The sequence below is a fragment of the Phyllobates terribilis genome, unplaced genomic scaffold (assembly GCF_046119375.1).
Source record: "Phyllobates terribilis strain yellow unplaced genomic scaffold, ASM4611937v1 Scaffold_5__5_contigs__length_657084704, whole genome shotgun sequence".
Taxonomy (NCBI): domain Eukaryota; kingdom Metazoa; phylum Chordata; class Amphibia; order Anura; family Dendrobatidae; genus Phyllobates; species Phyllobates terribilis.
The window spans coordinates 460,853,453-460,925,541 of NW_027362765.1; the positions used below are offsets into that span (position 1 = coordinate 460,853,453).

The 72,089-nt window shown below is 47.8% G+C and overlaps 1 protein-coding gene across 1 annotated transcript; it reads left to right on the forward strand.

Annotated features, from left to right (window-relative positions):
* The first annotated feature begins 5,892 nt into the window (after positions 1–5,892).
* On the forward strand, positions 5,893–30,327 carry TMEM52B (transmembrane protein 52B). Its single transcript, XM_073681384.1, has 5 exons — positions 5,893–5,937; positions 9,535–9,578; positions 11,903–11,941; positions 12,156–12,325; positions 30,116–30,327. The coding sequence occupies exons 1-5, from the start codon at positions 5,893–5,895 to the stop codon at positions 30,325–30,327; spliced, it is 510 nt and encodes a 169-aa protein (XP_073537485.1).
* Positions 30,328–72,089: the final 41,762 nt, after the last annotated feature.

Below are 72,089 nucleotides of genomic sequence, written 5' to 3' on the forward strand. Positions count from 1 at the left end.
GGTGCTCTGCTTATATTTTACATAATGCATTCAGTAGCGCGGGGCTAGGTAAAATAGGAGGCAGGTCAGTGAAGGCACAGTGAGCTGTCATAAGAGCATATAGCTGAAAATGTAAGCAGAGCACCAGACAGAGCGCCCCCACAGACCGCCCTGAAGCACGAGCATATCATTATCTCCACACTGAAAGTAAAGATTACACAAGAACCACGGGACGGATTTCATCAACCATGGTGTCATTTTAATCAGTGTAATGTCGCCCACACAATCCTGCAGACAGGTGCGCTTTAAGGTAATTAGGCCAGAATGCATATAGAGATAGAACAAAACCGATAAAGAATAAGTGCAAGGCAAAGAAATGTATGAATAAAATTACATTTTATTGTTGACATAAATTAAAAGAATTTTAAAAGGCATGTAAGACACAAAACAATCATAGCTGGTGAGAGAAAAATTAGCAGCATGATACAGATTATCAGGGTATATCAATAAGCAAAGTTCAGTAAAGTGAATACAATGGAAGATATAATAATGTACTATGCAATATATAGTCCAAATATTACGGACAGATACGAATGTAAGGAGATTATCATGAAAAAATATATATATGTTCATGCATAAGGGCTATAGTTAAGATAAGGTATCATGAAATAGCTGAAATGCAAAACCCATAACTAGGTCTGGTGAGATCCCCTTCCTTTTGCCACTGTGCCTGTTTACATCCCCTAGTTATGGGTTTTGCATTTCTGCTATTTCATGATACCTTATCTTAACAATAGCCCTACATGGTTAGTACCTAGTAGCACCTCCTTTTGCAAGTAGCACAGCTTGTAAATGCTTTTTGTAGCCAGTCAAGAGTCTTTCAATTCTTGTTTGGGGGATATTCATCTATTCTTCCTTGGAAAATTCTTCCAGTTCTGTGAGATCCTGGGTCATCTTGCATGCATTGCTATTTTGAGGTCTAGCCACAGATTTTAAATGATGTTCAGATCAGGGGACTGTGAGGGCCATTGTAAAACCTTCAGCTTGCTCCTTTTGAGGTAGTCTATTGTGGATTTTGACTTGTGTTTAGGATCATTATCCATTCGTAGAAGCCATCCTCTTTTCAACTTCAGCTTTTTTACAGATAGTGTTATGTTTTCATCAAGAACTTGTTGAAATTTCATTGAAACCATTCTTCCTTCTACCTGTGAAATGTTCCCCGTGCCATTGGCTGCAACTCAACCCCAAAGCATGATTGATCCACTCCCATGCTTAATGCTTGGAGAGATGTTCTTTTCCTGAAATTCTGTGTCCTTTTTTCTCCACACATACAGGTGCTTCTCACAAAATTAGAATATCATCAAAAAGTTAATTTATTTCAGTTCTTCAAAACAAAAAGTGAAACTCATATATTATATAGAGTCATTACAAACAGGGTGATCTATTTCAAGTGTTTATTTCTGCTAAAGTTGATGATTATGGCTTACAGCCAATGAAAACACAAAAGTCATTATCTCAGTAAATTAGAATAATTAACAAAAAACACCTGCAAAGGCTTCCTAAGCATTTAAAAAGGTCCCTTTGTCTGTTTCAGTAGGCTCCACAATCATGCGGAAGACTGCTGACTTGACAGAGGTCCAGGTTCAGAAGGCAGTCATTGACACACTCCACAAGGAGGGTAAGCCACAAAAGGTCATTACTCAAGAAGGTGGCTGTTCACAAAGTGCTGTATCCAAGCAAATTAATGGAAAGTTGAGTGGAACGAAAAAGTGTGGCAGAAAAAGGTGCAAAAGCAACGGGGATAACAGCAGCCTTGGAAGGATTGTTAAGACAAGGCCATTCAAAAATTTGGGGGAGATTCACAAGTGGACTGCTGCTGGAGTCATTGCTTCAAGATCCACCACACACAGACGTATCCAGGGCATGGGCTACAAGTGTCGCATTCCTTCTGTTAAGCCACTCATAACCAATAGACAACGCCAGAAGCGTCTTACCTGGGCCAAGGAGAAAAAGACCTGGACTGTTGCTCAGTGGTCCAAGGTGTTGTTTTCAGATGAAAGTAAATTTTGCATTTCATTTGGCAATCAAGGTCCCAGAGTCTGGAGGAAGAGTGGAGAGGCCACAATCCAAGCTGCTTGAGGTCTAGTGGGAAGTTTCCATAAACATACACAACACATTGAGCGGGCACTGCTCAATGATTAGCTATAAAAAAAAAATTTGTTTTTAACAAAGGGGTGCCCTATGCCCTTTTCTCTTCGGTATACCAAGTTTCCACAATCAGTGATGGTTTGGGGAGCCATGTCATTTGCTGGTGTAGGTTCACTGTGCTTTATCAAGACCAAAGTCAGCGCAGCCGTCTACCAGGAAATTTGAGAGCACTTCATGCTTCCCTCTGCCGACAAGCTTTTTGGAGATGGAAATTTCATTCTCCAACAGGACTTGGCACCTGTCCACACTGGCAAAAGTACCAATACCTGGTTTACACACAACAGTATCACTGTGCTTGATTGGCCAGAAAACTCGCCTGACCTTAACCCCACAGAGAATCTATGGGGTATTGTCAAGAGGAAGATGAGAGACACCAGACCCAACAATGCAGACGAGCTGAAGGCTGTTATCAAAGCAACCTGGGCTTTCATAACACCTCAGCAGTGCCACAGGCTGATCGCCTCCATGCCACATTGCTGCATTGATGCAGTAATTGATGCAAAAGGAGCCCGGACCAAGTATTGAGTGCATTTACTGAACATACATTTCAGTAGGCCAACATTTCAGATTTTAAAAGCATTTTTCAAGCTGTTGTTATAAAGTATTCTAATTTACTGAGATAATGACTTTTGTGTCTTCATTGGCTGTAAGCCATAATCATCAACATTAACAGAAATAAACACTTGAAATAGATCACTCTGTTTGTAATGACTCTATATAATATATGAGTTTCACTTTTTGTATTGAAGAACTGAAATAAATTAACTTTTTGATGATATTCTAATTTAGTGAGATGCACCTGTATATATAGGTTACTGGAGAGGCAGTAAAGGTGGTGGCTTTAGTTTATATTGGGAAAACCAGGTGACAGATCGCCTTTAAGCAGATCTTTTGACCTTAGGCCATGATTTTGGTAAAATGTTACCTTTCAGTGGTTAGTCCTGTTTTTCAGATGTGTTACTTAACACTGCTGTTTGTATAGGGTAATTGTCTTGTATGGTGCAGAATGTTTGTTAGTAAAAACCCACCTCGGTAACTGAATATGCTACATTTACATGCTCAGTTTCTGTTTTAGGAAGGTAAACAACGAGAAACAATAATTTCCATGGCCATTGTCACACTAACACCTACAGAAATAGTGAATGTCATGTGGACTTGTTTTTGTATAAAATTAGATGTAGAAACCCTGATGAAAAATGAGATGAAAATAAATACACTTGACACATTGAACTTCATTGATACGTCCTTGGAGTGTGTAATTACATACAGACAAAGAGCATAATTCTGTTTTAAGCCATTTCTACTGCTAAAATGATTGATCACCAAGTCATTTGTATAGTTGACGCCAACATCTGAGGCTGAGCTAATAGAAATACAGCAGATACAGTACCTTATGCAGTAGACTCATTTGGCCATTTAATTTTTTAGTCTTAAAGTCCTGTCAGCAGGATTTAGCAATATAAAGTAAAGGCATGACCATAATAGCAATCAATAAATTATCTATTATCCAATGTTTTCAATTGCTTTCAAAGCAATACACTCTCAGAATAGACCAAAATAAAACTTTCCTTTATTTTGTAGTTGTTCATACAGTATCAGTAGTGAAAAAAAGATAAGATGGGAAGATCCATATAACACAAGGTGTAACCAGGGCCATATTTGCCACTTGGCACTGGAGGTCCAGTTATTAGGCTGACAGGTTTATTGCTCTTTTTCTTCCTCCTCCCCTCCACTAGACTGAAAAACAAAACAAGTGTCCTTGCGGAGGGGGTGAGTTACATTCTTTTGTACTTGTGTCTATATGGGCAAGTAGGTCATAGGAAGTCGAATAAAATGATACCTTGATATCTGCGATCCGATGTCTTATTCTAGACTAATCCATGTTTTTCTTAATATGTAATCTACTCTCCTGATCTACATATCTCACACTGGTAACCCTCCCTTTCATTTACAATAAGGAGGCAGATTCTCGGGGAGATCTATAGCCGACCCATAGATCTTAACAGCTCATTTGCATTTTAAGAAAAAAACATGGATTCCTCTGCAATAAGACATCGGATCGCAGATATCAAGGTGTCATTTTATTGCGCTTCCTATAACCTACATTCCCATATAGATGGTTTTAGAGGGTTGATCCTACTGATAGATTCCCTTAAAATATATTTGTACAATGTAATCGGACCTGCGTATGGTGCTGTTGTGTAAATCATTCACAGTTTGATTGTCATCTCATGTGTATGGGGCCCTTATGCTATGTAAATTGATCTTCCTGCACAGATTCGTCACAACTTAATAAAACAGCAGATCTGGCAATCAATTTGTGATCAGAATCACATTCAGCTACTCAACTTGTAAACTTTGGTGTTAACAGAGCAGGGGCAGAGTCTTTCTGCTACTTATTCTTCTTGATGATAACCTCTTTAATACTTTGCATACAGCTGCATACGGTTTTAGAAGGGCATCTTACTGTTTATCTCACAAGTACTAAACTACTCATACTTTACATAACTTATTTAAAAAGCAAAGTTTTTAATACTTTGTCTCCCTGTGACCCATGGATATTTCATTCTCTTTCCTCCTTTTTTCTAATCTCCAGCAGTTCCACATAGCTAAACTTAATGTGTCTCCGGTTAATATTAACATTTGTAATTATAACAGATTGGACTTTTTCATTCAACAACAACTAATTTAAGGCCCCCTGGGCTTTTGACTACATGAAGAGCCATGTAAAACATGCAATAAATTCTAAAGTAAAGGAAATCAATTACAATATTTAGATTAGTTTAAACTAAGTGCTATGTTTCCATTTACTGTACGTGATGATAACCCAACATAAAGACTTGTAGTGAAATAACAAAATAGTTCATTAATGGGTCAAGTCTTTATCTCAATTGTACAATCTAAGCCTTCCCACATGCCCATTATTACAGGGCAATGGCTTACATGGGACCTCACAGAGGGCAAGCGGAAGAGATGCACATCATACAAACAACTTCCACACTGAAGCCATGATTATTTCTGCTGTGAACAGTACCTGAAAGGATTAAAGAACGCTACCATTTAAAGGTAAGAGGAAATCCCTAATTATAATATTTCTATTCATACATCTTTAATGGGTTCTGCAGAATTCTCCATGGGTCCCATGGGTTCTTGTTTGAACACTTCTGCACCCAAATAATACTTAAAGATTCTACATCATTTTAGCTCAATAGACTTTAAAAAAAACAAACAGATTGGGACACTTTAGAAAATAGAGTTAAAAGTCGAAAAAAAACTTGAACAATATTCAAAATCTTATCCAAAACCTTCATCCATTAGAGAGCATGGAAAGTAGCTTTAAAGAGTTTCTCACGTATTTAGGACCGATTGTATAATGCATATTGATATAAATGGGAAATGAGTAATATTTAATTTTCGCTTTGGTGTAGGGATATTAAACATTTGCTGCCACAGATTACATCTGATTGTTAGTAGTCCCAGCAGTGAGTTACCCTAAGTCCAGTTTATTTTTTGGAAGACCCTTCAACCAAAAATGCCAAAAAGTGACTGGTCCAAGACGTGCATGTACAATAAATTATTCGTCAATAATACTGTTTTGGCATATTATTGGTGTCTGTTTTCATCTTGTCAATGTTAAAATGAATCAGCATACTGAAGCCCCATTTCTTTTACATGTATATTTTAGGTACTGGGTGAAGCAGTAGCATGAGAAGACACATTTTTCTTTCTGTAGGAATAGGACTCCATCTGGTAAGACATAGAGCAAAAACAAAAACGATCTAAAAATATGACAAATTCATCCTAATTTTATTACAGTGCTTGATAAGGTGGAAATGACTAGGTGTAATGGAGCTGATGAAATATTATAGATGCCAATTATATAACATACTGAAACAGAATGGATAAGTAATTTAAAATGTCTTCCAGAAGGCTAGTCTACAGGCAGCAACCTGGGGATTCCATATGAAAAAGTGTGTGGGCCAAGAAAAAGTAAAAACAAAAGTATGCTGGCTAATGCAGAAAAGTTTCCAAACAAAATACAAGAATTAGAACTTCTAAGTACAACAGTATATACAGTAGTAAGCAAAACAGGAACTAGATAGAAGATCCATGAACATAGGACGGAGATTGTCTTTAAAATATAGCAAAACGCCCAAACAACAATTTACCCAGAAGTATGTCCAGGCAATACACTATTGTAAGAGTGGTGGACTGTACTGTCATGTTCCTTCCCCCTGAAGACACCAATCGCGTCATGTAGATAATATCATGGGTTTTATACATATTTTGTGTTTTGTGAAATGTGAACTAGGTACTGCGGTTTTAGTGTATATTGTAAATAGGCTGTGATATCGTAGTGTACAGCATAGGGTAGAGATATAGATTAGAATATAGCATATAAGATGAGGGCAATAGGCTTAATACAGACTGTTAGGAGAAGAGTAACTTTAGTTAGCTGAGACTTAGGATATGATACAATTAATGTTTGAGACTAGCCCACAGTAGGAATGGATTAGTGCTAGTGAAAAGCAGGCACTTCCTGATAATAAGTCAGATAGGAAAGTACAGTAATGAAGGCATAATTCAAGTTCAATGGGCTGCTAGCGTCAGCAATATCTATCGTTCATGGCAGTAGGAGGCCTTACTAGAATCCCTTGTGGACATTCCTACAAAGTTTGGAGCTCAGGGCTCGGTATGAGTACTATGGAGAGTGCTGTATCCACTGGCATGCAGGGGACAATAGACGTGGAACAGGAGGAAGGGAAAGTAAAGGATTCGGAGTGGATTGAGGGACTGGATGGGAAATCCCAGAAGCTGAGAGAGATAGTGAACATGGGGATAGTCCAGTAGGAATGGATATCAATGCTGATAGTGTGCTGTGTTAAGGAATCAAGAAACGGGAAGTGTGGTGCCCAATACTGCGTGTTGCAATCTGATGAACTTGAACTGTCCAGTAAACTTTTGGTTGTTGAAACAAACCGGATGTCTCTTGATCTATGTGCGGCGGCTATTGAAGATGGAGGCCTGGAGACGGCGAAGTTTTGTGGCCTACAAGTGACTGGGATCAACCCCACACATGATAGCACATTGGGATTTGGACACAATTTTCCTGTAAAGTGCTGGGGCGTTATGGAGCAGCATCTTGGTCATGACTACACTATAGTTTGGGCAGAGATTGGTATTCTCGTGGGGGTCTTTTTATAGAGTGCAGTAGCAGCCCCCACAGCTTATAGTATTGATATGTGTTGAGGCATGCTCTTTAGTTCCTTGGTACACGTTTGAAGTCCAAGTAGGTGCTGGACTCCCAATAACCCCTTTAAGATGGACCAGAGAATAGAAACAAGTAACTATTGAGCAGTAAGTCTTCTACTTTCTGTAAAATATTTGAATGTATTTTAAGAAATCACTTGAAATGATATAAAGCAGCAAATATGAGTTAAACAATAACCATGTTGGGTTAAAATGGGTTGCTTTACGTTCTAAAAATGGTTAAAACTGCTAAATCCTTGTAAAAACAAGGAACTTTGCAATCTACTTCTTATTAAAAATCCTCTTCATTGTCAAGAATAGACGGATTTCTATTTTAATTATTTGCCCATTGTCTAGATTACTGACAACTCCAGTCCTCAAGAGCCACCAACAGATCATGTTTTCAGGATTTCATTAGTATTGCACAAGTGATTGACACCAATGCAATGTGAAATGCTAAGGAAATCCTGAAAACATACACTATTAATGGCTCTTGAGGACAAGAATTGGGGAACACAGCTTTAAAGCATAGAGGCTGCAAGCAGTGCTGTAAAGAAGGCTGGATTTGCTGGATCCAACCAGCCTCAGTGCCTTTGTGCTTCTCCTATGATGCAGATTAAAAGCTGCCTCTTCTAGCAGTATGGGAGAGAACAGTTCAGCCATGCCACTGGTCCGAACTGTCAGTCTTCAGGAGAACATACAGAAGAGTTTAATAAACACTCTTCTAAAGCAGGGATGTCAAACTCAAACACAAAGAGGACCAAAATGAAAAAAGTGGTCAAAGTCATGGGCAACCAGTATACAGTATTTTGGGCCCAAAATAGTCCTCCATACATAATAATGGGCACCACATTGTCCTCCATGCAGAATATTGGGCCCCACATAGTCCTCCATACAGTATTATGGACTCGACATAGTCCTCCATACAGAATAATGGACCCCACATAGTCCTCCATGCAGAATGGTCCCCATATAATTCTCCATACAGTATTATAGGCCCCACATAGTCCTCCATACAGTATTATGGGCCCCACATAGTCCTAGATGCAGAATAATGGTCCCCACGTAGTCCTCCATATAGAATAATGGTCCCCACATAGTCCTCCATATAGAATAATGGGCCCCACATAGTCCTCCATACAGAAGATTGGGCCCCACATAGTCCTCCATACAGAATAATGGGCCCCACATAGCCCTCCATACAGAATAATGGGCCCCACATAGTCCTCCATACAGAATATTGGGCCCCACATAGTCCTCCATACAGTATTATGGGCCCCACATAGTCCTCCATACAGTATTATGGGCCCCACATAGTCCTCCATACAGAATAATGGTCCCCACGTAGTCCTCCATACAGAATAATGGGCCCCTCAAAGTCCTCCTTACAGTATAATGGGCCCCACATTGTCCTCCATACAGAATAATGGGCCCACATAGGGACGGTGGTTCTGGTGTTGCAGGCCAAATAAAACCATCCTGCGGGCCAGATTTGGCCCATGGGCCATAATTTGACATGTATGTTTTAAAGGGAACCTGTAATTAAATTCAATCTGCCTGAACTGTACCCAGTATGAATCAGAGCCTGGCAGCACGATTGCAGACTGGTATGACTTTCATAGAAAACATAGTTTGAAAAGCTTGCTGGGGACTCTATGAGTGACATGACTAGTCCGGTTCAGCCCCCCTCCACACCTCTCCAGTCTCCAGTTAATTGACAGGTCTCTCCATACATACACACATGCAACTGGAGCAGTGTAGGGAGAAGTCGAACTGATCGACTTCTCAAAAAGTGTGTGTCTGTGGATATCCTATTACAGTACAACACTTCAGACGTTTCTTTACAATGAGCCTTTCACAAATGTTAGTAATCGCAGATTACATGGCAAGAGGCTGGATGTTTTACACAAGTGGCAATGGGACTGAATGAAAAATGTATGATTAAGAGGTGTGTCCCAGAACTTTTGTCCATACATTGTGTCTTAGCACAGCAATGACAAGTGATTTCCATTTCTTAATGTAAGCTCAGACACTTTATTATCTTTTCCCAGTAGGTTTTCTTTATATTTATACATATTGTTACTATTACTATTACAGGCATCTGAGGGAGACTGTGAAGTCGACTGTGAAAACTCTAAACAGTGAGTAATATTCCCAACTTTGGTTAAGGCTATGGGCACAAAGCATTTTTTTGCAAAAATGCCCCATAAAATGAACATAATGCACAGCAAGGTCAAAACGACATTGCTGTGCAAGTGTTCTATCTTATATCACATCTTTTAATCACTTCATAGTATTGACACCCTGAAGCGGTTAAAAGAATTGACATGCTCAGTCTTCGGGCAGCTTCCTAACAGAAGAATAGTGCAAAAGATAGTGGCAGTGGAGCCTCCGCCACAAGAACGATGCCGCATGGAATCTGCCTGAAAAAGCGGCACTAAAAATTAATTAAAAATTAATAATGCACAGCAATGTCAAAATGACACTGCTGTGCAAAAGTTCTGTCTCATGGCACTTCTTTCAACCACTTCAGGTTTGGAAACCACGCACTCGAAATACTTAAAAGTATAGAGCAAAGACGGTGGAGCAGCCGCAAAAATGACTGAAAAGACACTAGCGAAGTTGCTGCAAGAAAACAATTGCTAGCATTTTCCTGAACTATGAGTTTTGTAAGCAGAAACCTTGAAGCAGAAATTTCCTGAGTGTTTCTGCATCTCCTTGGCAGGAAAAATGCTGCGGAAAAACCACGCGGTATTGCTGCAATTTTGACGTGTTTTTGAACATCAATTAATGCTTTTTGGCGCTAAATAAAGTTATTTGGTGGGACATTACTTAAACCCTTGGATTACCATCAGAACTGGGGTGAGTATATTGGTTATTTTAAATGATTAAAGAATGTGTCTGTTGTATTTCAAATAAAGTCTTTACTCAGTGTCTGTGTGTTTATTTAACTCTTTACTTTAATTAGGTTTGGTGATGAAAGGGTCTGATTGTCACCTTGTCATCACCAAACAAAAGAGCTAGGTGTCAGCTAATCCAATTCACCCAATCTCATTAGCATTTCCATTCATATAATTTCTGGGGCAGCTGTGAGCTGCTATTTTTAGCCTAGGAAGGTGTCATTAGACAAGCATGGTCCCTCGCCATTATTAACAGCTCACAGCTGTTTTGTTAACTGCTACATCCCCCCAATCAGCACTCAGCAGCGCTTTGGACACAGCGTATTTTTGCTGCATCTAAAATGCGGTGTTCTAATGCCGCACTTTTGTTGTCGGTACATGTGAATCCACCGCATATAATGACAGTTCAATCAGTCAAAATCTGCAGCGAAGACTAGCGTGTCCACTACAGAATTTTAGGCACAGAGCCTAAAATTAAAAAAAAAAATGGCGTGGGCTCCCACGTCATTTTTATAACTTCCAAAGGGAAAGCCGACCGCTGGGGGCTGATATTAGTAGCCGGGGAAGGGGCCATTAGCCAACAATGTTACCTGGCTATTAATATCAGCCCACAGATGTTTGTTTAGCCTATGCTGCATAGATTACAGGGGGACCCCAGAAAAAAACTGACGTAGGGTCTCCTATAAAATCTAACCAGAAAAGGCTAAACAGACAGCTGTGGGCTTATATTAATAGCCAGGGAAGGGGCCATGAATACTAGCACCCTCCGTGACTATTAATATCACCCCTCAGCATTCCCAGAAATGGCGCATCCATAAGATGCGCCAAATCTGGCTCTTAGCCTCCGCTCTTCCCACTGCCCTGTAGCGGTGGCTGTGGGGTAATGGGGCTGGGCTTCACGGCAGCCTTGTATTGGTGTCTGACGTGAAGCCCAGGTTAGTAATGGAGGGCGTCTATAAGACGCCCCCATTACTAACTGCGTAGTAAATTTATCGCTCCCTTTTCAATAAATACACGGCCAGAATAAAGTATTTTAATGAAATAAAAAACACATGGTTTTTAAAAAAATTTATTGCGCTGTCAGTCCCCGAAGCCTTCGATTTTCTGAAAAAAAAAGTAAAAAAAACAAACAACCATATCCCTCACCTATCCACCAACCATCATGACCCAGTCCACAATTACCTCCAATGACTGTCCCTCGGCGTTCCACGTCACTTCTACAGCAGTAACATCAGCAATCAGCCACTGCTGTAGAAGACAGCAATGTATACTGACAGGAGGGTAAAATCACTCCTGTCAGTATACATTGCTGCTGGAGTGAGGTCACTGGGGTTCATCAGCTGAAGATCAGCTGATCAGCCCCAGTGAGCTCACTACAAGTACCGGTGGGAACATTCTTCAGATCAGCTGATCGCTCACGTGACCGCAGGTCTTGGCAGCGCAGTACCAACTGCAGGGTGACTGTCTGTCACTTCTGACACACCCGTGACAATGAGACCATGAAACAATACAGTACCTATGCCGAGTCCTAATTGAAATATTTTTTCTCTTGCTTGCACAAATAGCTGCCCCAAGACAGAATGGATGAGCCAATGGTACATTTGGTAAGAACTACAATCTGCTTTAAAATACATAAAAAGGCTGCATTTTTTGTTTTTTATTTCTTTGATAAAATTATACTTTTGGAGCAGTGCGATAAAATCTAGATGATTTGCAGATAATAAAGAGAGTCAAAAAGAGCAATATTATACTAAATACATAAAAAAAATAAAAACCTAATAGCTGTCAATTCTTTGTCATTTATCTATTCCGTCTTAGGCTTGTGGTTACTGCAGGAGTATTGCTGCTAATGTTTGGAGTCACCTGCACCTGTCTACGTTGCTGGTACCTGAGACAACAGCGTTGCCCAGAGCGGGCAGGGGAACAGCCCTGTGAAGTCACAGTCATAGCCTTCGACCACGACAGTACCATCCAAAGTACTTTGACCTGTGAGTCACTTAAAAGGCAAAGGCATTCCATGGTTATCTCTTATCAAGCCATTACAGTACAGTACAGACATTCCAATAACGCTAGTTATTTTGCACGCAGTGATTTTTACAATGGTGACATGACTTTTTTATGTTAATTGCAGTGTGTGCCTGTAAATTAGTTTTGGGCTTTGAATGAAAAAAGCTTGTTGCTGGAGGCTATACTGCCTTAGAGATAGGGCTGGCTACAGGTTTATGCAGTTTCTTGGTTGACAGAGTCCTTGAGGGACCTTCTACGAATTAAATTTTTCCTCCTCGCCTTTTAAGAGCTATAATGTTTTTCATTTTCAGATATCATTCATTACCATTTTGAGGTCCATACAGACTTTCTCATGGCTTTTTTATTCTATTTGTTTCTCTTGATAAGAGGCAAATTGAATAAAAAAACAGCGTTGGTGCCATTTAAATTTTTTTTTTTTCATTTGTTTTCACTATATGGAAAAAATACACTTCTCAATGTTGAAATTGCAACACCAAGAAGGAAACCTCATGGAATTATGAAAATTACAATATTGATAGACATGTTAATAACATGCAAATGATAAAAAAATGGAAACAACATTTTCCAAACATCTTGATTTATTCAGTATCAAGTATAAGCATCATACGCTGAAATACCCAATCTTACACACCTTGTCTGCTATCAATGAGGCTATTAATAATTTTGGAGGAATGTTTTGCCATGCTAAATGCATTTGGGCAAATCATCAAGATCCGCTGCTGGAGCTCTCTTTGCAGTTGCTGACCAATGACGTCTCAGATGTGCTTAATTGGAGACAAGTCAGGAGACAGTGCAGGCCATGCTAGCATGTTTAAACCATACAGGCTGCTCACAGTAGTAACATACGACCTGGCGTTGTCGTGCTGAAAAAGAGCTCCTGTCACACTTTCATGTTCCCTCATGAAGGCCTCTTCATGGCGTTTCCTATGTGGTCTCCAGATCAAACTCCAACTATCATTGTGTAGCGCCCCGAGGGTTCGGTCGCTACAGGGGTATTGCACCTCAACCAGAGGTGTGATATTCCACTCCCGGGTAAGGATGGAGTGTGGACCAGGGCTCGGTTAGCTGCATGCATCACACACACCCCATTTCCGGGGGACAGCTCAACGGTGCTCCCATTAGTACAGTAATGCAGGCACGACAGAATATGTCCCTGGCTGGAGTGGGGAGGGGGGAGGAAAACCCAGTGATGTAGGAGCAGGAGGGGACGGTTTCTGGGCATAGGTAGGAGCCCATTGGTTGCAAGTCACCTGGGCTCATACACAGAGAGGGAGGTATAAAAGGTGGGCACCATCTTAGTTCAGGGAAGAGAGTGCAGAGAGTTGGAGAAGAGAAGGAGTTCAGCCAGAGAGGGCTAACAGGGAGCTGTGGCTCATTCTGGGCCCAGCTCCACGAGGCAGGCCTGGAGTGGAGGCCAGAGCCAGAGTAGAGGAACGGAAACAGAAAGGAACAGAAAGGAAAGTAAGAAGGAACAGAACACCAAGAGAGGCCCAGAGACACGGAAGCAGAAGGAACCCTAAGGACCCAGGAGATTGCGGGTGATGGGTTGGCAGAACAGGGTACCGGATCCCAAGTTGGTGGAGGCGACTAATCCTCAGCCAAGGACCGGCGGTCGTGACCATTTACTGGTGCGACCCCTCACTACACCTACTAGGAAGGCACACCACATAGGGTCAGGGAAGTGGACACCCAGTCCTCCCAGGAGAAGACCCGAGGCAGCTGGACAGAAGTAGTGTCACTGGTGGGGCACGGCTGACGAAAGGATAGAAGGGAGTCCTGTGCCACACTCCGGAATTACCTGGGGGTTGATCGAGCCCCCTGCCTGGTGGACGCAGCACGGCTCGGGCGGTCCTACCTGCGTATGAGTGACCTGGATGAGAACTGTGAGTAAAGAACTTGAACTGCAATACCTTGTCTCTGTGCTTTCTCACCGCATACAGCACTACTAGTGCTGGGACGCCCGCACCATCACCCCCACCATCTACTACACTGCCCTAGGGCTGCACTCCTCCCGTGGGGAGTTACACGACCTCAGCTGCATACACCATCAGTCCCAGCGGTCTGCCTTGCAGCGGCGGTTCGCACTGACCGCAATCCACGGGTGGCGTAGTCGGACATTAAACCACAAAAACCCTATAAAGACTGCCACTGGTATGACCACCCTGAGCCACGGTCCTGCTCCAGGGATTATGGTGTGACATAAAGTACAGTAGCAGGACCCCTCTAGTTTTCTTTCCAGGAACACAAATAGCTCAGCTACATTGATTTGGTCATGGAACCGGTGGTCTGGCCATTTCTCCTAAATGTTCCAGGAGTCATTTTTCAACACAACAATGCCAAGCTGCATGTTGTTCATGCTACTGTGCTTGGCCTAAATCTGCACTTATGAACTTGTCTCCCATCAAACACATCTGCTACGTCATTGGTTGGCAATTCAATTGCAGAGGGAGCTTCCAGCAGCGGATTTTGATGATTTGCCCAAATGCATTCAGCGTGACAGAACATTCCTCAGACAACCATCCTGATACCTCATTCATAGCAGCCAAGTGTGGGAATTTCTGCACATGGAGTGTGACGCGCCCCTGGGCCTGTGTCGCGCTGCGTTGCGCACGCGGGAGCTTACCCGGAGCCGGATCTGTTGAGGGTTGTAGTCTCGTGGCGGTGACCCGGTCCGTGCCCAGGGAGTCAAACTGAGCGGCGATGTATCAGCGGTAGATGTTGGACGACTACGCCACCCGTTGAGTACAGCTAAGGAGCTGCTGCTGCAGGGCAGACCGCTGAGGCCGGTGGTAGGATTGTGCAGCGTGATAGTATAACCCCCAACGGGAGGGGTATGGCCTCAGGGCAGCCGACGTGGATGATGGGGGTAGCAGGAACCACTCGGAGACGGTACGGTGTAGTTCAGGGTCTTTACTGGTGACAAAGATAGACCCTCCCGGAGTACTGGCTAGCGATTGGGGCCTGGTCAGTCCTTGAGCAGATGGGATCTCCCCTGGCCAGGCGGAGTTGTAGGCCTCCCAAACTAACTGTACTCTTCTGGCTACCTTGCTAGAGGCGGGTATAAGTAGCCCACGTCCCTGAGTGTACCGTGTGGTGCTCACCCGTATGGCCGGTGACTCGGGGCCTTCTAGTAGCTTCCGCTCCACGACGGCGGTGCTGGTCCCATGCGTGTGACCGTGCCTTCGGGTTTCTTGGCCAGAGGACCTGGAATCCCCTGCCTGACGGATTCTGCTGCTGGGTAGGAGTTAGTCCCCACAGCCTCGGACTCCGGGTCCGGTAAGAAATCTTCTCAGTCAGGGCGAGCTCTGCAGCTGCCAGCCCCTGACTCCTTGTAACACTGCTCCCACAGAGCTCCTGATGTTCTGTTCCTATATTTGCTTCTTTTCTCTGTCTCTACTTCTTCTCTACTCACTAACCCTGCCTCAGCCCTAGGTTTATATAGGGGAAGTTCTTCCCCTCCCAGGACTGGGCAGGAGGTGTGGCATGCATAGGATCCCTGACCAAGAGACCTCCCACCTGCTCTCAGACGTAATATCTCTATCACTGTGGCAACCAGACACCCGGGGGTGTCACATTCCCCCCTAGTGAAATTTAGTACTCCGGGACTAAACATATTTTTGAAAAAACATAACAAGGTATAACAATAATGATACAATAAGAAAAACACATAAAGGTGGTCACGGCATGTCCGTAACCGGGTGCAGTCTTTGAAGAAAAGCAAGGTGTCCATTTCACCAAAACAGGGAGACGTAACCAGGTAGGGGTCTGTCCTGCCCCGAGTCCTTAACAGTCTTTAGTCCGTCCTGGGTTACGCTCCAACTATGTACACAGGATTCCCGGTAAATCCACCAAAGACTCCTATAAACAACTAGAAACACATAATTATACACAAGCAACAAGAAAAACAGGTAACCACAAATAAAACAATTTATACACTTCAAATCCTCCAACGTGCGGGTAACTGGCCTCTAGTGGCCCTAGTGGACCTACGGAGCTGACTGTCTGGCCCTGAACTACAGGGTGTAGGAGCTGTTAAGGGTAAACTGGGCAGCGGTCTACGGGCCCTTTGGCTCACTAGGGATATGGCAGGCTCACTGCAAGCAGAGGGTTGATCCTCCTGGTCTGCTGGTGTGGGGTCTTCTGCCTCCTGGACCGGCTGTTCTTCCAGCTCTACCTGTTGCTCCGTAGGTGCTTGGGATGCTGGTTGGAGGAAGGTGAGTACGGGTACCACAACTGCACCATTGACTTGAGTCCAAGACCGAGGGAAGTCTCCGAGCACAGTACTAACCATATCTTCCCTTTCCTCTACAGGTCGATGGTCTTCTTGTTCCTCTTCAGGGTTCCGTAGCTGTTCAGGACACTTCTTCAGGTGATCCTGGGATACAATGGCTGTGGTCTCCCCTCCGTCTTTACTGATGGTACAGACCTTCGGGTTCTCGTGGCTTGAGGGCAGTACGGTGTACGGGTCCTTCTCCCACTGGTCGTCCAACTTGTGGAGCCGTCTTTTCCTCTTCAAGACCTGCTCTCCGGGCACCAGGGGAACAGCGGGAGCATACTGGTTGTAAGTTTTCTCTTGTCTCTCCCTAGCCTGACAGAGACTTCGCTCCACGCTCTCCTGTACTTTCCGGTACTGCTGCTGCCTCTCTGTGTCCCAGTCTGCTTCTGGTGAAGTGTCCTCGGGTGTCAGGACTCCCATTTCCAGGTCAACAGGTAACTTACCAGGTCTCGCCCTCATTAGGTAAGCCGGGGTACAGTTGATGGAACCTACCGGGATGTGGTTGTATAGGTCCACCAGATCGGGCAGCTTCTCAGGCCACAGACTGCGTTCTTCCAGGGGCAACGTTTTCAGAAGATCCATTACCACCTGGTTCATTTTCTCACAAAGTCCATTAGTTTGCGGATGATAGGGTGTCGTCCTTATCTTCCGGCAGCCATACAGATTGCAGAATTCCTGGAAGACCTCCACTTCAAAGGCAGGTCCCTGGTCCGTCAGCACTTGGTCCGGGTACCCGTGTGGACGGCAGAAGTGCTGCTGGAAGGCTCTAGCTGCTGTTTGAGCCGTTAAATCCTTGACGGGGACGACAACCAAGAACCGGGAGTAATGATCCACGATGGTTAACGCGTAGACGTAGCCACTTCTGCTTGGGGTCAGTTTTACATGATCCAAGGCTACCAGTTCCAACGGCTGCCGGGTGACGATGGACTGCAGGGGAGTCTTCTGGCTGGCACGGTCCTTCCTCCTCAGGTTGCACGGGCCACAGTCTCTGCACCACCTCTCGATGGTTCCCCTCATGCCTACCCAATGGAACCGCCCGCGCAGCAGGAACTCCAGCTTCTTCCATCCGAAATGCCCAGCTCCATCGTGGTATGCCTCCATCACCATGGCTGCGTCTCGTCATGGCACCACTACTTGCCAGATTAGTTCATGCGTCCGGGAGTTAACCATCCTGCGGCACAACTTCCCCTTGTAAAGGAACAGTCTACTCTTTTCTGCCCACAGTTGCTTGGCTTCCTCCGGAGCGTCTGGGTCAAGGCGAGCCTCTGGCTGAGTCAGCATCTCCTTCACCAGCCGGACAGCAGGGTCACTGTCTTGCGTTTCCGCCCAGTTGTAGTGAGGTAAGGGGTTAAGCGTAGCGCCTTGCTTACTCCTTACCCGATGGGAATACTGGATAGTCCCATGACGGTGAAACGCGGGGAGTTCGACTTCTTCCAGTCCCTCTGGATCTTCTCCTACGTCCGGTAGGTTTGGCATCCTGGACAGGGCGTCCGCGTTGGTATTGGAGCGTCCTGCCCGGTATTTGATGGTGAACTCGTAGTTGGACAGGCGGGCCATCCATCTCTGCTCTAGGGCACCGAGTCTTGCCGTGTCCAGGTGTGTCAACGGGTTGTTATCCGTGTACACGACGAACCGGGAAGAAGCGAGGTAGTGCTTAAAGCGTTCGGTGACTGCCCACACCACTGCCAGGAACTCTAGCTTAAATGAGCTGTAATTCTCAGGGTTTCTTTCGGTGGGTCGCAGTTTTCGGCTGGCGTAAGCGATTACTCGCTCTTTCCCCTGCTGGATCTGGGACAGCACGGCTCCTAGCCTGATGTTACTTGCGTCGGTGTAGAGGATAAAGGGCTGGCTGTAATCCGGGTACGCCAGGATTTCATCCCCCGTGAGGGCCATCTTCAGCTGGCGGAAGGACTCTTCTTCCAACTTCTCCCATCTAAAGGGCGGCTTCTGGTTCTTGGCCTTCCGGGACTGGCCTATCAGGAGGTCCTGCATAGGAGCTGCCTTTTTGGTGAAACCGGGGATGAACCTGCGGTAGTAGCCTACCAACCCGAGGAACTGCCGCACTTCCTTTACACTGGAGGGACTTGGCCATTCCTTAATTGCGGTGATCTTATCAGGGTCGGGAGCCACTCCGTCAGCGCTCACCACGTGTCCCAGGTACTGCACCTTTGGTTTCAGGAGGTGACACTTGGAGGGTTTCACCTTTAGGCCGTAGCTTGCCAGAGCTTCGAACACTTCCGCCAGGTGTTTCAGGTGGTCCTCATAAGTCTTAGAATATACGATGACATCGTCCAGGTACAACAGGACCGTCTCGAAGTTTCTGTGGCCCAGACAGCACTCCATTAATCGTTGGAAGGTTCCTGGTGCGTTGCAGAGTCCGAACGGCATGCAGGTAAACTCGCTAAGTCCCATCGGGGTGGTGAATGCGGTCTTCTCCCGGTCCGCCTCTGCTACAGGAACCTGCCAGTACCCACTAGTGAGATCCAAGGTAGAGAAGAAGTTAGCAGATCTTAAAGCAGCCAAAGACTCCTCTATCCTTGGGAAGGGGTACGCATCCTTGTGTGTGATACGGTTGATTTTCCGGTAATCTACACACATCCTCATGGTGTTGTCTTTATTTTTGACTAAGACTAGTGGAGCTGCCCAGGGGCTACAGCTATCCCTGATCACCCCAGCCTCCTTCATGTCTCTAAGCATCCCCTTGGCGTGTTGGTAGTGTGCAGGGGGTACGGGTCGATACCTCTCTTTTATGGGAGGATGGTCTCCCGTGGGGATGTGGTGTTCTACCCCCTTGACTCGCCCGAAGTCTAACGGGTGTTTACTAAACACTCTCTCGTACTCTTGAACCACCCGATAGACTCCCTGTTTCTGGTGTGAGGGAGTGGAGTCAGTACCCAAATGTAGTTGCTGACACCAGTCCTCCATTGTTTTCTTAGAGCCGTTACCTTCCTCCGGGTGAGATGGAGGCAAGGGTTCCACAGATTGTATAGCATTTTGGTTAATGGTATATAATTTGGCTAGCGTGGCATACCGGGGCAGGTACACTTCCCTCTTCCCGATATTGATTATGCGAACGGGCACCCTCCCATGGCGTACATTAACCACGCCCCGTGCTGTCAAGATGGTGGGCCTACTGTCTGAGTAAACTGGTTCTACCATTGCCTGGTAATCTCTACCTCTCAGACCAATAGCTGCCCGGCACCAAATCATCATTTCACTTTTTGGGGGCATGGCAATAGGGAAAGGGTCACACATTCTCACGCTACCAATCTCACCGCCGGAGAGTTCCACCTGTTGCCGTCGCATCAGTGCCCGGATCTCTTTTTGGAGCACTCGCTGCTCGCCGGAGCTGGCATTCTTGGCAACCTGCTGTAAAAGGAAAATCACCTCTGCAAGACAATTTTCAAATACATTAGTTCCTAGAGTTATCTTTGGGTGACTCTCGTGTTTGTCAATGTCTACAATGATCAGTCCCTGTGCTGCCAGTTCAACTCTACCAATTTTAATGGTCACCTCTTTAAATCCGATCTGTGGCACGGGCTGACCATTGCTGGCGATGATACTCAAGTCGTCGTCAGGGTAGCGGGTAATATCCGAGTCATTCCAGTACTGCTTGAAGAGCACGTACGGGATGGTGGTGACCTGTGACCCGGTGTCCAGTAGGGCACTCATAGGAATGCCATCCAGTACCACAGGCAAGACTGGACGTCCTCCCACATATTTGTCGCGCCAGTTCGATGGGCCTGATGATCTTTTTCCTAGGGGTTGGCCCTCTACCCTAGGTTGTGCCAGTTTAAAGGACAGTACCTTGCCATATGTCCGGGTTGATTACAGCGGCGGCAGATGGGTCGTCCGTCCTCGTTGTATCGGTCGCTGGGTCGTCCTCTGGCCGGTGGGGTCCTCCTTGGTCGACGCCACGGGATGTCCTCCGGTCCGGATGCCAGCTGGATCTTCCCTGGAGTAGAAACCTGTAAAGACTGCACAGTTCGGGTTAGCGCAGCAACGCTTTTAGCTAGCTCTTGGACCTGATGGTGCAGGTCTGGAGCCGGGTCATTGCTCAAAGCCTGCGCATCAGCTCCCACAGGCCCTGCCGACAAGGGCGCCGCCTCCTGGTGGTAAGTAGTAGTGGGGCGTCTGTGGGTCACAACGCCACCTGGTGCCGGTTCTCGGAGCACCCGGATGGCTCTGTCCTTGAACTGTGCAAATCCCAGATGAGGGTCCTGTAAGGCCATTGCCCGCAACTGGGTTCGGTGGGCATTGCAATATAAACCCTCTATAAATTGTTCAGTCAACAGCCTGTCCTCGTCTCCCACGCCGTCAGGGTCGGTCTGCTTAATGGCTCTCAGGGCCTCTTGTAGGTTCAGGGCATAGTCCCTTATACTCTCATGTGCCCGCTGTTTGCACCCGTAGAATCTAAGCTTGATCTCGGCTGAGGTGCGGGTATCAAAGGTGTCCCTCAGCCGGGTTAGTATCCCTGCGACAGTCCTCCCCCCAGGTGGCCAGGACTTTACCTCCCTTCGGGCTGCCCCAGTTAATTGGGCCACCAGGATGCTCACTTTTTGCTCTTCTGTGAGGGGGTACACCTGGAAGAGGCTATCCAGCTTTTCTCTAAAGTCATGCAGGGTATGTGACTCCCCTGAGTACTGGGGTAGCCAGGCCGCTCCCGCGATATAGGGCATGGTGAAAGGCATGACTGCAGCAGCGATGGCGCTGGCGGGGGTTGAGGCAGTGAAGCTCTCCTCCGTATCCGACATCCTCCTCCCCCCTAGTGGACCGTGGCCTACCTTGCGATGATCCTCTTCCGTAGGCCGCGGCTCCGCAGTAGATCGTCAGGGTTGAGGACCTTCCGTCGCGCTCCTGTGACGTCGGCGTCTGCTGGGCTCCTTCCAGGACCTTACGCGACGTCCGGACGTGAGGCGGGGCTTCAGTTCTCGCGCGCTTTCGGAGTCCACGCCCCTCTTCTTCCCGCGCGACGTCTTCAAGATGGCGTCCAACGGCGGGAAAACTCCACGGAAGGCGGGAAGAAGGCTGAAAATGGCGCCGGATGGCGGGAATCTTCACCACAGGTAAGTTTGAACAGTCTCTTTCAGGCACGCAGTACCCGGTGGTTGCGGGCACGAAATCCTGCCGACTACGCCAAAAGTTGACGCGCCCCTGGGCCTGTGTCGCGCTGCGTTGCGCACGCGGGAGCTTACCCGGAGCCGGATCTGTTGAGGGTTGTAGTCTCGTGGCGGTGACCCGGTCCGTGCCCAGGGAGTCAAACTGAGCGGCGATGTATCAGCGGTAGATGTTGGACGACTACGCCACCCGTTGAGTACAGCTAAGGAGCTGCTGCTGCAGGGCAGACCGCTGAGGCCGGTGGTAGGATTGTGCAGCGTGATAGTATAACCCCCAACGGGAGGGGTATGGCCTCAGGGCAGCCGACGTGGATGATGGGGGTAGCAGGAACCACTCGGAGACGGTACGGTGTAGTTCAGGATCTTTACTGGTGACAAAGATAGACCCTCCCGGAGTACTGGCTAGCGATTGGGGCCTGGTCAGTCCTTGAGCAGATGGGATCTCCCCTGGCCAGGCGGAGTTGTAGGCCTCCCAAACTAACTGTACTCTTCTGGCTACCTTGCTAGAGGCGGGTATAAGTAGCCCACGTCCCTGAGTGTACCGTGTGGTGCTCACCCGTATGGCCGGTGACTCGGGGCCTTCTAGTAGCTTCCGCTCCACGACGGCGGTGCTGGTCCCATGCGTGTGACCGTGCCTTCGGGTTTCTTGGCCAGAGGACCTGGAATCCCCTGCCTGACGGATTCTGCTGCTGGGTAGGAGTTAGTCCCCACAGCCTCGGACTCCGGGTCCGGTAAGAAATCTTCTCAGTCAGGGCGAGCTCTGCAGCTGCCAGCCCCTGACTCCTTGTAACACTGCTCCCACAGAGCTCCTGATGTTCTGTTCCTATATTTGCTTCTTTTCTCTGTCTCTACTTCTTCTCTACTCACTAACCCTGCCTCAGCCCTAGGTTTATATAGGGGAAGTTCTTCCCCTCCCAGGACTGGGCAGGAGGTGTGGCATGCATAGGATCCCTGACCAAGAGACCTCCCACCTGCTCTCAGACGTAATATCTCTATCACTGTGGCAACCAGACCCCTGGGGTGTCACAAGTGCATACTTGATACTGAATAAATTGAGATGCTTTGAAAATTTTGTTCACATTTTTCATTATTTGCATATTATTAACATGTCTAATGATTAAATGATTTCCTTAAAGGTGTTGTCCACTACTAGGACAACCCTTTCTTAAACTAAATGTTCAGCCCCGATAAAATAATAAAGCCTGTACTCACCCCCGTGCCGACTTCGTTCCAGGGGTGTCGGCACTCGTGGTCCCAGGGCTGTGATGCGGTGGAATAACACGTGATGCCCGGCGCCCAATCAGCGCTGGCATCACTGTCCCTGCCTTGGTACGAACTTAACATGAAGAGGAAGCCAGGGCTGCAGCTGATCCCTGACTTCCTCTTCATGTTCAGTTTGTCCGAAGTTGGGGACAGTGACGCCAGCGCTGATTGGGCGCCGGGCATCACGTATATTCCCCCACATCACAGCCTTGGACGGCGAGTGCTGACACCTCTGGAATGAAGCCAGCACGGGAGGTGAGTGTAGGCTTTATTATTTTATCAGGGCCGGACATTTAGTTTAAGAAGGAGTTGTCCTAGTAGTGGACTGCCCCTTTAACTCCATGACTTTTCCTTCTTGGTGTTGCAGTTCCAATACTGGACAGTCACGATAGTAGTACCAAATATGTTTGTTTCTTTTTAGATAGTATTTACATTTTAGAAAAGAACAGGTGATATGATCTCTTAATTTTTTTTTTCTTTTAATAATTTAATTTTTTTATTGCTCCTCTTAGGGAACTTGAACAAGTGATCTCTTATATAATACATTGTAGTATTTAAGTGTATTGTAAAATTACTTATCTCCTATGAAGTCCCACCACAGGCTGGGGTCCACAAGCATGGGCATAATGATCGTGGTCACAGAGGGTGCGACCAGGTCTGCTCCGGAGGGGGGCCCGCCAACGCCAGTTCCAATTTCACTTTGGACGCACATACAGCTGAAATCGATTGCAGCGCAGAGAACACCAGGCTCCCTGCACTACAATACATGCTCTCAGCTTGCCCGTGACATGCGGCATATGGCAGTGACGTCATATGCTGCTCGGTGACGGCATGCCAAAGTCAGCTGCCAGCTTCTGCGCCAGCTATAGAAGAGGATGCTGCACATTATGGGAGTGAGGAAAGGTAAAAATAATCATTTGTTTCTTTTTAAAATGTGCTGGAGAAGAACAAAAGGGGCACAGGAGGGTGCATTATACCAGAAAGGTACCTAGGATGAGGAACATTGTTATAGGATGGGGGCCAGAGTGGGAAACATTATTACTGGAAGGGCCCAGGATTGGCCATTATTATCTCAAGGTGCCAGGATGGATAACATTATTACAAGGGGCCAGGACGGGTGACATTATTATAGGAAGGGACCAGGTGGGTGACATTATTACAGAAAGGAGCCAGGACGAGTGACATTATTACAGGAAGGGGCCAGGATGGTGGACATTATTGCAGGATGGGGACATTATTACAAGATGGGGCCATTACAGGGGACATTATTACATGGGGTGCAAACACACATATCTTTATAGGATCTAGTACCGTACAAGGGCCCATACATCTGACCAATAAGCAGGTGTGGGACCAGGTTCACATTTTGCACCGAGGCCCATCGGACTGTAGTTATACCACTGTGCACAAATATACAGACATTGCAGACATTGGGGCCTTCAGTAGGCTCCTTTGGCTGGGATGTCAATGCTATTGGCATACTGTAAGGTTCCAAGAGGTCCTGAGCCATCTATGTAGTGTGAACATCCTCTGTACTTGTACATCTAGAAACCTGGGCAGAGTGAGCCCTAGAACCGTCACCTATTGGGTTCGCCAGGTGATGGCACTGGCCTTGCTTAGTCTGGTGCTCTATACAATGCCAACAATATTCCAGATATATTACCAATGTATGTATTTACAGGAGGAAAATTCTATTATCTGCTGCCCTATGACACATGGCATGATATATTTTCTCTAGCAGTTATTTGCAGGACTTTGTAGCCTCTGATGCTAGCATACCACTTCTATAGGCACTGTCTTGCTATGCTGTATATGGACATAAATTATTATTAGAAAAACAGATATCAATTAGTAGAATAAAAATGCCACCTAATCATCAAGCTTCTTTGAAATACTGATGGGAACCAGAGCCCTCCGGGAGAACAATCTTATTTTTCAGGGCTTCCTGTAGTCATGGAGTTGGTTGCTAGGCAGGAGATGTGGCTGCAGCACTGAGGTCAGCAATATGGAGGAGACCTTCAGTTATGAGAGAAAATACTTGTAAAAGCAATTCTCTATTCACCTGGAATGTTTGTTCTCAAAGCAGATCTGCAATGTAAAGTGAGAACTCAGCGTATTAAAAATGTATCTATAATGTCATAAGTGCACAAATATAAGAAAAATGGGTCGCATGGTGCCAAATGTGTAAATTTAGTGCATCTCACTAAACACATTGGACACAGTCCTCTTTATGTCTGTATGTCTGGCATACATTTACCTGTACACCAAGACTAGGGATGGGCAGACTCATGGAAGTTCATGTTTAGTCCAAAGTTTGGTTCAGGTGCCAGAACTATACTCGAACATGAACCTGATCACCATTGAAATGTATGGGGAGACGAACTTTGGAGCCAGAACACTCACCCTTTCTCGCTTTCTCTATCTCTCTATCTCTCTCAATCTCCCAGACTTCCCTAAACTCCGAACACTAAAACAGACTTCCAGGAGAAGTCTATGTTTGGAGTTCAGCTCATCTCTAACCAAGATCACTTATTTCAAGTAAAAAACTAACTTTGCTGAAGATACATTAAGGCTGTGTGCCCATGATGCGTTTTTTAAGCGTTTCCGCAGCGGCAATTCCACCGCACAAACGCTTAAAAAACGCTTGGTAGAAGGCCTGCCATGTCCCCCAATGATAATCCGGATGTGCTGTGCACATGCTGCAGAAATTTTCGCTGCGGATTATCATTGCGGAAAAATCCGCAGCACTACCAATTATTTTGCGAATCAACCCGCATGCGAAATCGCATGATCAAAGCGCTTCACTTCCGCTTGTCCCTGGCAGGAAAAACGCATGTACAATCCGCATGTACAATCCGCATGTACAATCTCCATGAGTTTTTTCTGCCAGGGAGATGCAGAAACGCTCAGGAAAAATACGGAGAATTTCTGCATCGTGGGCAGTTAGCCTAACCATTATTTTTTGTGATTTTTGCTTGTCCGTTTTTTCCTCTCCTTTTTCCAAGTCATAATTTTTTATTTTTCCATTGGCATAGGGCTTGATATTTGCAAGATGACTTGTAGTTTCGAATGACAACTTTTATTTTACCGTACAATGTACTGAAAAATGGGGATTTTTTTTTTTTAAAAAAGGGGGGCTGATTCAAATTTTTTCCCTTTTTTTATTATTTACATTATTTTTTAAATTTCTCTATTTACTACTCATCTGATCACTTTTTCCACTGTATTGCATTATATAATTAAAATCACAGTCTCTTAAGAAACTCAGCCTTCAGCAGACTATCATGGAAACCCATTAGGCCCCCCTCCCCCACAACTGAGTCTTGGGGGGGACGGGGACTGATCGGCGCACGGTATGGCACAATCGCAAATTGATAGCAGCATTTAAACGGTTAAGAGCAGCTCAGATTGCTGTTGTTACAGGCATTTGCTGGGTTTGGTGTCAGTTCAGCTCCTAATCCCAATCCATACGCCTGCACCTGACGTGCCATAGATGTGCAGTGTTCAGAAGGTGTTAAAAACTGGTTTAAAAATGATATACCCAAAATTGACTATTTCACACAGATAAGCTGTATAGGTGAATATTGCACAATGCATAAATAAAATAAAAGCCTCTTGTATATGACAGAATTGTTTAATATGGACAAAGGTAAGGAGGGGGAGGATCAGAAGGGAACGAAGGTTGAAGAATGTTAATAATGAGAAAAACTAAGCCCTATGATAAAGAATAGGGATGTCCCATTTGAGTAAGGGCTTGTGCACACATCCGTATTTTCTGTCATAATAGACAAGAAGTCCAATTAAGCTCTGAGTTTGACCAGAGTGTGAGCATAGCGTGCTCCGATTTTCTTGGAGGAGGATAAGATGGCAAAAAAAATTCTCCATCTTCTCCATTCTGTCAGTCCGTGAAAATCGCACTGCAATATATAGATTTGATGTACGTCACTCTGTATAAAAATATGGTGCCAGGATAGGATACTACTCCATATAATCAGTGAAGAAAAAATCCGGCACTCTATTGATATACGCAAAACTTATGGTCATTGAATCCCTACTCCCCACAGCTCTGTTACCTGCAGTGTACCATATGCAATCTGTCTGAAGAAGGTCCTTTTGACAGAAATATCACTGTTTTTGGATTGCTTTTCTAATAAATCTGATATTATTTTTCTGCAACGCAATAGAGTACCGGATTTTTTCTTCACCAAAATCGGACTGCACTCAGATTTCATAGTGTAATCCTATTTTTTTCTCCAAACTCATTGACTAGCATGGCCAAGTGTGATCTGAATATCAGATGCAAATCGGGCATGCTACAATATTTTCCTTGGACAGACTCTTTCCGAGGAAAACAAATCAAACATGTGCGCGGCCCCAATAACATTGGTCTGAGTGCAATCTGATGTTTTTCAACAAAAATAAAGTTGTCTGCATGAACTCTAAAGAAGAGACAAAATATAAGAAATGTATCAGACGTCCCACCAAACCCAACACGAAATTTTCATTTTGCAAAGTGATCTGTGAAATATATTTGAAGCTTGTCATGTACTCCACGTCTGCACGTCCTTATCAATAGTTTAGAACAGTTCGCAAAATATGTCTATAATAATAAAAAAAATGATTTCTATAGTGCGAATATATTCCGTAGCACTTTACATACTGTGTACACTTGACCCCAAAATTTTAACTTACTGTATATATATATATACGGTATATATACACATATACACACGTGGTCAAAATTGTTGGTACCCCTCGTTTAATGTAAGAAAAACCCACAATGGTCACAGAAATAACTGACAAAAGTAATAATAAATTAAAAATCTATGAAAATGAACAAATGAAAGTCAGTCATTACTTTTAAACCCAGCTTCCACAGAATGTTTTTAAAAATTAAACTCATGAAATAGGCCTGGACAGAAATGATGGTACCCCTGAAAATAATGTGACGAAAGGGACATGTTTAAACAAGTTGTGTATCAAGTTAGTATCACAGGTGTCTACAATCTTGTAATCAGTCAGTGGGCCTGTATATAGGGCTACAGATACTCAATGTGCTGTTTGGTGACATGGTGTGTACCACACTTAACATGGACCAGAGGAAGCAAACAAAAGAGTTGTCTCAGGAGATTAGAAAGAAAATTATAGACAAGAATATTAAAGGTAAAGGTTATAAGACCATCTCCAAGCAGCTTGATGTTCCTGTGAGTACAGTTGCACATATTATTCAGAAATTTAACATCCATGGGACTGTAGCCAACCTCCCTGGACGTGGCCGCAGGAGGAAAATTGATGACAAATCAAAGAGACGGATAATACGAATGGAAACAAAAGAGCCCAGGATAACTTCTAAAGAGATTAAAGGTGAACTTCAAGCTCAAGGAACATCAGTGTCAGATCGCACCATCTGTCGTTGTTTGATCCAAAGTGGACTTCATGGGAGAAGACCAAGGAGAACACCATTGTTGAAAAAAAATCATAAAAAAGCCAGACTGGAATTTGCCAAACTACATGTTGACAAGCCACAAAGCTTCTGAGAGAATGTGCTATGGACAGATGAGACAAAAATGGAAGTTTTTGGCAAGGCACATCAGCTCTATGTTCACAGATGGAAAAATGAAGCATATCAAGAAAAGAACACTGTCCCTACTGAGAATTCTGTGGAAGCGGGGTTGAAAAGCAATGACTGACTTTCATTTGTTCATTTTCATAGATTTTTTATTTATTATTACTTTTGTCAGATTCATGTTATTTCTATGACTATTGTGGGTTTTTCTTTCATTAAACGGGGGGTACCAACAATTTTGACCACGTGTGTATATATCAGTTAACTAAACACCAAATGTTGGGTGGAAATTGGTCACAGCTTTACTCTTATGTAAACCAAAACATACAACCAACTTGATAAACGGTCCCGCTGGAATAAGCAAAACACCGAGCCAGTATGCAATTGCACACGAATCGGGATTTTCTCCATAATAATAATAATTTTTTATCCCATAGCCCAAATATATTCCGTAGCACTTTACATTTCAGTGGGTACTCGTAGAGACAATATATTCATAACAAAATATAATGCTGTCTACGTTTATTCTAAATATTACCGAAACATGGTCATAGAAGCAGGATAAATATAATTTACAGCGCATCTTCAGGCAAAATTGCAACCTATTCAGTTACTTAAGTTCCCGCAATGCAAAAATAAAGCAGATGTTATGCTGCATATTCACTTGCGGAAAATCTGCTGTGATTTACAGAGCCAGCAAAGTGCATGAGACTTTAGGAAATCTGAAGGACACGCTGCAAAATATATTCACAATGTAAATTGAGTTAGAGATCTACAGAATGTCAATTTATGCTGCTGATATAGGTGTGAATTTTACACTTTTCTATGCACATTTCACCTTTCTCACTATGATATCCACAGCGGTAAATGCCAACGGTGGTCCGCGATAATTAGCTTCTATGGGAACGTAGCCTTAAAGAGTCTCGATCCTCATTTCAATGAAGTTTACTGATATAGAATTGAATTTAGTAAAGATAAGATCAGTAAGGCTACATAAGTAATGGATCAGTAATTCAGTTATTTTTTCACGTGCTTACACTTCTTAAAAAAGCCTGGCTTCATTTCTTCATAACCTTAAATTGAAATCTATACTCAGTTATTTTTTTCAGGAACTTCTATTAAAATACAGAAGCAGAGACGCTACTTCCATTGATTGTAACCTGATAAATGAAGTATCTTTTCTTGCAGAGGATCTGTCACTAGATTTTATAATAAGAACTTTATAAATTATTAAATAGATCACTTAGACCTGATTTGGGCAGATGTACTAACTTAGAAAAAAAATCTATTACAGATTGGCTGTATAATCGATTTTTAAACGTTTCCTTCCTGATATTTCACCACTAGTTGCTAATTTTAACATCAGTTGGGAAAACATTAAAAAGGGATTATACAGTCACATGAAATTTGACCAGTCTCATCAGGAATAATATCTAAAAAAAAATTAATGTTTACAGTTTGTATTATAGAATTTGCTGACAGATTCCCTATAAACCCCTGACTTAAGACTCTATTCTTCTTTTCACAGCTCTTCAGTCTGTGTTTGGTCCAGCTGCTCGGAGGATATTTGCTGTATCTCACTCCCATGTTCCTCCACAATTTCCTTATACTGGACCAGAGACCCCTCCATGTTATGAAGAAGCCCTGCACATGAGTAGATTCACTGTCGCCCGGAGCACTCACAAAGTTCCCCCTCTAGCCCCAGTTCCTGAAGAAAGGAATGAACTTCCTATACCATAGAAAATGGACAATGAATACAACCATAGCATTGCACATGCCAAGTCATGCACTAGAAATAGAAAATATATAACGTGAAGATTTATCACTGCTAAATACCTCAGTTTCTTTAGTTTTATTTATAATAAATCTTTATTGCCTTTCTTTTCAACAGATTTGCCAACATCAGCTTGTTGACAGTTTCCAAAAGACAAAAGAATACAGTTATATGAAAAAGTTTGGGTACCCCTATTAATCTTAAGCTTAATGTTTTATAAAAATTGGTGTTTTTGCAACAGCTATTTCAGTTTGATATATGTAGTAACTGTTGGACACAGTAATGTTTCTGCCTTGAAATGAGGTTTATTGTACTAACAGAAAATGTGCAATCTGCATTCAAACAAAATTTGACAGGTGCATAAGTATGGGCACCCTTATCATTTTCTTGTTTTAAATACTCCTACCTACAGTCATGGCCAAAGTTTTGAGAATGACACCAAAATTATATTTTCACATGATCTGCTGGCCTCTGGTTTTTATTAGTGTTTGTCTGATGTTTATATCACATACAGAAATATAATTGCAATCATATTATGAGTACCAATAGGTTATATTGACAGTTAGAATGAGTTAATGCAGCAAGTCAATATTTGCAGTGTTGCCCCTTCTTCTTCAAGACCTCTGTAATTCTCCCTGGCATGCTCTCAATCAACTTTTGGACCAAATCCTGACTGATAGCAGTCCATTCTTGCATAATCAATGCTTGCATTTTGCCAGAATTTGTTGGTTTTTGTTTGTCCACCCGTCTCTTGATGATTGACCACAAGTTCTCAATGGGATTAAGATCTGGGGAGTTTCCAGGCCATGGACCCAAAATCTCTATGTTTTGTTCCATGAGCCATTTAGTTATCACCTTTGCTTTATGGCAAGGTGCTCCATCATGCTGGAAAGGCATTGTTGGGCGCGAAGCTGCTCTTGGACGGTTGGGAGAAGTTGCTCTAGGAGGACATTCTGGTACCATTCTTTATTCATGGCTGTGTTTTTAGGCAAGACTGTGAGTGAGCCGAATCCCTTGGCTGAGAAGCAACCCCACACATGAATGGTTTCAGGATGCTTTACAGTTGGCATGAGACAAGACTGGTGGTAGCGCTCACCTCTTCTTCTCCGAATAAGCTGTTTTCCAGATATCCCAAGCAATCGAAAAGGGGATTCATCAGAGAAAATGACTTTGCCCCAGTCCTCAGCAGTCCACTCCCTGTACCTTTTGCAGAATATCAGTCGGTCCCTGATGTTTTTTCTGGAGAGAAGTGGCTTCTTTGCTGCCCTCCTTGAAACCAGCCCTTGCTCAAAGAGTCTCCGCCTCACAGTGCGTGCAGAAGCATTCACACCAGCCTGCTGCCATTCCTGAGCAACCTCGGCACTGCTGGTAGTCCGATCCCACAGCTGAAACAGTTTTAAGATACGGTCCTGGCGCTTGCTGGTCTTTCTTGGGCGCCCTGGAGCCTTTTTGACAACAATGGAAGCTCTCTCCTTGAAGTTCTTGATGATGCGATAGATTGTTGACTGAGGTGCAATCTTTGTAGCTGCGATACTCTTCCCTGTTAGGCCATTTTTGTGCAGTGCAATGATGGCTGCACGTGCTTCTTTAGAGATAACCATGGTTAACTGAAGAGAAACAATGATACCAAGAACCAGCCTCCTTTTAAAGTGTCCAGTGATGTCATTCTTACTTAATCATGACTGATTGATCGCCAGCCCTGTCCTCATCAACACCCACACCTGTGTTAATGGATCAATCACTAAAATGATGTTAGCTGCTCCTTTTAAGGCAGGACTGCAATGATGTTGAAATGTGTTTTGGGGGTTAAAGTTCATTTTCTGGGCAAATATTGACTTTGCAAGTACAGTAATTGCTGTTAAGCTGATCACTCTTTGACATTCAGGAGTATATGCAAATTGCCATTACAAAAAATGAAGCAGTAAACTTTGGAAAAATTACTCTTTGTCTCATTCTCAATACTTTTGGCCATGACTGTACTTTTTACTGACTTACTAAAGCACTTTTTTTTGGTTTTGTAACCTCATTGAGCTTTGAACTTCAGAGCCAGGTGTATGCAATCATGAGAAAAGCTACTTAAAGTGGCCACTTGCAAGTTGTTCTCCAGTTTGAATCTCCTCTGAAGAGTGGCATCATGGGCTCCTCAAAACAACTGTCAAACGATCTGAAAACAAAGATTATTCAACATAGTTGTTCAGGGGAAGGATACAAAAAGCTGTCTCAGAGATTTAACCTGTCAGTTTCCACTGTGAGGAACATAGTAAGGAAATGGAAGAACACAGGGACAGTTCTTGTTAAGGCCAGAAGTGGCAGGCCAAGAAAAACATCAGAAAGGCAGAGAAGAAGAATGGTGAGATCAGTCAAGGACAATCCTCAGACCACCTCCAGAGAGCTGCAGCATCAACTTGCTGCAGATGGTGTCACTGTGCATCGGTCAACTATACAACGCACTTTGCACAAGGAGAAGCTGTATGGGAGAGTGATGCGAAAGAAGCCGTTTCTGCAAGCACGCCACAAACAGAGTCGGCTGAGGTATGCAAAAGCACATTTGGAGAAGCCAATTTATTTTTGGAAGAAGGTCTTGTGGACTGATGAAACCAAGATTGAGTTGTTTGGTCATACAAAAAGGCGTTATGCATGGCGGCAAAAAAACACAGCATTCCAAGAAAAACACTTGCTACCCACAGTAAAATTTGGTGGAGGTTCCATCATGCTTTGGGGCTGTGTGGCCAATGCCGGCACCGGGAATCTTGTTAAAGTTGGGGGACGCATGGATTCCACTCAGTATCAGCAGATTCTTGACAATAATGTTCAAGAATCAGTGATAAAGTTGAAGTTACGCAGGGGATGGATCTTTCAGCAAGACAATGATCCAAAACACCGCTCCAAATCTACTCAGGCATTCACGCAGAGGAACAATTACAATGTTCTGGAATGGCCATCCCAGTCCCCAGACCTGAATATCATTGAAAATCTGTGGGATCATTTGAAGAGGGCTGTCCATGCTCGGCGACCATCAAACTTAACTGAACTGGAATTGTTTTGTAAAGAGGAATGGTCAAAAATACCTTCATCCAGGATCCAGGAAATCATTAAAAGCTACAGGAAGCGACTAGAGGCTGTTATTTTTGCAAAAGGAGGATCTACTAAATATTAATGTCACTTTTCTGGTGAGGTGCCCATACTTATGCACCTGTCAAATTTTGTTTGAATGCAGATTGCACATTTTCTGTTAGTACAATAAACCTCATTTCAAGGCAGAAACATTACTGTGTCCAACAGTTATTACATATATCAAACTGAAATAGCTGTTGCAAAAACACCAATTTTTATGAAACAATAAGCTTAAGATTAATAGGGGTGCCCAAACTTTTTCATATAACTGTATTTGTTTCATACAGTGAATAGAAACATACGCAAGATAATGAGGAAATACTACATATTTTATAACCATGCAAATTTCCTCTCCAGAAAAGTAGGAGACTTGAACTCTAGCGCCAACTCTTGGGGTAGCAAAAGTCAATATCAATCCTTTAATGAGCCTTGCCACAAGACTATGAATAAGGCCACAGACCCACTATCAGTATTCGGTCAGTATTTTTTCTCAGGAGTGGGAGCCAAAACCAAGTGAGGAACAATCAGAGAAAAGGTATAATAGAAATAAGTGCATCAAATTTGTACTTATCACCCACTCCTGGTTTTGGCTCCCACTCCTGAGAAAAAATACTCACCGAATACTGATAGTGGGGCCGTGGCCATAGAAGCAAAATCAGATACTCCATTAGCAGACACATGTTTCAGAGTGTTTGTCCTTCATCAGTACAAAGCAGGATATCCAAATTAGCTGGATGAGAAGCCACTGACTGGGGGAATCTAAGTGGGATCATTTCTATTTGTAGAGAGTGCCAGGACGGCTTAAGGAGACTTAACAGCCATACAATGCTCCTCTCAGAATTGAAATATGAATATAACCTCTTCACAGAGGAAGAAGACAACTCTAGTACCACCTATTTGGGTAGAAATCCTAAAAGACAATAACGACCCTTTAGCGAGCCTTGCCACATGACTTAGGATAAGAATCCAAACCAGACACTCCATTTTCAGACACATTTCAGAGTGTTTGTTTCCCCTTAGACTCCCTGTCAGAGCCTCTCACCTAGCCAAATCAGACCTCCTGTTTTGCACTAATGAGGGGTAAACCCCCAGAAAAACATGTCTGCAAATGGAGTTTCTGGTTTGGCTTCTTATCCAAAGTCATGTAGCAAAGCACATTAAAGGGTCAACATTGCCTTTTATGATTGCTACATCTAATAGCGCCTGTCTTCATCCTCTCTGAAGAGGCTATTTGAATATTTAAATTCCCAAGAGCATTGCATAGCCTGCAAGTGTCCTTACACCAGCTTTGCACTCTCCACAAAGAGAAATGTTCCCTGTTACACCCCATATTTCATGACAGCATAGCCAAGTAAAAGGTTTCTCAGATTTTTTTACAGTTATAACATATGGAGATTGATGCTGGTTCCACATGGAGTACAGGCCCTCATGGTGCACCACTTGCAAACTAATTTTTAGAGATTCCACTGAAATCAATGGAGTGAGCCACACATGCATGGCCACATCTCCATTCCTGACAGCACCCTTGGGTATATTATATGTTCTAAAATAAAGATGTCTTTTGGCTTAAATGGGTTGTCCCATGTGGAACATTTATGGCATTTCAACAGGATTTGCCAAAAATGTCGGAGAGATGCGTATCCCACCACTGGAAGGAAGGATAGAAAGAGGGATCTTAGCTACATTTGCTGTGTTGTTAAATTTACCCTATTGTTCACTCTAAAGCCATGACCATATCATGTTTGGGCCAGATATTTTGGCTATATCAAGACTTTCATCTGAAGTCCTGAAATAACAGGATCTGGATGGAACTCCCAAAGATGCGATTCACTATCATGAGGCAAAGCAGGGGCGTAGCTAGGGGTTGAGCTAGAGGGGGGGGGGGAACATCTGAGTGGGCCTCTAACCAGTTACCCTGATTACAACTATGGTGACGCACCCTAATTGTCGGTATAGGGGAACCTAAGTAGATGACCACGCTGTTACTTAAAATAAATCTACTCAAAGGCCAACACTGATATTACCGCCATATAGTGACCATATATTGATAGATAATAATGTAAGAGATTATAGTACAGTTATAGATGGTGACTTACAGCTGACGCATTTTCTGATGGAGTCACTCACTTTTCCCTTCTTTTCTATCTGGCCCAGACCGACATGACAACTTTTTCCATCCACGACTCGTCGACAGAAATTACAACAGAGACACATTTGACTTCTCATATTTTCTGCACTGTCTCCATTTATTCCCAACCTGTACAACCTCTTCATCCGGCTGTCACCCAATGCTGGGCCGCTGCTTCCATATGTGTCCTCCCTATTATAGCTCCTGCTGTTTGGCACAATAACAGCGCTACTCTTGTGGCGCCTCTGCGGGTCCAGTTGCCACAGACGTACTGCATCTCACCCAGAGGTGTGGTACCCCACTCTCAGGTAAGGAGGGAGTACTACCTGGGACCCACACCCGCATCCAATACACTCCACTTCAGTAAGGAAGGGCGAGATTGCTCCTAAGGGAGAGCACAGTCCCTGGTCCCTAGCTGGAGGGAGGAACTAGGTAGAGGAGGTGGGTGGAGGAAGTAGATCAGGGGAGCACAGGCAGAAGTATAAGAAGGAAGGGGACCATCTAGAAGCAGCCAGTCCTGCTCAGGAGAGCAGTGTAAGAGGGTCCAGGCTCCTGGCTCCAGTGTTTGGAGCAGGAGTTGAGTGGAGAGAGAGGAGTCGGGCCTAGTCTGAGAGGCCCCCAAGAGAGAATGAGAGAGGATGGGAGCAGAGGGAAGGCTCCAGAGACAGAGGGGATTCCAGAGGCACGGCGAGTGCGGATGCCTCCCGTGCGCCCGAATCCACATGGACGTGGAGGGATCAGGCCGCAGAGAGGGGACCGACCCCTAAACTAGTGGAGAACAACCAGGCTCAGCTAGATAACCGAAGGCTGCTGCATTTTCAAGGTGCTGCAGCAAACAACCACAATTACATCGCCGAAAAGGTGGCCGCATAGGGTCCAGGGGACTGCACGTCGCCCGACAAGACCCGAGGCTACTGGCTTGGGACACTGATTGTGAGGCGCAGGGCAGGAGGGTGAGAGCCAGCACAGTGAGACGATCGGGAAAGGCACATAGAATGGGGTCCCGTGCAAGTGCTCCTGAAATACCTGAGAGTTTGCTGGATCACCACCCCGGAGGACATAGGACGACGTGGGCGGTTATAATCCGGAAAGTGTAACCTGAGGAACTTAACAACTGTGAGCAAAATCTGAAGACTGCACCTCACTGTGTCCTTGATTAATTGCTGCGCCATCACCAGCCCTGCACTACACTGCACCAACAAACATCTACCTCATAAAATCCCCATCTACTACCCTGGAGCTAAGCTCTGCCTGTGGAGAGCTGAACCAACTCTGCTGCATCACCATCAGCTTCAGTGGATCTGCACCGCAGCGGCGGCCCCATATAGCCACATACCACAGGTGGCATCACGAACATTATCTCCAAAAACTTTATTCCCCTTTTACTTTCCCTTTAATTGACCGCCCTGAGTCACAGACCAGGTCACTGCCTCAGTGACATCCCCCAGCATCGACCGGCCCGGCTACCGAGTACCCCACGGCCCAGGGGGCGTGTCATACTTGGCGTCACGAACAGGATGAACCGACCCGTTATCACGGGTCCCGTGCGCCTATAGACTGTGTTTGGGAAGCCAGTACCAACCATACCACTTTTTGGAGGTGCATCACTGACAAGGGGTAAGCAGTACCGAGGCTTACAATGTTTGTGTGTTCATGCTCTGATTGTTTTTGGGGGCACTTACCCTGACTATATTGCTACTGCCTGCGCAGCTTATCACATTGCAGTATATACATATTGACCGTTTACCCTCTCAGCTGTTACAGGCAATATAGCTTTATAGAGGCTTGTGCACACGGACACCTTTCAATTCAATTTTCCCAGGTGCTGTTACTTTTTCCCTTGTCATTGTTTGCGCCTCTTGCTGCTATTTTCCATTCCCCTCCTGCTCACATCTTGTCTATTTTTACAATTTTTGTACTAAATTAACTATATGTATTAATAAAGTTGAATTTATCTTCATAGAAAAATTGAAAAAGACTCCGTGTTGTTTGCTTTTTGTAACTGTGTTTGATACTGAATGCGGCACCCACCACAGAAGAACGGGCGCCATTATGTGTGTGATAAAAGACGACAAGAAACCTCCCATCGTGGGCCGGGTCCCAGAATGGCGCCAAAAGCAGAGCCCGCCCCATGCACCTGTGGCCATATACCTAGACTTGTCCATCAGTCTGGGGAAGCCGCCCCCAGGTGTGGCCGACAGCAAGCTGCCATGGAACCGCCCCAAAAAGGGGAGAGGAGAAGAAAAACCTTACAGACAGGGTGGGGTCACAAGCAGTGGAGACAGAACACACCCAGCAGGCAACATGGACGGAGACAAGAACCAGACTCCCGCCCGTGGCCTGCAGCCCACAGATTCCTTCCTCAACCTGGAGGGGGTCCTGACTAAGCTGTCCCTGGAGGATACGGGGTTCCTCCGCAGCGAGGTACAGGAGCTGGGCCGGCGGATGGAAGAGGCCCACCAGGCCGCTGTCGCGCGATGGAGGCATGAGCTGCTACTGAAGCTGACCCGGCAGCAGCCCAAGCTGTGTTCCACCATCAGCACCCCAGCCCCGGCGGAGCATGTCCTGGACCAGGAGGCGACGTGCAGTTCCGGAGCGGTCGCAGGAGCAGGTAAAGATGACATCCCTGCCCCGGGCGCCGACAGCGCTGATACGCTCCTGGGCCCCTTAGAGGAACCGCCTGCCCCCGCACCCGAATGGGTATACGGGCGCCCCACGTGGGACTGGTCTGCGAAATTTGATGACCAGCAGGGAGCCTCTCTATTGCCCATGCCCGCGCCCCCGGTCGCCTGTAAAGGAGATGGAGTGGAGTACCGGTGGGATAACCCGGAGGGTGATCTCGTGTGGTTCCCGCAGGAGACCCAAGCTGAGGCCCTCAGAAGGGAGGAGTACTGCGAGAGGGAGCTCCGGAAGCTGGCAGCGGAGCACAAGGAGCGACAAGAGCGGTGCGAAAAGATGGAGGCCCGCAATATGCAAGAAAAGACCCGGGCCCACAAAAACAAGCCTGCCACACCCCGTCCACGCGCCGAGAGGACCGTGGTTAACTTTGACCTGGAAGCTGGATGGGGCTTCATCAGGGAGCTGCAAATGGCCACGGACCTTTTTGTTAACCGGCATGAAGTCGAGTCCCATCTCCAACAGGGACATCCAGGATGGGATCTATACCCTGGCGACAGGGTTACTTATACCCGGCATAGAGGAGAGCGTGGATGCTACGGCCTCCATGTGCACAGAGTGATGGAGGAAGAGGACATGCCTCGGCCGTCTGAGGCTGATGACCCGGCTGGGCCATACAGTGGTGAAACACTTCCCCGGAGGGGACATCTCTATTAAAGAAAACTGAACTGTTGAGTTAAAAAGCTAAAAATGTGTATATAGTTACCCGGAAGGGTATAGAAAATAAGCATATAATCTGTGTTTGAAAAAGTTTGTTTATTTAGTGTACACGGTAAAGGTACAAGGACTGATAGGTTGTGGACAGTGAACAGCCAGAACTTTTATTTGTAAATAGTTAGCACTTCTTAAGGTGCTTCTTGTTGGTTTTATAGACCACCGAACAAAAACCCGTTTGACGTCGCCAACGACTGGATCAGTTATGCACTGCAGCCACGCCCAGGGCCTACATTGGGGGTTTGTTGTGGACGGGTCCCCCCACTTTGCACCTTCACCAGTGAGATGGACACCCGGTTATGGATCTCACTGTAACCTGCTGAAAGATGTTTTATATAAATAAGTTTTATATGTGTGAAGAAAAATGTTATTTAAAAAGAAGTTTTATATAGTAACCTGAAACGTTTAACAAAAAGTGCCTCCCATAAAGGGAAGAAAAAGTTATGATTGTTCTTCTATGTGATGCATCTAAAAATTCTTGTATGTCTTAAAATTTGTTTTACTCTGTTCCAGCCCGCGGATGTGCTGTGTTTAAAGGGGAGGGAATGTGGCGCCCCTGCGGGTCCAGTTGCCACAGAGGTACTTCATCTCACCCAGAGGTGTGGTACCCCACTCTCAGGTAAGGAGGGAGTACTACCCTGGACCCACACACCCGCATCCAATACACTCCACTTCAGTAGGGAAGGGCAAGATTGCACCTAAGGGGGAGCACAGTCCCTGGTCCCTAGCTGGAGGGTGAAACTAGGTAGAGGAGGTGGATGGAGGAAGTAGATCAGGAGAGCACTGGCAGAAGGAGTATAAGAAGGAAGGGAACCATCTAGAAGCAGCCAGTCCTGCTCAGGAGAGCAGTGTAGGAGAGTCCAGGCTCCTGGCTCCAGTGCTTGGAGCAGGAGTTGAGTGGAGAGAGAGAAGTCGGGCCTAGTCTGAGAGGCCCAGGAGAGAGTGAGAGAGGACGGGAGCAGAGGGAAGGCTCCAGAGCCAGAGGGGATTCCAGGGGCACGGAGAGTGCGGATGCCACCCATGCGCCCGAATCCACACGGATGTGGAGGGATCAGGCCACAGAGAGGGGACCGGCCCCTAAACTAGTGGAGAACAACCAGGCTCAGCTAGATAACCGTAGGCTGCTGCATTTTCAAAGTGCTGCAGCCAACAACCACAATTACATCACCGAAAAGGTGGCCGCATAGGGTCCAGTGGACAGCATGTCGCCTGACAAGACCCGAGGCTACTGGCTTGGGACACTGATTGTGATGTGCAGGGCAGGAGGGTGAGAGCCAGCACAGTGAGACGACCGGGAAAGGCACATAGAACGGGGTACCGTGAAAGTGCTCCTGAAATACCTGAGAGTTTGCTGGATCACCACCCCGGAGGACACAGGACGACGTGGGCGGTTATAATCCGGAAAGTGTAACCTGAGGAACTTAACAACTGTGAGTAAAATCTGAAGACTGCACCCCACTGTGTCCTTGAATAATTGCTGCTCCATCACCAGCTCTGCACTACACTGCACTAACAAACATCTACCTCATAAAATCCCCATCTACTGCCCTGGAGCTAAGCTCTGCCTGTGGAGAGCTGAACCAACTCTGCTGCGTCGCCATCAGTTTGAGTGGATCTGCACCTCAGCGGCGGCCCCATATAGCCGCATACCACAGGTGGTGTCACGAACATTATCTCCAAAAACTTTATTCCCCTTTTACTTTCCCTTTAATTGACCGCCCTGGGTCACGGACCGGGTCACTGCCACCGTGACATCCCCCAGTATTGACTGGCCTGACTACCGAGTACCCCACAGCCCAGGGGGCGTGTCACTCTCACTGCCCCATTTAATACTGCCCATTACTGTTCCCCTTACACGGTAGTAATGCCTCCTTTGTGACCTCTGGATGGTAAAATTGCCCTCAGAAAATATTAATAGCCTGTGCAAATGCCCTAGAAAACAGTGCTCACATATTGCCACAAGGCAGTAATAATGCCCCATGTGTATCTTTGACAGTCACAATACTCTGAGTGCCCTATAACAATAATGCTTCTTAAGTGCCCACTTAACATTTAATAATGTCTCCTGAGTCCTGTAACGTAAAAAGTATGATAGGCTCACAGCTCCCCTATATACAGTATAATGGGCCCACAGCTTCCCTATAAACAGTATAATGAGCCAACACCTCCCCTATACACAGTATAATGCACCTATATCTCCTATATACACAGTATGATGGGCCCACAGCTTGACATACTCAGTATGATACCCTCACATCTCCCCTATACACGGTATATTGCCCCCACAGCACCCCTATTCACAAAATGATGTTCCCACAGCTCTGCTATAAACAGAATGATGTCCTCACAGCTCCCCTATACATAGTATGGTGTCCTCACTGCTCCTCAAAAACACAGTATAATGACTACCACACTGCACAATGGCCTCCACAGTAGAATCCTCACTGTATAATGGCCTCCACAGTAGAATCCTCACTGTATAATGGCCTCCACAGTAGTCCCCACACTTTATGTCCCCATGGTAGACCACAAACTATATAATGGCCCCCACATTAGTTCCCATGCTATATAATGGTACCCACACTTTATGAGGACCCCCTACAGATGTCCCTACAAAGTATGAGGGGCCCACCCACAGTATGAGGATCCCCTGCACTGTATGAGGGTCCCCCACACTGTGTGAAGGCCGCCACAGTAGTCCCCAAACTGTATAACGCTCCCCACATTAGCACCCAAACTGTAATTGATCCCCACATTAGCACTCAAACTGTATAACGGTCCTCACATTAGCTCCCACACTCTAAAATGGCGCCCACATTAGCCCCCAAACTGTATAATGGCCCCCACATTAGCTCCCAAAATGTATAATGGCCCCCATACTTTATGAGGCACCTCATAGTAGTCCCTACAATGTACGAGGGCCCCCCATACTGTTTCAGGGCCCCTAACAGGAACCCTCCACATTGTATGAGGGTCCCCCATATTTTATAATGCCCCCCACAGTCACACCACAAGTTTTATTCAAAATAAAAAGTATCATATACTCACCCAATCCAGGAACCTGACGAGGGCCTTATGAACCAATGCACTGATATCATAGCGCTGACACACGCACAGGGCGACACTGCGGAGGTACTCCTTTGCGTGCTCCGAGGCCTCCGCCAGTGCATCACCCTGCTGTTCTGTACATAGCAGTCTTAAAGCGACCTGCGGTCTACAGAATGAAGAGCGTAATAAATAACACACTTCATGAGCGGATAGTATATATAGCACTGTATATCATACATAACTATTCAAAAGGTAATTATACTATCCTATATTTGGACCAGTACTGCTCCATCGTCAAACCATAAGATACACACAGAAAAAAGAACGAAAGAGGAGCCTGAAGTATTGAAAAACATATATAATATTTATAAGAATAAATGGTAAATCAGACATACATAGGAGCACAAGGAGAGGTATGAGGCAAAAAACAACCACAACAACCCTCACCGCATGGCTACCCAAGGAAGGATTAGCAATAAAAAAGGTAACAGCTAAATATCAAGACATAATGTGCGTACACCAACATTATCAAAGTCATCCTAGTATCCCCATACAAATATGATAGATACATATTGATAAATAGTATATCTAATAATATTATTATTGATGTACGTTATCCCAACCCTGCTGTCTATATCATGGGTAGTAAATCCCCATTTATATATAGTATATAGAAAATGATCACCACTGTATACATACCAGGGATGTGAATAGAAGATACAGACAGAGGTAATAGGAGGGCAGAAGTCCGTCCAGGGGGCAGCACACGCGGAGCAGGGATGCCCCGATGCGCGTTTCGGTCTTCCCTTCGTCAAGGGGCATATTAGCTGTATTATTACTTCCTCCTTATGTAGGCGCCAGAGCGGTGCTGCAAACCGGAAATGACACATGCGTTGCCATAGAGGACCAGACGCCGGCCGGCGTCCGCGTCACGTGACATCCGGCGGGCGGGAAAAAGGTCCCGATGCCGTATGCCACTCAGATACAGAAAGCCGGCAGGCGTCACGCCCCACACAGCACGCATGCGTACATGGTTGCAGGCTACAGAAGGTATGTATCATCCAGTGGTAACAGTTATCAAAGGTAATCAACCACCCACATCATCTCTGGAAAACATCCCTTCCTCAAGTGGAGGGACATCATATTCATACATGAAGGAAAAAGATATAAATTCCACAGCCAGAGGGACGTCATACTACAAAAATTGAGGGGACGGAGGAAAAGTGAAGCAGTGCAATAAATATAACGGAATACATACAAATACAGGGTGACATCGTATCCGACTAGATGTGGTCACGTTACAATGAATAAAATCATGAACAGTCAGAACAATTGCATACAATAGAGCACCATGATGTTATAGAGAGGCAGATATTCGGAACGAAGCACTTTACTATATTATACCAATTTTTATTATCAAATAATGCATGTACATATGTATGTGAATATACAAATGGTCACATATAAGGACCGACTAATAATATAGAGCCCTCTATGACCATATTTGCCTCATTCAAAACATGTGCCCCTATTGGTGTAAAAACATTCACAGAATATCTTAACCATTTTATGGTTCACTCTATATAAATACCATACAAGTAAGTTCATTAGTACATTTCCTTTTTTATTCATGTTATAATGTCTGATGCCACGCTGTTGCTGGAAACCAAGAGGAGAAGGGTGCCCATTCATAAAGCTGAAATCAATGTCACCCATAAATAGTAGGAGAAGTAACAACCGGAAGGAGAGGAGATCCTAGTTAATATAAGGAAAATAAAAACTGTTAAGACCAAGCCACATATAAAAAAAATATATATATATAAAAACAAGCCTCAACCACATACATAAATGTAGATGAAGTCAGGGAAGGCTACAGATGACTAAAGGAAGGGGGAATAACTAATATTCTCATTTAATCCCTTAGGACATAATGTGTCTAGGGTCCAGATCCAACGAGACTCCATTTGGGCAAGTTTAAGGCTCACCTTACCCCCCCGTATACACAATCGATGCCCCGCACTTGAAGTTTGGAGGCGTCACAATCATGATAGGTCTTAAAATGTTGGGGTAAAGTTTTGAGAGTGGATGCGTCCGCATGGTCGGCCGCCCGCCGGATGTCACGTGACGCGGACGCCGGCCGGCGTCTGGTCCTCCATGGCAACGCATGCGTCATTTCCGGTTTGCAGCGCCGCTCTGGCGCCTACATAAGGAGGAAGTAACAATACAGCAAATATGCCCCCTGACGAAGGGAAGACCGAAACGCGCGTCGGGGCATCCCTGCTCCGCGTGTGCTGCCCCCTGGACGGACTTCTGCCCTCCTATTACCTCTGTCTGTATCTTCTATTCACAACCCTGGTATGTATACAGTGGTGATCATTTTCTATATACTATATATAAATGGGGATTTACTACCCATGATATAGACAGCAGGGTTGGGATAACGTACATCAATAATAATATTATTAGATATACTATTTATCAATATGTATCTATCATATTTGTATGGGGATACTAGGATGACTTTGATAATGTTGGTGTACGCACATTATGTCTTGATATTTAGCTGTTACCTTTTTTAATGCTAGTCCTTCCTTGGGTAGCCATGCGGTGAGGGTTGTTGTGGTTGTTTTTTGCCTCATACCTCTCCTTGTGCTTCTATATATGTCTGATTTACCATTTATTCTAATAAATATTATATATGTTTTTCAATACTTCAGGCTCCTCTTTCATTCTTTTTTCTGTGTGTATAGAATGAAGAGCGGTAGTGCTACGCATGCCGATATAGTTGAGGGTAGCATTATCTTCCGGTGGGCCCCTCGGAGCATGAGGCCTGGGGCAACCGCCCACTCTGCCCCACCCTGGTAGCTATGCTACTAGGCAGTAGGAGTTACCTTGTGCTCTGTCTGGCTTCTGGTTCAGGAGTGTCTGCATTTTTAGGCGAGCATGAAAAACATGAGTGGCGCCCCTGAGGGTTCGGTCGCCACAAGGGGGGATACTGCAGCCCGTCAGCAGGTGTAGTGTCTGTCTGTCTATCTGTCTGTCTGTCTGTCTTTCTGTCTGTCTGTCTGTCTGTCTGTCTGTCCAGGAAATCCCGCATCGCTCATTGGTCTGGCAGCGGCCAATCAGCGCCGCGGGATTTCTGAAAAAATATGGCGGCCGTTAGCGGCTCATCTGCTGGACGGAGGTCAGCAGCGATGCAGCAGGGAGATGAGCGGCGCTAGCAGCACAACTACCCCGACCGGCGCCGCTGACCTCCATGCGGCTAACGTCGGAAGATCAGCGGCTTGGCCCGCTGATCTCCCGACAGCAAGTGTGAACGGAGGACCGAGTAGCGGCGCCGCCGGTCGGGATGCTTCTGCTGTGAGTAGCCGCTCATCTCCCGGCTTCTCGCAGCAGAAGGAGCCGCACAGGCAGCGCCGCTCCCCGGTCCTCGCTAATACGGAGCCGCACAAGCAGCGCCGCTCCCGGGCCCACACTAATACGACGCTGATTGGTCGCGGTGGCCGGCCGCGACCAATCAGCGAGATGGGCGGAAAATTTAAACGCCGCTCTTCTGATTGGTCGCCGTGGCCGGCCGCAACCAATCAGCGAGATGGGCAGCAAATTTAAATGCCGCTGTGCTGATTGGTCACGGTGGCCGACCGCGACCAATCAGCGAGATGGGCGGCAAATTTAAATGCCGCTGTGCTGATTGGTCGCGGTGGCCGGTCGACCGCGACCAATCAGCGAGATGGGTGGCAAATTTAAACGCCGCTCTGCTGATTGGTCGCGGTGGCCACTGCGACCAATCAGCGAGATGGCCGGGAAATTTAAACGCCGATCTGCTGATTAATCGCGGCCGGCCACCGCGACCAATGAGCGAGATGGGCGGCAAATTTAAACGCCGCTCTGCTGATTGGTCGCGGTGGCCGGCCGCGACCAATCAGCGAGATGGGCGGCAAATTTAAACGCCGCAGTGCTGATTGGTCGCGGTGGCCGGCTGTGACCAATCAGCGAGATGGGCGGCAAATTTAATCGCCGCTCTGCTGATTAATCGCGGCCGGCCACCGCGACCAATCAGCGAGATGGGCGGCAAATTTAAACGCCGCTCTGCTGATTGGTCGCGGTGGCCGGCCGCGACCAATCAGCGAGATGGGCGGCAAATTTAAACGCCGCTGTGTTGATTGGTCGCGGCCGGCCGCCGCGACCAATCAGCGAGATGTTCGGCAAATTTAAACGCCGCTCTGCTGATTAATCGCGGCCGGCCACAGCGACCAATCAGCGAGATGGGCGGCAAATTTAAACGCCGCTGTGCTGATTGGTCGCCGACGCTGGGCGAGACCAATCATCGATTTTGGCGCCACATTTAAATAGCATCCGCGACCAATCAGTACAGCGGTGTTTAAATGTGGAGCCAAGATCGCCCAAATCGGTGATTGGTCGCGGGCAGCGTCCGCGACGAATCAGCACAGTCACAGTAGTGTTTAACTTTTGCGGCAAGATCAGTGATTGGTCACGGGCCAAGACCGCGACCAATCACCAATTTGTGCGGCACATTTAAATAGCGGCCGCGACCAATTAGATGTCAGCGCCGCTCCCCGGTCCTCCCTTCACACCCTAGCCGCATGGATGTCAGCGGCGCTGCCTGTGCGGATACTTCCGCTGCGAGAACCCGAGACATGAGCGGGCGCTCGCAGCAGAAGTATCCCGAGCCGCAGCGCCGCTCCCCGGTCCTCCCTTGACACCCTAGCCACTGATGTCCCCACAGTATCCGCATGGTGTTACAAAGGTCCGGACATTTGTGTTAAGAATCGCTGATTGGTCGCCGACGCTATTTAAATGTGGCGCCAAAATCGATGATTGGTCGCGCCCAGCGTCGGCGACCAATCAGCACAGCGGTGTTTAAATATGGAGCCAAGATCGGTGATTGGTCGCAGCCGATATTTAAATTTGGCGCCCAAATCGGTGATTGGTCGCGGGCAGCGCCAGCGACCAATCAGCGATTTTTAACACAAATGTCCGGACCTTAGTAACACCATGCGGATACTGTGGGGACATCAGCGGCTAGGGTGTGAAGGGAGGACCGGGGAGCGGCGCTGGGGGTCGGTATACTTCTGCTGCGAGCAGTCGCTCATCTCCCGGCTTCTCGCAGCGGAAGTAGCCGCACAGGTAGCGGCGCTCCCCGGTCCTCACTAATACGATTCCGCACCCCGGTCCTCACCAATACGATTCGCTGATTGGTCGCGCTCTCCGCACGCGACCAATCAGTGATCTTGGCGCTAAAGTTAAACAGCGCTCTGCTGATTGGTCGCAGCCGCTAGACGCGTCCAATCAGCGAGATTGGCGCCAAATTTAAACAACGCTCTGCTGATTGGTCGAGGCCGCGACTAATCAGCATTGTTGGCGCCAAATTGCCGGCCGCGACTAATCAGCATTATTGCCGCAAAATTTAAACCCCGCTCCGCTGGTTGGTCACGTTCGCTGGTCGCGACCAATCAGCATTATTGGCGCAAAATTTAAACCCCGCTCTGCTGATTAGTCGCGACCTCCGGCCGTGACCAATCAGCGATATAGTCGCCAAATTTCAACACCGCTTTGCTGATTGGTCGCAGTTGCCGGCCGCGACCAATCAGCGATTTTGGCGCCAAATTTAAACACCGCCCTGCTGATTGGTCGCGACCGCCGGCCGTGACCAATCTGCGATATAGGCGCCAAATTTAAACCCCGCTCTACTGATTAGTCGCGGTTACCAGTCGCAAATAATCAGCATTATTGGCGCCAAATTTAAACACCGCTCTGCTGATTGGTCCCGGCCGCAACCAATCAGCATTATTGGCGCCAAATTTAAACCCCGCTCTGCTGATTAGTCGCGACCGCCGGCCGTGACCAATCTGCGATATAGCCGCCAAATTTTAACACCGCTTTGGTGATTGGTCACTTTTGCCGGCCTCGACCAATCAGCGATTTTGGCGCCAAATTTAAACACCGCTCTGCTGATTGCGCCCTGTCGGCCGCATACATATTCTAGAATACCCGATGCATTAGAATCGGGCCACCATCTAGTTTCATATATAATAGCCAGCCATCTTAGGCACAAGGTTCTTGTCCTTGGTTCTTGATTCTTAGTTCTTTGATTGTGGTCTTTGCAGCTGACAGTGGCCTTGTGTTGGAGCCTGCAGCATGTTGAAGATGCACAGTCCTCGTGCTCTGACCTTGACACGAGGAGCGGGTATGGGTTAACAGTGTCTCTACCTGTCACGGGTGTGTCGCCACGAAGATCGTCACGATTACACAGCCTGACTTCTTGCAGCTGACTTTTTGGTGCTTTGTGTTTTTCAGCAGTGAGGGAGTTAATTCTCTCTCTCTCTGTGCTAGACGAGGTCCAGCCTCGCCCAGCTGCAATCAATGTTGCTCTAGTGAGTCTCCTTCATATGCCTGCTGGTCTGTTAGGGAAGTGTCGGTGAAAGCTTTTCATGCAGACTAACAGAGCGGATCATGGCATTTGGAGTTTAAGAGATAAGTGTATTTGGAGAGTTTTTTCCCTTCCTCGCTTTATCATTTATCTCCTTTCCCGTTGGTGTTCCCTCTGTTGTAGTTGTGTAGTTTTTGTATGCAAGGTGATTTTGGTTTTTCCCTTGTACTGTCTCGTGCGTCTAAGTACTGTGTGTGGGCATATTATTACTTGTCCCCTTTTGTAGTGATCGGGGTCCTTCTCAGGACTAGATTACTTTGGTGCAGGGATCCTCAGGAGGTAGGGGTTACGCTGGCGGCCTGGACCTCTGTACCTTTAACAGTACCTCCAGGTTGAGGGATTAGTCAGGGCCCCAGCTTAGGGTCAGCTTAGGCCCCTACCTCCAGTATACAGAGACAGCGTGACATTTTCACCGACCCGCTTAGTTTTTCTCCAGCTACCATGGATCCAGTAGCCGGTCTAGCTCGGCAGTTGCAGAGCTTGTCCATGGAGCTGACGGACGTTAGGTCCAAGGTTTTGTATCCTCAGGAGCAAGCCGGACCAGAACCTAAAGTGGCTCTCCCTGACAGGTTCACTGGGGGGCGGGACAAGTTTTTTGTTTTCCGGGAGGCATGCAAGTTGTACTTTCGGCTGCGGCCTCGGTCATCGGGGAGTGAAGAACAAAGGGTGGGAATTGTCATCTCGCTCCTACAAGGGGACCCACAATCTTGGGCGTTCTCTCTTCCCCCGGGCTCCCCGGTTCTCCTGTCAGTGGATAGGTTTTTCGCTGCTCTGGGACTCGTATATGATGACCCAGATCGGATCTCCCTTGCTGAGTCTAAGTTACGTAGGATCCAGCAGGGAGATCGTCCGGCGGAGGAATTCTGTTCGGAGTTCCGCAGGTGGGCCACGGACACCCAGTGGAATGACCCGGCTCTTAGGAGCCAGTTTTGTCAAGGTTTATCCGACAAATTACAGGATGTGTTGGCACAGTATGACTCTCCCGCGTCACTGGAAGCCGCTATGGCCCTTGCTATTCGCGTTGACAGACGGCTTCGGGAGAGGTGTGGGATAACTCTACCCCCTGTGATGACTCCACCTCCTACAAGGTCCCCTCATATGGTTGTTCCCCTGGTCAGTCCAGAGGAGCCTATGCAATTAGGTGGGACATCATTTCGGGGGAGGGGACCGGTGGTGCGCCATAAGACAGGAAGGTGTTTCTTCTGCGGGAGAAAGGGACATTTTATTGGGGGGTGTCCATCCCGTCCCTTGCAGAGTGAAGAGTCGTCGGAAAACTGTTGATCCCAGGTTGTGTGGTGGACGGCAATCTGGGAGTAGGTATTTCGTCCCTAGGGTCATCTCAGTTTCTCGTACCGGCGGAGGTGGTGGTGGGTACGAGAACTGAGAGGATATCTGTTCTTCTGGATAGTGGGGCCGGGGCTAATCTGGTTGATGCTCGGTTTGCCCGGGTTCAAGGTATGCGATTGAGTGAGTTGGCTAAACCCATCCCCATATTTTCGATCGATGCCAGGCCTCTCGGTCAGGGAAGTTTTTTGCAAGCTGTGCATAATGTAAAACTTCAGGTGGGGGCAATACATAAAGAACTGTTGTCTTGCTACGTGTTGGAGGGTCTTCCCACTCCTATAGTGTTGGGCCTTCCTTGGTTAACTAAGCATAACCCGGTTATTAATTGGCAAACCAGAGAGATAAGCCAATGGAGTAAATTCTGTAATAAAAACTGCATGAACACGGTCATCGGTGCGGTTACTCCTTGGGTATTACCTCCATTTCTGGCGGACTTTGAGGATGTATTCTCGGAGAAAGGGTGTCAGGAACTACCTCCTCATCGCGAGTATGACTGTTCTGTAAAACTGCTCCCTGAGGCCAAGTTACCTAAAGCTAGGTTGTATAACCTTTCTGGTCCTGAGAGGCAGGCCATGAAGGATTATATTTCAGAAAGTCTGGCTAAGGGGCATATTAGACCTTCATCTTCACCGGTGGCTGCGGGGTTCTTCTTTGTTAAGAAGAAAGATGGAGGCCTACGCCCTTGCCTGGATTTCCGTGAACTGAATCGGATTACGGTCCGGGATCCGTATCCGCTCCCACTTATTCCCGATCTCTTTAATCAGATCGTGGGCGCCAAATGGTTCTCTAAGTTGGATCTCAGGGGGGCGTACAATCTGATTAGGATGAAGGAGGGGGATGAGTGGAAGACGGCGTTTAACACTCCGGAGGGGCATTATGAGAACCTTGTCATGCCATTCGGTCTGACTAATGCCCCGGCGGTGTTCCAACACTTTGTTAATGACATTTTTTGCCGCCTGGTGGGACAGTTTGTTGTCATATATCTGGATGATATCTTAATTTACTCGCCGGATCTGGTGTCTCATCAGGAGCACGTTAGGCAGGTGTTACAGATCCTGCGGGATAATAAACTGTATGCCAAATGGGAAAAGTGTGTGTTCGCCGTACAGGAACTCCAGTTTTTAGGCTTCCTGGTTTCAGCGTCCGGTTTTCGTATGGACCCTGGGAAAGTGCGGGCAGTTCTTGAGTGGGATCGGCCAGAGAATCTTAAGGCACTACAACGTTTCCTGGGGTTTGCGAATTATTACCGGAAGTTCATTCGTAATTTCTCGTCCATGGTTAAGCCTCTCACAGACATGACTAAAAAGGGGACGGATTTTTCTAGGTGGTCTGACAAGGCTTGTCAAGCATTCTCCTCCTTGAAAAAATGTTTTGCCTCGGCACCCATACTCATTCAACCTGATGCGTCACAGCCATTCATTGTAGAGGTAGACGCTTCCGAGGTAGGGGTGGGAGCAGTATTGTCACAAGGTTCGTCCCCTGGTAAGTGGCATCCGTGCGCCTTTTTCTCTAAAAAATTGTCGTCCGCTGAGAGGAATTACGATGTCGGCAATAGGGAACTCTTGGCCATTAAGTTAGCTTTTGAGGAGTGGCGCCATTTTTTGGAGGGGGCAGTCCATCCGGTCACCGTCATCACCGATCACAAGAACCTGCTATATCTGGAGTCCGCGAAACGTCTGAATCCCAGACAAGCTAGGTGGTCATTGTTTTTTACCAGGTTTAATTTTGTCGTTACATATCGTCCTGGGTCAAAAAATGTAAAGGCGGATGCCTTATCTCGTAGTTTCCCTGGGGCCGGGTGTGATGAACCTGTAGCCGCCATCTTGGTAATGATAAATCATATCCAGGGATGGCCACACTTCAGCAGCCCCCACCCTTGGGACCTTCTGTTAAAACGTCAACTAGATAGTTTCCCCCCATCCAGGCTCCTGTAAGATAAGAAGCCCCGGGGCCTACTTAACACTTGAATGCTAGGAGCTTCAAAGACTTCGAGAGGAAACACAGCCAGCAGGGGGGGGTGCTTCGTCCATCTGTAACTGACCATTTGTCCCATAGGACTAGTTTCTTTGTCTGTCACAAGCATGGAGGCATAAGATATAGAAACATGAAAAGTACACGCATGTTGCATGGGATGGGCCAATAAAAAAATATCACGGCGTCCCGGAGCCATTGCGCACACAAGCCTCCGCGGTAGACGTTTGTACGTGCTCTGGAAGCCAAGATATAGCGCGGAGCCATTCCTGAGGACCGTATGGTATCATAATTGATATCAAAAGGTCGGTTACGGCGGCCCGAATCCATGGGAACCCCTGGGGGTATCATGAGACCATCCCAGAAGAAGTTATTGGGTCCCATAGAATTTGGGCTTCTGATCGAAGTTAGACCTGAGGGTGGAGACTGAGCCAGCTGACCTCACCAGCAGTGGGCGGGACGGGGCAGGTAAGATAGCAGGACAGACAAGAGACAAGTCAGTCTTGACCCAAGAGTGGTGTGCTGAACATCTGAGCACCAGCTGAGGCCACCAAGGGGAGGAGCAGTTTGACCATGCGGTGGTAGGCCTCAGCCTGTAACAAAGAACCGTGCCTGCGATCGCAGAATCCTCTCCCTGCGTCACAAGAAAATCAAGAAACCGGTAACTGATATGCTGTGGTGATTCTGTGTGTTGTATTCCATTGTTGTATAGTTTAGCCTGACCTTATACCTGTGTATATTTAGTTGTATATCGTGTATCTAGTGTATTATTATAATCAATTACCTCAAGTAATTGTGGGCCTGCCTTTTATTCTGCATAACGAACGCACGTCCGTGTGAGCTCGGCTCAAGCCAAAAACGCTACCCAGGGTTGGTTCCTGACCCGATATAGGCCCATTCACGGACTGGGCGTATATCTAAAATAGGGACTGGTGGCAGCATACCAACTGGGGATTGGGGAAGGCTGGTAGTGACGGTCGGAGGTTCAGATATATATATTCCTGGCGCGGCCAAGGAAGATATATATACCGCCCTCACTACAGAGGGCCCCGATACCCAGTAGGTTACAGGACAGTCTCCCTGGCGACCGCTTATCCTAGGTGCAGTTCCTTGACTGACCTGAGGCTAAGAGGGCGCTAGCGAGTTGTGCTGTGTAGTGACGTTACGGTTTAGTGACGTTGAAGGGATAACACACTACCGTGTTCCCTGCGCTGGTTGCAGCTTCCTGGCACTACTTTCTCTAGGTGCAGTACCTTGACTGACCTGAGAGGTAAGGGGGCGCCAGAGAGCTGCACCCACCGGCCGGCTTTCATCACATTTGTGATGAACCTGTAGCCGCCATCTTGGTAATGATAAATCATATCCAGGGATGGCCACACTTCAGCAGCCCCCACCCTTGGGACCTTCTGTTAAAACGTCAACTAGATAGTTTCCCCCCATCCAGGCTCCTGTAAGATAAGAAGCCCCGGGGCCTACTTAACACTTGAATGCTAGGAGCTTCAAAGACTTCGAGAGGAAACACAGCCAGCAGGGGGGGGTGCTTCGTCCATCTGTAACTGACCATTTGTCCCATAGGACTAGTTTCTTTGTCTGTCACAAGCATGGAGGCATAAGATATAGAAACATGAAAAGTACACGCATGTTGCATGGGATGGGCCAATAAAAAAATATCACGGCGTCCCGGAGCCATTGCGCACACAAGCCTCCGCGGTAGACGTTTGTACGTGCTCTGGAAGCCAAGATATAGCGCTGAGCCATTCCTGAGGACCGTATGGTATCATAATTGATATCAAAAGGTCGGTTACGGCGGCCCGAATCCATGGGAACCCCTGGGGGTATCATGAGACCATCCCAGAAGAAGTTATTGGGTCCCATAGAATTTGGGCTTCTGATCGAAGTTAGACCTGAGGGTGGAGACTGAGCCAGCTGACCTCACCAGCAGTGGGCGGGACGGGGCAGGTAAGATAGCAGGACAGACAAGAGACAAGTCAGTCTTGACCCAAGAGTGGTGTGCTGAACATCTGAGCACCAGCTGAGGCCACCAAGGGGAGGAGCAGTTTGACCATGCGGTGGTAGGCCTCAGCCTGTAACAAAGAACCGTGCCTGCGATCGCAGAATCCTCTCCCTGCGTCACAAGAAAATCAAGAAACCGGTAACTGATATGCTGTGGTGATTCTGTGTGTTGTATTCCATTGTTGTATAGTTTAGCCTGACCTTATACCTGTGTATATTTAGTTGTATATCGTGTATCTAGTGTATTATTATAATCAATTACCTCAAGTAATTGTGGGCCTGCCTTTTATTCTGCATAACGAACGCACGTCCGTGTGAGCTCGGCTCAAGCCAAAAACGCTACCCAGGGTTGGTTCCTGACCCGATATAGGCCCATTCACGGACTGGGCGTATATCTAAAATAGGGACTGGTGGCAGCATACCAACTGGGGATTGGGGAAGGCTGGTAGTGACGGTCGGAGGTTCAGATATATATATTCCTGGCGCGGCCAAGGAAGATATATATACCGCCCTCACTACAGAGGGCCCCGATACCCAGTAGGTTACAGGACAGTCTCCCTGGCGACCGCTTATCCTAGGTGCAGTTCCTTGACTGACCTGAGGCTAAGAGGGCGCTAGCGAGTTGTGCTGTGTAGTGACGTTACGGTTTAGTGACGTTGAAGGGATAACACACTACCGTGTTCCCTGCGCTGGTTGCAGCTTCCTGGCACTACTTTCTCTAGGTGCAGTACCTTGACTGACCTGAGAGGTAAGGGGGCGCCAGAGAGCTGCACCCACCGGCCGGCTTTCATCACACCGGGAATACGGACGACCCGATTCCTATCCTTCAGGAGGGGGTGGTGGTTTCGGCACTATGCTCTGAGCTGGAGGAGGAGGTATTGGAGGCTCAGGGGGACGCCCCTGTTGGACCTCCGGGGAGACTGTTTGTTCCAGATCAGTTGCGACAAAAGGTGATCGAGGCACACCATAACTCAGTTTTTGCAGGACACCCGGGGAGTAGAGCAACTGTGGATCTCCTCTCGCGTCGGTTTTGGTGGCCTAACTTACATAAGGAGGTGGTAACTTTTGTCGCGTCCTGTGGGGTTTGTGCGCGCTCTAAGACCTCACATACCCGTCCGTCTGGGGCCCTCTTACCTTTGAAGATCCCGGAGCGTCCTTGGACTCATCTGTCTATGGACTTTATTACGGACCTCCCTCCGTCTTCGGGTAAAACGGTCATACTCGTTGTAGTGGACAGGTTCAGCAAGATGGCACATTTTATCGCTCTTCCGGCTCTCCCTAATGCTAAAACTCTTGCGCAGGTGTTCATTGGGGAGATTGTGAGGCTTCACGGGGTACCCTCCGAGGTGGTGTCTGATCGGGGGTCTCAGTTTGTGTCCAAGTTCTGGAAGGCGTTTTGTGCACGGCGGGGGATGCATTTGTCGTTCTCATCGGCTTTTCATCCTCAGACCAATGGTCAGACGGAACGTATGAACCAGAGCTTGGAGACATATCTCCGGTGTTTTGTGTCAGAGAACCAGGAGGACTGGGCTTCTTTCTTACCTCTGGCAGAGTTTGCTCTTAATAATAGGCGGAGCGAGTCCACTGGTAAGTCCCCGTTTTTTGGGGCATATGGTTTTCACCCCCAGTTTTGTACTTTCAGTAGGGGGGGCTCTTCAGGGGTTCCTGAGGAGGAACGATTTTCCTCATCACTCGCTTCAGTATGGAGAGGGGTGCTGAAGAATCTGAATACTATGGGGAACCGATACAAACGTATGGCTGATAGGAGGAGAGTGTCTGGTCCGGACCTAAGTGTGAACGATCGGGTATGGTTGTCTACCAGGAATATAAAACTTAAGGTTCCCTCCTGGAAACTGGGTCCCAGGTTCATCGGGCCGTACAGGATCAGTTCTATTATTAATCCGGTGGCATTCCGTCTTGACCTCCCCCCTACGTTTAAAATTCACAACGTGTTCCACAGATCGTTGCTTAAGAGGTATGTGGCGCCGGTGGTACCGTCACCTTTACCTCCCCCTCCAGTGGTGGTCAATGGTAACTTGGAGTTCCAGGTATCGAGGGTCATCGATTCACGCTTTAATCGCCGGTCCCTTCAGTACCTGGTTCATTGGAAAGGGTATGGTCCTGAGGAGAGGATGTGGGTTCCTGCGTCGGATATTAACGCAGACCGATTAGTTCGGGCCTTCCACACGACTCACCCGGATAAACCTGGCCCTGAGGGTCCGGAGGCCCCTCGTAGAAGGGGGGGTACTGTCACGGGTGTGTCGCCACGAAGATCGTCACGATTACACAGCCTGACTTCTCGCAGCTGACTTTTTGGTGCTTTGTGTTTTTCAGCAGTGAGGGAGTTAATTCTCTCTCTCTCTGTGCTAGACGAGGTCCAGCCTCGCCCAGCTGCAATCAATGTTGCTCTAGTGAGTCTCCTTCATATGCCTGCTGGTCTGTTAGGGAAGTGTCGGTGAAAGCTTTTCATGCAGACTAACAGAGCGGATCGTGGCATTTGGAGTTTAAGAGATAAGTGTATTTGGAGAGTTTTTTCCCTTCCTCGCTTTATCATTTATCTCCTTTCCCGTTGGTGTTCCCTCTGTTGTAGTTGTGTAGTTTTTGTATGCAAGGTGATTTTGGTTTTTCCCTTGTACTGTCTCGTGCGTCTAAGTACTGTGTGTGGGCATATTATTACTTGTCCCCTTTTGTAGTGATCGGGGTCCTTCTCAGGACTAGATTACTTTGGTGCAGGGATCCTCAGGAGGTAGGGGTTACGCTGGTGGCCTGGACCTCTGTACCTTTAACAGTACCTCCAGGTTGAGGGATTAGTCAGGGCCCCAGCTTAGGGTCAGCTTAGGCCCCTACCTCCAGTATACAGAGACAGCGTGACACTACCCCGGTCAAGTTCCCTTGCTTAAGAAGGTCGGGAGCTATAGTGACAGCTCTACAAGCAAAAGGATCCCAGGGAGCATGGACGGAGCGGCGTACGCCACCTGTACTCTCCATTCTGGCCCTGCCAGAGGGACTCCTGCTGCAAGAGGGGTACCGGCCCCCGACATCTGACTTTGCCACTTCACGTCTCTGTCAGAGAAGCCCGGTAGGCTACAGTGGATCCCGTCGGGTGACGGGCGGAACGGAATTGACGCCTTACCCTATATCTGTGCATAGTCCAGAGGGAGACCCAGCCTTTGCACACGGACAGGAGAGGTTCAAAGGGGACTGTTAGGAACACTCTGAGGGTCCTGATCCAGGCACCTGAAGCACCTGGGTGCGCTGAGCCCTCATCCCTGGTGGCCGCAGTGATCCGTGAGGAGCAGGGAGAAGCCTTGCGGCTGAGCTAAAAGAACTGTGAGTAAAAACCCTGGAAGACTATCCCTATGGCCTCCGGACTCTTTATTACACACTGTACCACACTGCGCCTAGGTGACCAGGACTACTCCTCCCATCCTCCTGTCCCATCTGCCCTGAGGCACAGCTCCGCCTGTGGGGAGTTATACCATCGCAAGCTGCCACAACACCCGGCCTCAGAGGACTGCTAGCAGCGCTGGTGGCTCATCACCAGACACCGCAGGTGGCGTAGTTGATAATACCACTCAAGCCTGAATGCCCTAACATCCTTTTTTAATGTGACGGCCCTGGGCACGGAACGGGTCCAGGCCACGGCTGCATCCTCTCAACATCTGACCCGGCTCCGAGTACCCCCACCATCTTCCCAGGGCAGGGCTGCGAGCGTCACACATGGTCAGACAGATAGATAGATGACGCGCCCCCGGGGCAATGGGTTACTCGGTAGCCGGGCCTATGATGCTGGGGAAGGGATATGTCGCAGTGGCTGGCCCGGTCTGTGGCCCAGGGCGGTCAACAAAAAGGGGATTGTTTATATGGGATTTGTAGTTTGATTGTGACGCCACCTGTGGTTTCTGGTAATTTGTACCAGCGCTGCTGCAGAGCTCTGAGGCAGTTGATAGGGCAGCTGGGATGGAACGGCTCCCCACAGGTGGAGTGGGCCTCAGAGCAGTGTAGAGTTTGATGGTGGGTGGTGATGCTGGGGCTTGTAGTGCAGGCGGGATGGCGCAGCTGAAATAACTGACGGAGGCAGTGGAGTGCATTCATCCGAGTTTTGCTCACAGTTCTTGTTCAAGGTTCTTAGGTACACTGTACAGGTGTCCGCCTCCGCGTCGCACTGCATCTACCAGACCAGGGCTTCAGGACTTTCTCAGATATATCAGGAGTGCTTGACGGAACCTCGCATTCTTTATGTTCCTTACTAGACCGACTTCTCACGCTGGGTCTTCTCCCTCCTGCCCTGCGCTTCCCCACACTCAGTCCCGATTGGGTGCTCTGAAGTCCCTCTGGGCAACCTGGAGTTCCCGGACCTACTTGATGCCCTTCACAGTGACTAGGGTGAGACTGTGGCAACCGCACCATGGAAGTGCAAATGACGCGCCCCCTGGGCCGTGGGGTACTCGGCAGCCAGGCCTCTGGTTGCTGGGGGGAATATCACGGTGGCTGGCCCGGTCCGTGACCCAGGGCGGTCAGTAAAAAAGGGGGATAATTATAGGGGATTTGGGAAGTTCGTGACGCCACCTGTGGAATGCAGTTAAGGGGTGCCGCCGCTGCGGAGCAGTCCTCTGGAGCTGGTGTTAGGGCAGCAGGGATGGTTTGGCTCTCCACAGGTAGAGCTAGCTCCAGGGCAGCGTGGGGGGGAGATGTAGTGCAGGGGGAAAGATGGCGCAGACGAAATAATGGACAGAGGCAGTGCGGTGCAGTCATCCGAGTCTTTACTCACAGTTTTTTAGTTCCTCAGGGTGCACTGTCAGCTTATAGCCTCCCGCGTCGCGCTGCATTCACCAGGCAGGGGTTCAGCTCTTCCTCAGGCAGATTAGGAGTACCTGACAGAACCCCACTTTTCCGTGTTCCTAGCCAGACCATCTTCACACTGGGTATTTCTCTCTCCAGCCCAGCGCTGCCCACTCTCAATCCTGCTCGGGTGCTCTGAAGTCCCTCCTGTGCGTCGGAGTTCCCGGACCTGCTTGACCTTTCTGGGGATTAGAATGCGGTTTATGATCCCTCTGTCTTCTGACAGATGCGGGGCGTACGGGTGCCTTCCTGCACTCGCCGTACCCCCTAGGATCCCTTCTTAGAACGGAGCCTACTCCCTGCTCCCCTCCTGGGCCTCTATCACTAGGCCCTGACTTGTGGAGCAGAGATCCTAGTGAGACTCTGCTCCCGGACTGTTCTTCTGAACTGTCCCGAGCTGTTCTTCTGAACTGCTCTACTGTTCTGACCTCAAAAACTGCCACCCTAAGATGGCTTCCCTATTTTATACTCCTATCAAAGTGCTCCCTCTAACTACTTCCTCTACCCACACCCACTACTGGTTCCCCCTACCTTTAGGTTCCCCCCACTCCAGCCAGGGACAGGGCTCAGCAGCTGCGTTCTGCATGTTGCCCCTCCTGCCGGCCTGGAGCAGTGTAGTGTTGGATGCAGGTGTTGGAGTTCCGGGCAGCACTCCCTTCTTACCTGAAAGGAGACACTACAACTCTGGGTGAGGTGCAGTACCTCTGTGGCGACTGAACCCTCAGGGGCGTCACACAAAAGCCTCCAGTTTTTCCAGCCGAGACCTAAAGTAACACGGCTGGTCCAGGGGCCGATCCCCTTCTTGCGGCCTGATCCCTCTGACACCTGGCAGATTGGGGGCGTACAGGTGCCATCCTGCACTCACCGTACCCCCTGTGATCCCTTCTGTAAAACGGAGCCATTCTCCTCTGCTCCCCTCCTGGGCCTCTATCACTAGGCCCCACTTATGGAGCAGAGCTCCTGAAGAGACTCTGCTCCCCTACTGCTCACTGACTGACTGTCCTCACTCACTCATCTGCTACCCTAAGATGGCTTCCCTTTATATAACTCCTACCATGGTGCTCCCCTACTCTACTTCCTCCACCCACACCCACTACTGGTTCCCCCTCTCTTTGGTTCCCCCCACTCCAGCCAGGGACAGGGCTCAGCAGGGACACAGTGCATCTTGCCCTTCCAGCCGGCCTGGAGTAGTGTAGTGTTGAATGTGGGTGTTGGGGTTCTGGGCAGCACTCCTTCCTTACCTTGAGAGAAGGAGACACCACACCTCTGGGTGAGGTGCAGTACCTCTGTGGCGACTGAACCCTCTGGGGCGCCACATAGACATTACCAGAACAGAGGCCAAAAGCGACTCCATCTGCCTCAATATATGAATGGCTCGCAACAGAGCTACCAAAGTGGAGCAGAAACATCCTGTACAGCTGTCATAAAGCTTCCAGGCTATCAGTCAATAGTGGGACGACATCTCTATTTATCTTCAGTCCTTATCTTCTGAAATAGGCTAAGTTGAGACAAGCACTGAACTTTTTGAACCAGTCATGTGGTGCCCCTGAAGGTTCAGTCGCCACAGAGGTACTGCACCTCACCCAGAGGTGTAGTGTCTCCCTTCTCTCAGGTAAGGAGGGAGTGCTGCATGGAACCCCAAACACCTGCATTTCAGGTCCCTTGGCCTAAGAAGCCTGGAGGCTCCGCCACACAGAGGGACCAGTACAGCAGGAGAAAGCAAAAGGTACCTAAGGCCGAGTCGCAAGCCATACAGGCAAAGTACACGGCCAGCTCAGGGACATGGGCTATTACACCATGAAGAGGGGGATAGTCAGCAAGAGCATACAGAGAACGGTAGGCCTACACACTCACCCTGACCAGTGGGGCTCGCCCAAATGCTCTCAGATACCCAGGCCCACTCCTAACCGGTACTCCTGTTGGGTCAGTAATAACATCTGCAATAAAGACCCTGGATTGTTTGAAGTGGACTCTGAACTCTTACTATTGCGGCCTGCACTATCACCCCCAGCATTCACCTACAGTGCCCTGAGGCTACACTCTTCCCGTGGGGAGTTGTCCTACCCCTGTGCTGCACACCAACATCAGCCTCAGTGGTCTGCCTCGCAGCGGCGGTCATCCCTGACCGCAATCCACGGGTGGCGTAGTCGGACATTCAAAACACTGATAAATAGACTGCCACCATTTGGTCTGACCACCCTGAGCCACAGGATCGGGTTGCCACTAGTACCCCCAGCATCGTACAGAAGCCCGGTTCCGGGTACCCCACGGCCCAGGGGGCGAGTCAGCTTTGGCGTAGTTGGCAGGATTGTGACCAACCCACCACAAACGGGTATTGCGTGCCTGAAAAAGACTTTATACTTACCTGAGTGAAGTTTCCCGCCATTCGGAGCCGTTTCCCGCCATCGGGCGCCATCTTCGGGACTCCGCGCGGGAAGAAGAGGGGCGTGGACGTCAAAAACGCGCGAGACCTGAAGCCCTGCCCTACGCTGAGACGCTGCGCAAGGTCCTGGAAGGAGATCCAGCGGACGCCAACGTCATCACCGAGCGACGCAAGGCCCTCGCCCAGAGCATCGCGAGCGGAGCCGCGGCCTACAGAAGAGGATCGCCGGAAGGTAGGCCACAGTTAACTAGGGGGGGGGGAGATGTCGGACGCGGAGGGACCCTCTACCACCAGCGTAGCCGCTGCAGCTGTGATGCCGTTTTCCATGCCCTATATCCCCGGAGCGGCCTGGCTGCCACAGTATGCCGGCGAGTCGCATACCTTGGGCGACTTCAAAGAAAGGCTGCATAGCCTGTTCAAAGTTTACCCCCTGACAGAAGAACAGAAAGTAAGCATACTGATAGGGCAGTTAACTGGTGTGGCCCAGCGGGAGGTAAAGTCTTGGACAGCTGAGGAGAAAAGGACTGTAAGGGGGGTTCTGACCCATCTACGGGACACCTTTGACACCCGTACCTCAGCAGAGATCAAAATGCGGTTCTATGGCTGTAAGCAGCGAGCCCAAGATAGTATCAGAGACTATGCCTTGAACCTGCAAGAAGCTCTGGGAGCAATCAAACAAGCTGACCCTGGCAGCGTGCAGGATACCGATAAACTGTTGACTGATCAGTAGTGTTGAGCATTCCGATACTGAAATATCGGGTATCGGCCGATATTCGCGGTATCGGAATTCCGATACTTAATTCCGATACTATTGCAATATCGTATACCGGAATCGGAAGTTCCCATAATGCAATGAGACATTTTCATTTTATTCAGCCAATGAGGATCCTAAGAAGTGTGGGCACATCCTGTTAGGCATGTAGGCATCTTAACTAATGGCATGGCTGTGATTGGCTGCTGAAATGATGTCATGATGCACTATAAAAGCCACCGCCGCCATTTTGAGCTCACTCTGCTGTGAATTCAGTTAGGGATAGGACGCTGTTGTTCTGAGGGACAGTTTTAGCTACCTATTTGCTCTATACTGCTTTACCCAAGCTACTTTCTAAATCACTGTGCCTTGCAGTGCTAGTGCACAGTTCCCTGTGCTGTTCACCGCTATCTGCAAGGTCTGTGTGTGTGAGTGCAGCTCACCCTGTAGTGTGTGCTTCAGCCAAGTCTGGTTGTAGTGCACTCAGTGTGTGTCACTGCCTCATACATTGTCCTTTTTTGCCAATTCATAATTTTTCCTGATATCTCCTATTAGTGTGGTGGTTCCATCTGTATTCAGCTAAATTGGTTCCAAACACACTATATAGGAGTAGATAGAGAAATTTTTTTCCGTCTTGCAGCACTAGTGCACAGTGCTCTGCATCTGTACTGTTCACCGCTGTCTGCAAGGTCTGGTGTGTGAGTGCAGCTCACCCTGTAGTGTGTGCTTCAACCCCGTCTGGTTGTAGTGCACTCAGTGTGTGTCACTGCCTCATACATTGTCCTTTATTGCCAATTCATAATTTTTCCTGATATCTCCTATTAGTGTGGTGGTTCCATCTGTATTCAGCTAAATTGGTTCCAAACACACTATATAGGAGTAGATAGAGAAATTTTTTTCCGTCTTGCAGCACTAGTGCACAGTGCTCTGCATCTGTACTGTTCACCGCTGTCTGCAAGGTCTGGTGTGTGAGTGCAGCTCACCCTGTAGTGTGTGCTTCAACCCCGTCTGGTTGTAGTGCACTCAGTGTGTGTCACTGCCTCATACATTGTCCTTTATTGCCAATTCATAATTTTTCCTGATATCTCCTATTAGTGTGGTGGTTCCATCTGTATTCAGCTAAATTGGTTCCAAACACACTATATAGGAGTAGATAGAGAATTTTTTTTCCGTCTTGCAGCACTAGTGCACAGTGCTCTGCATCTGTACTGTTCACCGCTGTCTGCAAGGTCTGGTGTGTGAGTGCAGCTCACCCTGTAGTGTGTGCTTCAACCCCGTCTGGTTGTAGTGCACTCAGTGTGTGTCACTGCCTCATACATTGTCCTTTATTGCCAATTCATAATTTTTCCTGATATCTCCTATTAGTGTGGTGGTTCCATCCATATTCAGCTAAATTGATTCCAAACACACTATATAGGAGTAGATAGAGGAGCCTTTCTGCAGCATTGGGCCCTGCAGCCCCAGCCAGATTAGTATTAGCCTATTTTTTGCAGCCTCATCTATTGCATTGTAGGTTACCTTCCTACATTGTAATAGCTACAAAAAGTTTGTGATACTATCGTTATTACATCTTTAGGCACATCCAGTGTCTTTTTGTGACAAAAAAAACCTAAATAAAGTTCACCAAACACTCCACTTTACAGTTGTGTAGGCCACATTAGCTCATATTAAAGTCTAGTCCACACTTTATAAAATTAGTGTTTCTTATACCTGTTAGCAGCTGTTCAGGAATAAGCACACTAAGCCCTTAGTACTTTTCTGCCTATCTTTATCAGTCTACCAAGATGAAGAAGGCAGGGAGTAAGGCATGTGGTCGTGGGCGTGGGCGTGGGCGTGGAGTTTCTGCAGGGAGAGGACGTGAGGATTCTGTGCCTGCAGGGAGAGGACGTGGGGATTCTGTGCCTGCTGCGGGCACCAGTGACTCAGCATCCCCCAGTTTTACCAGGGAACAGTCCTTTATGTGCAGCTTTGTAGGAGCTAGCCGTACCCCACTGCTGCGCGAGGACCAAATTGAAGCCGTTGTCGGATGGATGGCAGCTAACGCATCGACTTCAATTAGTTCCAGATCCTCTCAGGTCCTGAGCACTGAAGAGCACCCATCTGTCTCTTCACCACCTGCCAAATTGCCCAGGCAGTCAGAGAGCCCTGGACAGGAGCCATCTCTACTTCTGTTCTCTGAATCTCTTGGCTTGGAAAGAGGGGGCCAGCCAAGCAGAATTCGAGAATTTGAAGAAGAGGTAGTATGCAGTGATGCGCAACCGTTTTGTCTCTCTGAATCTGAAGAGGCGGGTGGGCCAGTGCCTATGGTCAGCAGCACACCTCAGTACGCATCTGATGATGAGACTCAGGTGCCACTTTCTGGTGCGTACTGTGCTGTCGAGACTACCCAGGAGAAGCAGTTGTTTGAAGAGGGTGGTGTAGATGATGAGGTCCTTGACCCATCATGGCGTGAGGGACAGGAAGGTGGTGGGAGCAGCTCTGAGGAAGAGATTCCCCGAACGGCCCAAAAAGGAGGGAGAGGGAGGGGGCAGACTTGGTTGCCTGTAGCCTCCACTTCGGCACCCATTAGGAGCATGGCTCTTCCAAAATCCAAAGCGGGCGCTCCCAAGACTTGCAGTGCCTGGTCCTTTTTTGACACAGTTGCAGATGACATTTGCTTTGTCAAATGCAAGCTGTGTAATCAGAAGGTGAAAAGAGGGAAAAGTGTCAGCAACCTCAATACCACAAATATGTGGAAACATGTGCGGACCAAGCACGTGGTGGAGTTACACAAACACACTGAAGACCTAGGCCAACCTACAGCGCCACCTACCACCTCTTCAGCTCGTGTTGTAGCCTCTTCCTCCAGCTCACACACAGCTGGTTCGGCTTCCTCACAGGATCGCCATGGAAGAATCTCTGGCACTGTTGTACAGAGACACAGTGTAATTCCACCCACAGCACCACTTTCCCAGTCATCCTCACACTCCCAGGCCAGTCTACAGCCATCGTTAGCACAGGCATGGGAGAAAAGGCGCCCATACTCGGCAAACCACCCCCGAGCACAGGCTCTGAATGCTGGCATTGCTAAACTACTGGCCCTTGAAATGCTATCATTCAGGCTGGTGGAGACTGACACATTCCGTAACTTTATGGCATTGGCAGTCCCACAATACAACGTGCCCAGCCGCTTTTATTTCAGCAGGCAAGCCGTCCCTGCCCTGCAACATCATGTGGAGGGAAAAATTAAACATGCGCTACAAAACGCCGTCAGTAGCAAGGTCCACCTGACCACTGATGCGTGGACCAGTAAGCAAGGACAGGGACGATACCTTTCCCTCACTGCCCATTGGGTAAATGTTGTGGAGCCGGGTACAGATCTTGAGAGTGGCGCTGTACGTGTTCTGCCAACTCCAAGGATTGCAGGAATCCAGTCTGTACACATTGACTCCTCCTCATACTCCAGTTCCTCTGAATCAGCGCTGCAGGAGCCGTCACGGTCTACCTCCACATCGACCCGTGAACGGTTACCTGTTATGATGACCGATATGAGCACAGCCGTGGCCAAACGTCAACAGGCCGTATTAAAATTAATTTCTTTGGGGAATCGAAGCCACACAGCGCAGGAGCTCTGGAATGCCATCAAGCAGCAGAGTGACGTGTGGTTTGTGCCAGCGAATCTCCAGCCAGGCATGGTAGTGTGTGACAATGGCCGAAATCTGGTGGCAGCTCTGGGCCTAGGCAACCTCACTCACATCCCATGTCTGGCACATGTGCTCAACTTGGTCGTGCAGAGTTTTTTGAGGGACTATCCGGATCTTGATGCACTGCTTCACAAGGTCCGCATAGAGTGCGCTCACTTGCGGCGTTCCAGCAATGCAAGATCACGCATTGCAGCTCTGCAGCGCCGATTATGTCTTCCGGAACATCGCATCATATGTGACCTACCCACCAGGTGGAATTCAACGTTACATATGTTGGAGAGGTTGTGTGAGCAGCAGGCAGCAGTAATGGAGTACCAGCTGCAGCAGGCGCAAACAAGTCGCAGTGCGCGCCGTTCACACTTCACCACCACTGAGTGGGCCTCTATGAAGGACATTTGCCACGTTTTGCGTGCCTTCGATTATTCCACGCGGATGGCGAGTGCAGATGATGCACTAGTCAGCATGACTATCCCCCTTATCTGCCTGCTTGAAAAAACACTGCAAGCACTAAGGGACGAGGTTTTGGAAGAGGTGGAGGATGAGGAGTCACAAATGCCATCTGCTTCTCTACAGTCTGCGCAACGTGGTTCCTCACAAAGGCCTAGGCAGGGGACACTTTGTGAGGAGGATGAGGAGGAGTCAATGGATGAGGAAGACATCTGTCCAGAGGAGGGAGGTACACAATGCTCTAGTAGTCAGTATCTAGAGCGAGGGTGGGGTGATGCAGAGCAGGCAGAGATCACGCCTCAAGCAGGGGACAGCGTTTCTTGGCCAGTTGGCAGTCTGCAGCACATGGTTGATTTCATGCTGCAGTGCCTCAGAAACGACCGCCGCATCGCCCACATTCTCAACACGGCTGATTATTGGGTGTCCACCCTCCTAGATCCTCGCTACCGGGACAACTTACAAAGCCTCATAACACCATTGAACCGGGAGCGTAAAATGCGGGAGTACCAAGACGCACTGGTGCATTCCATCATGTTCTCCATTCCAACCGAGAGCAGTGCTGCTAGTGCTTTACAAAGCAGCTCAGTGCGTCGAGGCAGTGGAGGAAGCTCTGCACAAAGAGGGAGCAGAAGCAGCGCCTCAGCACAAGGCAAGACCAGTATGGCCGAAATGTGGCAAAGTTTTGTGTCCCCGCCGCCACAAATGTCTACACCATCACAGACAGCTCCAGTCAGCAGGAGGCAACGTTTCCGTCAGATGGTGACAGACTACATGTCTTGCCCTCTTAGTGTACTCCCAGACGGCTCTTCTCCCTTCAAGTTTTGGGTCTGTAAGCTGGATACATGGCCAGAGCTTAGTCAGTATGCACTGGAGGTGCTAGCTTGCCCTGCTGCTAGTGTATTATCGGAACGCGTCTTTAGTGCCGCAGGTGGTGTACTAACAGACCGTCGCATGCGACTATCCTCCGATAACGTTGACCGGCTTACTTTTCTCAAAATGAACAAGGCCTGGATCTCTCATGAATTTGCCAGTCCTCTTCCAGAATAAATAATTGGTTGGCAACAGTATCCAGGTCTCCTGTTCTGTTCATGTTTCTACCACCTGAACTGTAATCCCTGAGCTCCAACACCGCCAGTTGGCGCTCGGAAGTGCCGTCTGCACAGTCAACACTTGCTGCCGTGTTATTGGGGTTCAGTAACGTCAGCTGTTCTCCTGCTGTGCGGACGGCAATTTCTCCTGATTTGTCCACATCCACTGTACTACACATTTTAAAGTTGCTCCAATTACTCCTCTGGCTCCTCTGTTTTCATTCTTATCCCTGGGCTCCAGCACCGCCAGTTGGCGCTCGGAAGTGCTGTCTGCACAGTCAACACTTGCTACCATGTTATTGGGGTTCAGTAACGTCAGCTGTTCCCCTGCTGTGCGGACGGCAATTTCTCCTGCTCTGTCCACATTCTCACTACTACAGATTTTAAAGTTGCTCCAATTACACCTCTGGCTCCTCTGTTTTCAGTATTATCCCTGAGCTCCAACACCGCCAGTTGGCGCACGGAAGTGCCGTCTGCACAGTCAACACTTGCTGCCGTGTTATTGGGGTTCAGTAACGTCAGCTGTTCTCCTGCTGTGCGGACGGCAATTTCTCCTGCTTTGTCCAAATCCACTGTACTACACATTTTAAAGTTGCTCGAATTACACCTCTGGCTCCTCTGTTTTCATTCTTATCCCTGGGCTCCAGCACCGCCAGTTGGCGCTCGGAAGTGCCGTCTGCACAGTCAACACTTGCTGCCGTGTTATTGGGGTTCAGTAACGTCAGCTGTTCTCCTGCTGTGCGGACGGCAATTTCTCCTGCTTTGTCCACATCCACTGTACTACACATTTTAAAGTTGCTCGAATTACACCTCTGGCTCCTCTGTTTTCATTCTTATCCCTGGGCTCCAGCACCGCCAGTTGGCGCTCGGAAGTGCCGTCTGCACAGTCAACACTTGCTACCATGTTATTGGGGTTCAGTAACGTCAGCTGTTCCCCTGCTGTGTTCACGGCAATTTCTCCTGCTCTGTCCATATTCACTGTGCTACTTATTTAAAACTTGCTCCAATTACACCTCTGGCTCCTCCGTTTTTAGTATTTACCCTGGGCTCCAACACCGCCAGTTGGCGCTCGGAAGTGCTGTCTGCACAGTCAACACTTGCTGCCGTGTTATTGGGGTTCAGTAACGTCAGCTGTTCCCCTGCTGTGCGGACGGCAATTTCTCCTGCTCTGTCCACATTCTCACTACTACAGATTTTAAAGTTGCTCGAATTACACCTCTGGCTCCTCTGTTTTCATTCTTATCCCTGGGCTCCAGCACCGCCAGTTGGCGCTCGGAAGTGCTGTCTGCACAGTCAACACTTGCTACCATGTTATTGGGGTTCAGTAACGTCAGCTGTTCCCCTGCTGTGCGGACGGCAATTTCTCCTGCTCTGTCCACATTCTCACTACTACAGATTTTAAAGTTGCTCCAATTACACCTCTGGCTCCTCTGTTTTCATTCTTATCCCTGGGCTCCAGCACCGCCAGTTGGCGCTCGGAAGTGCCGTCTGCACAGTCAACACTTGCTGCCGTGTTATTGGGGTTCAGTAACGTCAGCTGTTCTCCTGCTGTGCGGACGGCAATTTCTCCTGATTTGTCCACATCCACTGTACTACACATTTTAAAGTTGCTCCAATTACTCCTCTGGCTCCTCTGTTTTCATTCTTATCCCTGGGCTCCAGCACCGCCAGTTGGCGCTCGGAAGTGCCGTCTGCACAGTCAACACTTGCTGCCGTGTTATTGGGGTTCAGTAACGTCAGCTGTTCTCCTGCTGTGCGGACGGCAATTTCTCCTGCTTTGTCCAAATCCACTGTACTACACATTTTAAAGTTGCTCGAATTACACCTCTGGCTCCTCTGTTTTCATTCTTATCCCTGGGCTCCAGCACCGCCAGTTGGCGCTCGGAAGTGCCGTCTGCACAGTCAACACTTGCTACCATGTTATTGGGGTTCAGTAACGTCAGCTGTTCCCCTGCTGTGTTCACGGCAATTTCTCCTGCTCTGTCCATATTCACTGTGCTACTTATTTAAAACTTGCTCCAATTACACCTCTGGCTCCTCCGTTTTTAGTATTTACCCTGGGCTCCAGCACCGCCAGTTGGCGCTCGGAAGTGCTGTCTGCACAGTCAACACTTGCTACCATGTTATTGGGGTTCAGTAACGTCAGCTGTTCCCCTGCTGTGCGGACGGCAATTTCTCCTGCTTTGTCCACATCCACTGTACTACACATTTTAAAGTTGCTCGAATTACACCTCTGGCTCCTCTGTTTTCATTCTTATCCCTGGGCTCCAGCACCGCCAGTTGGCGCTCGGAAGTGCCGTCTGCACAGTCAACACTTGCTGCGGTGTTATTGGGGTTCGGTAACGTCAGCTGTTCCCCTGCTGTGTTCACGGCAATTTCTCCTGCTCTGTCCATATTCACTGTGCTACTTATTTAAAACTTGCTCCAATTACACCTCTGGCTCCTCCGTTTTTAGTATTTACCCTGGGCTCCAATACCGCTAGTTGCTGCTCAGAAGTGCCGTCTGCACAGTCAACGCTTGCTCCAGTGTTATTGGGATTCAGTAACGTCAGCTGATCCCCAGCTGTGTGTCCGGCAAATTCTCCTGCTTTGTCCACATCCACTGTAGTACGGATTTAAAACCTCCTCCAAATACACCTCTGGCTCTTCTGTTTTTAGTATTTACCCTGGGCTCCAGCACCGCCAGCTGGTTCTCGGCAGTTCCATTGGCTCTTGTACCTTCTGCTACCCATCCGGGTTCCAGTACCGTCAGCTGGTTCTCGGCAGTGTCTTTGGCACGGGTACTCCCTCCTGCCCAGGCTGGTTCCAGCACGCCAGCTGTTTCCGGGTAGTGTCAACGTCACTTTGCCTCCAATGCGTTGTCCTGTCGTGTTGCGGTCGGGTTAGCCGACTCTATGGTGCCTGCAGTTTAGGTGACTCCTATGTGGGCTGCGGGATCTGGCAATGAAGGCTGGTTCCATAGTGCCAATAGGACAAGCACCCTCTGTAGGACTGTGGGTTTTGGTAACTGCGGCCGGCTCGCGGCCTTGAACTTTTTTTTTACATGGGTACCTTCTGCTACCCATCCGGGTTCCAGTACCGTCAGCTGGTTCTCGGCAGTGCCTTTGGATTAGGTGCCTCCTTCTCGGTATCCAAGTTCCACCAACGTCTGCTGGTCCTTGGTAGTGCTTTCTGGCACAGGTACCTCCTGCTTAGTAACAGAGTTCCAGTAACATCAGCTGGTCCTCGGTAGTTCCATTGGCTCTTGTACCTTCTGCTACCCATCCGGGTTCCAGTACCGTCAGCTGGTCCTCGGTAGTTCCATTTGCTCTTGTATCTTCTGCTACCCATCCGGGTTCCAGTACCGTCAGCTGGTTCTCGGCAGTGTCTTTGGCACGGGTACTCCCTCCTGCCCAGCCTGGTTCCAGCACGCCAGCTGTTTCCGGGTAGTGTCAACGTCACTTTGCCTCCAATGCGTTGTCCTGTCGTGTTGCGGTCGGGTTAGCCGACTCTATGGTGCCTGCAGTTTAGGTGACTCCTATGTGGGCTGCGGGATCTGGCAATGAAGGCTGGTTCCATAGTGCCAATAGGACAAGCACCCTCTGTAGGACTGTGGGTTTTGGTAACTGCGGCCGGCTCGCGGCCTTGAACTTTTTTTTTACATGGGTACCTTCTGCTACCCATCCGGGTTCCAGTACCGTCAGCTGGTTCTCGGCAGTGCCTTTGGATTAGGTGCCTCCTTCTCGGTATCCAAGTTCCACCAACGTCTGCTGGTCCTTGGTAGTGCTTTCTGGCACAGGTACCTCCTGCTTAGTAACCGAGTTCCAGTAACATCAGCTGGTCCTCGGTAGTTCCATTGGCTCTTGTACCTTCTGCTACATTTCCAAGTTCAAGCTTTTTGAAATGGTTCTTGGTAATCACTCTGGATCTCCCTGACGAGGACCCTGAAGACGAGGACCCTGAAGACCAACCCTAAGAAGACGAGGACCCCGAAGACAATGACCCTGAAGACGAGGACCCTGAAGACCACCCCGAAGAAGACGAGGACCCTGAAGACCACCCCGAAGAAGACGAGGACCCTGAAGACCACCCCGAAGAAGACGAGGACCCCGAAGACGAGGACCCAGAAGACCGACCCCGAAGACGAGGACCCCCGAAGACGACGACCCTGAAGACCACCCCGAAGAAGACCAAGAAGATGACCCTGAAGAAGTTGACCAAGAAGACAAAGAAGAGAAGACAAGCACCAAGATACAGAAAAACAAGAGACAGAAAACCAAGAAGCAGAAATACAAGAAGCTGCAGAACAAAAAGTGGAAGAACATTAAGCATAAGACTAAAAATCAGAGCAAAAGATAATATCTAAATTATAAGCAGAAGATGACTAAGCAGTGTATGGGGGTGAGTCCTCGTGGTGCCCCTGGAAAAGACCTGCTGCTGCAGGCCAAACTGAACGCGGACAAATCCTGTTGTAAATCTTTTGTGACGGGCAGAACGAAAGGTGTAATGTCCAACCTTTTATAGATAACAACTACAGGAATGCCTGTCACAAATAAGAATATGATGAAGAAGAAGAATATGAAGAAGATGAAGAAGTAGAATATGAAGAATGTAAAAAAAAGAATAATACGAAGAAGGTGAAGAAGAAGAAGGTGAAGAAGAAGTGGATGAAAAAGATGCTGAGGATGATGAAGGAGAAAGTGTGGGAGAAGTAAAAAAGAAGGTGAAGAGCATGGAAGTAGTGAAACATAAATATCTGACAAAATATAAAAATACTTAACATAGTTAATATTTCCGTAACTCAGAACATAATAAAAAAATATTAATTCCTGCTATTCCATTTGACTGGGCTAAACCTCTATGCCTTTATTGTCTCCCCCACCTCCCCCAATACATTCTACATTATTCTTAGTTGTTTTCCTTCATGTAGAAATAACCTACAAGGAAAGAAAGGGTTTATTTTAATTCCGATATTTATGTCCCATTGACTTGCATTGGTTTCCGGTATCGGAATCGGCGATATCCGATACTTTTTCGGTATCGGTCCGATCCAATCCGATCCGATATTTCCCGATATCGGAAGGTATCGCTCAACA

Bases quoted from the DNA above. Each gene is read 5' to 3' on its own strand.
- TMEM52B (XM_073681384.1), top strand. From the start codon at position 5,893: ATGAGAAGACACATTTTTCTTTCTGTAGGAATAGGACTCCATCTG. The intron at 5,938-9,534 runs GTAAGACATAGA...TTACTATTACAG, and splicing joins TAGGAATAGGACTCCATCTG to GCATCTGAGGGAGACTGTGA. The intron at 9,579-11,902 runs GTGAGTAATATT...TTGCACAAATAG, and splicing joins GACTGTGAAAACTCTAAACA to CTGCCCCAAGACAGAATGGA.